Below are 55,963 nucleotides of genomic sequence, written 5' to 3'. Positions count from 1 at the left end.
TTCGCCGTGTGTGTTTAAATGAACGTACAATTATTTCCCCAAAGCTGGAGAAAAGTATTTCCGTGCAGTGAGGATTGTGTGACTTCTGTACGCGGACCACTGAGTTGATTTGTGCCATGTGGAAATTCTTAACTGTAAATACTCGGGAGGTATAATAAATGACGGATGCCAATAGGACCACAGTAAGAAGGTTGGAGCAAGGTAGGGCAAGTGGATGTGTATAAATAAGTGAATGCAATCTCTACTACTGGAACTAGAGTCTGATAAACTTTTTTTGCCCTGAAGATGATCTTCCCATTGAAAGGCAATTCCTGGGGAAATGACCAGGCCCAACCACAGAAACAAGCCAGAAACACAGTGCTGGGGATGAATACCCACCATCCTCTTGTTACAGACGTAACCGTATCTGTTCTTAATTCTATGTTAAATGGCCGAATTTCAATTTTTACCTGTTACAAATAAAGAGAACCTGATATTTTAACTTTCAGTTGTGTGTCCGAGCTTCTTAGAACCAGTGAAAGGATAGCATTTGTATGTATTTGCAGTGGTAATGCTGGCCTGTCCAGCTGCCAAAAAGGCAGAATCTAATAAAACAAAATTCTCATGTTATTTTAAAGTGACACAGGGGCACCTGGCTGGCTCAGTTGCCCAAGCATGTGACTCTTGATCTTGGGGTTGTGGGTCCGAGCCCCATGTTGGGTGTAGAAATTACTTAAAAAAATAAAATATTTCAAAAGATAAAATGGGGCACCTAGGTGGCTCAGTCGGTTAAGTGTCCAACTCTCGATTTCAGCCCAGGGCCGTGAGATCGAGCCCTACATCAGGCTCCACACTGAGCATGGAGCCTGCTTGAGATTAGGAACTGAGCCCTGCATCCGGCTCTGTGCTCAGCGAGGAGTCAGCTTGGGATTCTCGCCCTCTGCCCCTCCTCCAATTGTGCTCACCTCTGTCTCTTAAGATAAATAAAATCTTAAAAAAAAAAATCTTAAAAACAAGTAACACAAAGCAGAAATCTGCCTCTGAAATGAAGCAAGCTGTTTCCTGTTACATTTTTTGTAAATGCTTTTTAAAACTTGCCATTTTTTAGGTCTTAATCTTCCATATTTTTAATTTATTTAAAAGCGACGGCATTAATCAGGCATTCCACATGGACTCCACCAGTAAACAGCTGTTGGGTGAATGGATGTACAGAATGGCCAGAGAACGGAGGCCAGATTTATTAGATAGCTGACTTGCATTCCTGTTCCCGATCTCTTCCATTCCTTCCTGAGCTCAGGCATACAATGATAATTTCATTCAGTCTGTGAAAGATTATTGAACGGTTTATTGTGCCAGGGACTCCAGTAGGCACAGTGCGAAGATGGTCCTTTTGTGCCCAAACTGCTTTATTCCTTATGATCTTAAACGTCCAGCTAGCAGAAAAGATAGACATTAATTAAATAAAAACAAAGTGACTTTATGATGACAAATTCAGATAAATGCTAAAGACAGTTCTCCAGAGCCTGCACCAAGAATCTGGCCCAGGATTGGCTGTCAGCAAAGGTGTCCATGAAGAAAAGATGACCGAGCTGAGCTCTGATGGATCTAGGGGCATTAGACAAGTGAAAGGAGGGGATCACGTTCTGGTAAGAAGGAATAGCACGTGCAAAGGCCCAGTGGTTGGAGGAACTGTGATGAGTCAAACTGTGAACAGGATGGAGTAGAGAGGCTACTTCGGGGAGGGGAGATACACCGGCCTGAGCCGGGAGAGGAAGGCTGGCCTGGGGCCATGGAACACCTTGCAGGCCGTGGTGGAATCTCGTCTGGGCAAGAGGGAGTGTGTTCTGGGTGTTGTCGCACAACCCCTTTGTTTTGAAACTAATGAGGGAGACCCCCAGACCAGGAGACCTCCTAGGAGGCCAGCTGGGAGACAGCGGACCGGGATGTGTCGCTTGGTGGGGAGGTGGCAACGAGGGGCAGATCCGGGGGCCCCCCCACAGCGGCTGCAGATGGATCGGACATGGGGGGTCGGGGATCCCACTGGTGGGCGTCGCTGAGAGAGAGTGATGCCATCATGCGAGATGATAAGCAGGGACGAGATGGGGCCCGGGCAGGAGGCACGGAGGAGAGGCGCCTCCGAGACCCCAGTGAAAACTGCTAATCAGGTAACCAGGTAGGCGCAGGTGTGGAAGTCAGGCCGTGATTCCGTGGGAGGGGGGTTCCCGAGTGGGCCTGTGGGGAGGGGAACCACGACCGCTAGGCCTGTATTAAGACCTTCCAGCCGGGCCTTGAGGAGCCCGCACACACCGGGGGAGGCCGCGGTGGTAAAATGGGGGAGCAGCTGGACGGCTGGGACGCCCCGGGGAGGCTGAGGTGCACGTGCACGCAAAGCAGCCCCGGCTTTACGGACAATTCCCTCTTTCTTTTAAAAAAGATCTTATTTATTCATGAGAGACCAGGAGAGAGATTGGGCCAGAGACCCAGGCAGAGGGAGCAGCAGGCTCCACGCAGGGAGCCTGTCGTGGGACCCAACCCCGAGACCCCGGGGTCACACCCTGGGCCAGAGGCGCCTGCCGGCCCCGGTGGCCCGACAACCTCCCTTGAGCGTGGGCATTAGCAAGGCGGTTTGGGCCGAGTGGTCTGTGGGCGAGGAGGTGGCCGGCACCCTCAGCCGGGACGGTCCCATTGCTGTCACTGTGGCAGCCTGCAGGATCCACGCTGGCTGACCCGGGGGCCCCAGTGCGACCCTAACTTAGCACAGTGGGGCTTGTTAGGGAAGTGGAACCGCGGGCCTGGGGGGGGCACAGCGCTTCCCAGAGCTGGGGATCCTTCGGCCTGGAGGGGCTTCCAGTTCTGGCTCCTGAAGGTAATTTTGAGATACGGGTTGCTGTTGATAAGATCAGAAGTTCCTTTAGACAACCGCCAGCATTCTTTAGGGAGAAAAAAATATAAAGTTTCCAGGGCCACTGAGGATGAAGAGCTCGGGGGGCTGGGGCCCGGGACTGCGGAGGCGGCCTGGGAGCCAGGCGGGCTGGAGCGGGTCAGCCGGGGCCTGCGGCTCGGGCTCCAGGCCGCGCTTGCAGGGGCACAGGTGGCTCCTGCTCTGGGCCGGGGGCTGGACTTGGTTCTCAGTTTTTCCTCTACAACATGAGGGCTTAGCTCCACATGATGTCCTTTTTTTTTTTTTTTTTTTTTTTTTAAAGATTTTATTTATTCATGAGAGACAGAGAGGCAGAGACACAGGCAGAGGGAGAAGCAGGCTCCATGCAGGGAGCCCGACGTGGGACTCGATCCCAGGATTCCAGGATCACGCCCTGGGCGGAAGGCAGGTGCTAAACCGCTGAGCCCCCCGGGCTGCCCTCCGCATGATTCCAAGGGACTCTTTATCTCCCAAATCCCCTCGTCCTGCTTTTTCAGATTGAAATGATAAGTTCTCATTTGTTTAGGTTGCAAGCAGATTGGATTAAATGAGTTTGTCCCTTATAAGAACTCCTCTTGTTCATGTGCATTTTTTTTTACCGATCAATTGTTTTTAGAAAGTATATGCAAAACATTAAATGTAATTTATTTTCGTATTTGTTATGTGAGAGGACATATGAGTTCATTTGATTTATCAAAGTTGCTTCGCGCTTCAAGTGAAGTCATTGGGAGGTAAATTATTGCCAATTCATCAAATTATTTATGGCTATTTGAGGGATATTTTTTGATATGCTGTTTTTAATTTGGAAAACAGCACATCACCCAAACCATGATAATTCACATTTTTCTATTTAATTAAAAATCTCATAAATACTAAGTATGCCACAAGAACAAGCCAGTTTATTTAGTTAACCAGCCAGCCAGGATTACATGTCCTTTTTTTTTTTTAAGGATTTTATTTTATTTTACTTAATTTAAGATTTTATTTATTTATTCATGAGAGACACAGAGAGGCAGAGCTACAGGCAGAGGGGGAAGCAGACTCCAAGCGGGGAGCCCGATGTGGGACTTGATCCCAGGACCCCGGGATCATGACCTGAGCCAAAGGCAGATGCTCAACCACTGAGCCACCCAGGCGTTCCAGGACCTTATTTTTTTAGAGGAGCTTTAGGTTCATATGCATTTCTAAATTTTGAATTTTTATTAACCATAAAAATTATTTTTTTTTTTCCCAAAGAGAGGACATTTGGGGAAGGGCAGAGGGAGAGGGAGAAAATCTTAAGCAGGCTCCATGCCCAGTGTGGAGCCCGATTTCCTGACCCTGAGATTGTGACTTGAGCCAAAATCGAATCAGACACTTAACCAACTGAGCCACCCAAGTGCCCCAAATTATTGTTTTCTTTTACAGTCAGATGATCTGTATCAACCAAATGTTTACATTTCCCTTTCCTGTTTGTTCTTACACTCCCCAAAGTCAGTTTCCTATTTTCTCAATTTTCCTTCTCTTAATTTAAAATTAGTGTTGGTGATTTGGTGCAGGAGAGTGCTGGAGAGCGGTCTTAACCAGGAGGTGGGAGGCTGAAAATCAGTTACTCTGTTGAGAACTGGAGTCTCCAAAACTGGGACTTTACTGCGGGAGTGATCAGACTCTTCAGGTCTTTCTCTGCCTGGAGTTTAGAAGGAAGACTAACTTCCTGTGGACTAGAGTTCTTAGAGAATCATGGAGTGGCTCACTGACCATCAGGTGCTTGTTTCCAGACTTCTTGTTCTAGATGAAAAGTAAACTCTTATTAGTTTGAGCCGCTTTTAGTTGCTACCTGCAGCTGAATGCATACCAATTGAGGGCAAAAAGGGGCAGGAATGGAGGACTTGCTCTATCTGTTAGACTTTAAAACCCAGGAAGTAGGGATCCCTGGGTGGCGCAGCGGTTTGGCGCCTGCCTTTGGCCCAGGGCGCGATCCTGGAGACCCGGGATCGAATCCCACGTCGGGCTCCCGGTGCATGGAGCCTGCTTCTCCCTCTGCCTATGCCTCTGCCTCTCTTTCTCTCTGTGACTATCATAAATAAATAAAAAAATTAAAAAAAAAAAAAACCCAGGAAGTGATTCTGTGTATTAAAAGATGCTCACCACAGTAAGTGTCACCATACGGGGTTGTTGACTATAGTCTCTATGCTATAATTTTCCTCTCTGTGATTTACTTATTTTATAACTGGAAATTTGTATCTTTTGATCCCCTTCACGTGCCTTGCCCATCCCTGCACCCCCTTCCTTCTGGCAACCACCTGTTCTCCACATTTATGAATCTGGGGATTTTTTTGTTTGTTTTTTAGATTCCACATATACATGAAATTACATGGTACTTTTCTTTCCCTGTCTGACTTACTTCAATTAGCGCAGTATCCCCTAGGTCCATCCATGTTGTCCCAAATGGCAAAAATCCCATTTTTTATGGCTAAGTAGTATTCCACATCTTCTTTAAACATTCATCTATTGATGGGCACCTAGGTTGCTTCTATACCTTGGCTATTGTAAATAATGGTCCTCTGCATTGAACATAGAGGCACATATATCTTTTTTGATATGGGCAGATTTTTTTCAATAAGCATAGTGGAAAATTTTTTGGAGATTTGCGACAATTTGAAAAAACTTGTAGATGAACAGCATAGCCTAGAAATACCAAAAAAATTAAGAAAACATTAGGTGTCATTGTAAGAATACAGCATATAATATATGTAATGTACAAAGTATGTGTAATCAACTATGTTATCAATAAAGTTTTTGGTCAATAGTAAGCCATGAGTGGTTAAGTTTTGGGGGAGTCAGAAGTTACCTGTGGATTTTTGACTGGATGGGGGGGGGTCAGCACCAATAACCCTTGTGTTGTTCAAGGTTCAACTGTATGTACTTTTTGTAAGAGACTTTCCTAAAAAGAGAAATAAGGAAAAAGAAATTGAGGGTAGTAACAGCAGTATTAGATGAATGAGAATTTAAGGCAAAAAAGTATTAACAGGATCAAGGAAGGTTTTTTTTTTTTTAAAGGAAAATCCACCAAGCATATAAACAATAATGAACAGTGTGACAGTCATAAAATTAAAAGGAAAACTGAAAATTTTAACACAGCTCTATCAGAAATGATGCAACAAGCAGCCTGAAAGTTAGCAAGCTCGTCTAATAGGTTTATCGAGGACCCTTCACTCAATAATAAGCAGAGAACACACATTCTTTCCAAGTAGTTGAGAAACATTTACAACAGTGAAGATTAGCAGATGATATTATAAATAGTTAAAAATAAATAAATAAAATATTATAAATGGTAGGTGTAAATAAAGACATTTTTGTTTTCCGTACATTTACTAAGACAAGAATAATTTATTTAAACCATCGTTTCTTGGTTTAAAATACTGCTGAGACTGTATTAGAATATTGAACAATTAGATTTCAAGATACAGTTATTGGACCAGGTGATCTCATGGCTCCAGGGAGGCTTTGGACGGCACCACAGGTGGGATGACAAGTAGAAGGACCGCACTCTGCCCAGGAGGTGTGCCCGGAACCAGAAAGGATGTAAGCATCAGAGAAGGAGAACAGCTCAGGAGCAGGGGATGGATGAAGCCGTTTGCAAAACTTCTGAGGAGAGCTGAAAGAATAAAAAAATGTCATTGATAAATAAATAGGGGCTGCAACCAAGCATAAAGGGAGTGAGCAAGAGAGACATTTGGGGCCATTTCTTTGGCCCCAGTTTCTATCTATTTTAAGTTTATTTTTTTAGCAAACAAAAAAAAATGGGGCTCCCAACTCAAGACCCTGAGATCAAGAGTCAAGTGCTTTTCCAGCTCAGCTGGCCAGGCGCCCCGAGTTTCTATCATTTCTAATATACCCAATGCAGGACATCTGGGTTATCCCAGACCAGTGACTCTTTTGATTTACGTGAGTCCTAACTGTTGTTTTAAAATCTCAATGCAGGGATCCCTGGGTGGCTCAGCGGTTTGGAGCCTGCCTTCGGCCCAGAGTGTGATTCTGGAGTCCCCGGATTGAGTCCCACATCAGGCTTCCTGCATGGAGCCTGCTTCTCCTTCTGTCTGTGTCTCTGCCTCTCTCTCTCTCTGTGTCTCTCATGAATAAATAAATAAAATATTTAAAAAAAAATAAAATAAAATCTCAATGCAGGGCAGCCCTGGTGGCGCAGCGGTTTGGCGCCGCCTGCAGCCTTGGGTATGATCCTGGAGACTCGGGATCAAGTCCCACATCGTGCTCCCTGCATGGAGCCTGCTTCTCCCTCTGCCTGTGTCTCTGCCTCTCTCTCTCTGTGTCTATGAATTAATAAATAAGATATTTAAAAAAATAAAATAAAATCTCGATGTATAATTTCTGAAGTCACACTTTGTTGAAAATTTAAAATTAGAAAATTTCTAGCATGTAGAAACATGCTATTCTGGGAGCTTTGCTTCTTTTCGAGTTGGAGAGCTTTTTCCAGCAGACATGAGAGTGAAGGAATGCGGTGTGCTGCCCTCGGCCTATGAAAGGAGGCTTGTGTCCTCCGGCAGCGACGTCTCAGAGCCCCGGTCCAGAAGGAACAGACCCAGACTCTGGGCCAACACGGCATGAATGCACACTCAGAGACACGGAGGGCGGAGAGCAGGAAGGCCTTGTTTAAACTGTGGTTGCGGTGAAAATCTTTGGAGGAAGAAGAATTCATGATGAATTTACTAAGAGCATTTGTCTAAAAGGGTAAGATTCGCGATTGTGATATGAACCTAAATGACCCTGGGAACGAGCAGGACGTAGGGCACGAGAATGAATCATCACCCTCCTTGTGCATTGGCCCGGGTGTTTGTAACCTGGGGTACCTGTGACACTGCCCCTTGCCAGTTCACTCTGGAGGTTCTCATGGTGAAAATTCTCTGGATGAGCAAGGATTCTCTATGAAAGGGAAAAAGAGCAAAATCTCCTTCAAGTGTCAGTGTAAGTAGAACCTCATTTTGCTGAAAAAAAAAATTACTACAGCTATAAGAGGATTGTGGCCGTATTTTGGCTTATAGCCGGTAACTCCTCTGCTTTGCTGATAATAAACACTAGTGGCTTGTGGACGTGTTTCTCTAATTAATGCGTTTCCTAAGTGGTTTCCCTTTGACCTCTCTTTCTCCTCCCAGCCCCTCGCTTCCACGCGGAAGCCAACCTCCATTCTGGCCTCTCCTCTTTATTCTCTTAGAAGCTTCCTGAGAGGGGCACCTGGGAGGCCCAGCAGGTGAGCACCTGGCTTGGGCCCAGAGCATGACCCTGGGGTCCCGGGATCGAGTCCACGTCGGGCTCCCTGCAGGGAGCCTGCTTCTCCCTTGGCCTGGGTCTTGGCCTCTCTCTGTGTGTCTCTCGTGAATAAATAAATAAAATCTTAAAAAAGAAGCAGCAGCTGAGAGCAGATGTGTCTGCTGTCGGGGCCACAGTGCTGGTCACGCATTGGACACGATCTGCCCAGGAGCGGCGCTCAGAGCTGCGCCTGTAGTTCTGTGCTCCTGTCCTCGTAGGTCTTCATTCGTTTGTTCTTTTTTTTTTTTTTTTTTTAAGATTTTTATCAAATGAATACTTGCCATGGCTTCCTCAAGGACGTCGTTTAGTGACTCTTCATGAAACTGGCTTGTGCGGCAGTGGGGCTGGTGGCTCACCTGGAGGCCACGGTGCTGGGGGGCGAGCAGGGCGCCGGCCGGGCCGCCAGGTGCCACTGCAGCCACAGGTGTCAGGGACAGCCGGTCGCTGTGGGTGTCCCCAGAGCCCTGCCGCAGGTTCCCCAGGCTGCCCCCGTGAAGAGCTGCCCTGGGCTTCCAGGGTGGCTGGTGGCGGCCCCGGGGAGCTCAAGGCCCAGGCGGGAGGCCGGTGGACCAGCAGGCGAGGTGACTCCGGGGTGTGAAGAGGAGACCGGGGTGGGGGGCCAAGCCGGGTGGTGAGAGGGAGGCAGGAGGGGCTGCTTGACCTCTGACCCGAGGGCTCCGGGTGGATGGGTCTGGCTTGCACAGCCCCGGGGAGGGGTAGTCTGACCCGGATTCCTTCGGGAGGGACTCGGTGTGGTCGCTGGGAGCCACAACAGTGCGAGGGGCCTGGTGGCACAGCTGGTGAGCAGTGGCTCCTGGGTTTGGCTCGGGTTCTGATCTGGGGGTTGTGGGCTCCAGGCCCGCATGGGACTCGGCGCTCAGTGCAGAGTCTGCTTGAGATTCTCTTTCCCTGTCCCCTGCCCTCTGGCTCATGTGCTCATACACGCTCTCTCTCTCTCTCTCTCTCTCAAATAAACAAATTATTAAAAAATGATAGTACTAAGTACTATATGTATTACCTTGTTTAATCCTTGCAACAGTCTTTTTTTTTTTTTTAAAGGATTTTTATTCATGAGAGACACAGAGAGAGAGGCAGAGATGCAGGCAGAGGGAGAAGCAGGCTCCCCCCAGGGAGCCCGATGTAGGACTCCATCCCAGGACCCCGGGGTCACACCCTGGGTGGGAGGCAGATGCTCAACCGCTGAGCCACTGGGTGCCTCAATCCCTGTAACAATCTTGTTATCCCCATTTTACGGATGAGGAAACCAAGGCATGCCAAGACTAGGAAAGTGGTGGCAGAGCTAGGACGCCACGAGGTTTGGCCACAGAACCACAGTCATGGTCTTTAGACCTTCCTTTTGAGAAAACAGTCACTCAATAGATTAAAAAAACCTTCCTCATTAGTGCCTATAAAAGTTTTCTTCCTTTCTTTCTTTTCTTTTTTTTTTTTAAGATTTTATTTATTTATTCATGACAGACAGAGAGAGGCAGAGACACGGGGAGAGAAGCAAGCTCCATGCAGGGAGTCCTATGTGGGACTTGATCCTGGGACTCCAGGATCATGCCCCGGGCCAAAGGCAGTGCTAAACCACTGGGCCACCGGGGCTTCCCTCTTTTCTTTCTTTTCTTTTCCTGCTTTCTTTCCTTCTTTTTTTCTCTTTGATGTACAGTGTGTCTAATTTATCCCTCCTTACTTTGGGTCTGGAGATCTGGGAGCTGGCAGAGCCACTGACCCATCACATGTATCACCTGAGGAAGGAACCGTGGCTCAGAGAAAAGGAGTTTCTCTGACTAATTCCTCTGAGAAGCTTCTCTCTCCCCTTGAGCAGTCACAGAGGCATTGGTTCTTTATGAAGCTTGTGCCATATTGTAAGTGGGAAGAACTAAAGGGCGATGCGCGTAGAGCCCAGTGATCCGCTCTGTGACGGGTGCCCTGTCTTTGCGCCACACACAGGGCTGCTGAGTGATTTTGTCTAACTGCCGGGTGGTCCTGTCAGAAGGTCACAAAAGCAGAATGCCCTGCTGCCGAGTCTATCGGAGAGGCCGGAGGTGGTCCCCTCTCTAGGACAGAAGGGAACGGGGCCTAACGGTCAGCTTGGGCAGGAAAGGACTGCCTTCCCCCAAACAAGGGCAGTGAGACCACCCATGTCACCTTCTTGAGATGTTCGTGCTGACCCAGCAGCATCTCTTTAATCTTTGTGGAATCTTCTCTGCTTTGCTTCTTCTTAGCCCACCTCTGCACCCTCCCATCCCACACACACACCTGCCTGGCTCCAATCCACAGGGTGAGGTTGTAAACCTAGCCCGAAAAGTCAGATTTCCTCCCTGGTTGGAGGCACCGTGTCATCTGGACTGCCACAGAGCCACATTCCTTACTGAGAGACCGACCCCAGTCCAGGGGGTTGCCGTTTACACCTCAGCCCTAATAGTAGACTCTGGTTCCCATTCACCGAGGCTCCTGCTCTGAGCTTCTGGAGATTACGTGGTTAAATGAGGTCCGGGACCTGTGTGGAGAACTCTCTGCTGGCAATAAAACCCGGAATATGCTTGATCGGTTCCTACCTCTGACATGTGTAATACCTACCAGACCAGAAGTATAAACTCCCCAAGGGCAGAGGCTGGCCTGTTTCTGCTCATCTTTGTACCCCCAGCCCTGGCGCGATGCCTGGCACACCGCATGTATCTGCAGCTATCTGTTGAATGATGGAATGACTAGTGGTTTATTATTTGTTTTAAGATTTTATTTATTTATTCATGAGAGACCCAGAAAGAGAGCAGAGACACAGGCAGAGGGAGAAGAAGGCTCCCTGCAAGGACCCCGACGTGGGACTCGATTCCAGGACTCTGGGATCACCCCTGAGCTGAAGGCAGACACTCAACCCTATTCAGTCCCTAAATGACTGGTTTATTTATTTTTTTTAAAATTTTTATTTATTTATGATAGTCACACAGAGAGAGAGAGAGAGAGGCAGAGACACAGGCAGAGAAGCAGGCTCCATGCACCGGGAGCCCGACGTGGGATTCGATCCCGGGTCTCCAGGATCGCGCCCTGGGCCAAAGGCAGGCACTAAACTGCTGCGCCACCCATGGATCCCTAAATGACTGATTTAATTAGACATATGGCAGTAGGCTTATGAGTGTAGTGAAAAATGTAGGCATTTACTGGGCCTCTTCTCCACTACTCCACAAATGCATGTCGAGCACTGACTGTCGCAGACATGCTGCTGGGTGCGGGGAATACAAATCCCCGGTGAAGCAAGCTCATCAAGGGGGCTTTCCAAGGAGGCTGTCTCAAAGGAAGAGTCCCCGATTCCATTGGTAGCTGAGTTTAGGGCCTTCTGCATGCAGCACTGTGTACTAAACCCAGAAAAGTGGAAATAAATGGAGATCTTTCCTTTTACCGCAGGGCCTTTAATCTAAAGGCCAGAGAGCGTGGCTGTCTGCGAAGCACGAAGCACTCTAACGTTATGCAGTGACACATATATGAGCAAGAATTTTCTTGTTACTGTATCACCTCGTGAGTCACTGAGTGATTATTACTCATGGTATCTCCGTCAGGGTTTCCGTCTGGCAGCAGGGTCCTCCCCACCCTCTGTCTCTGGCCGAGATGGCCTTCACGCTGACCTCAGGGAGTCTGCATCTACTTTACACCGAGGCGCCCCTGCCAGTCTCTCTTTTAAGAACCCGGTTCTCTTCTAAAGCTTCATCCCAATTTGAAATCAGATATTTGTTTATAGTCTTTCTCCTTTACTTCACTGCAAACTCCAAAAATGCAAGGATTTTTATATACTTTTTAAATTTTTTAAAAAAGATTTCATTGATTTGAGAGAGAGCAAGAGAGCAGGAGCAGGAGGTCAAGGTGGGGGGAGGAGCAAAGGGACAGAGGGAGAGGGAGAAGCAGGCTCTCCACTGAACAGGGAGCTCGAGTGGGGCTCGATCCCAGGACCCTGAGATCACGACCTGAGCCAAAGGCAGACGCTTCACCGACTGAGCCACCCAGGCACCCAGGTCTTTTCATTTTGATCAGGCAATCTTTCACATGCCTTGAGTTGTGCCAAGGCATATTTGTTAAATATATGAATTAAGGATCACAGCCAAATACCTGCTTGAAATATTTTTATCCTATTTAAATCCTAGCAGAGGGGATCGCAGTGACAATTGAAGAAGCTCACGACTCGATTGATCACACAGGGTTTCTGTCTCCACATTGAGCTGAAGGACTATTTCCACCCATGGTGGGAAACATTCTGGTCTTGAGTCTAGTTTACTTTTTTTTTAACTTTATTTTTTTTTTAAGATTTTGTTTATTTATTTATGATAGATTGAGAGAGAGGCAGAGACACAGGCAGAGGGAGAAGCAGACTCCATGCAGGGAGCCCGACGCGGGACTCGATCCCAGGACCCCAGGATCACACCGTGGGCCAAAGGCAGGCACTAAACCACTGAGCCACCCAGGGACCCCCTAAACTTTATTTTTAACTGTAATAAAGACTCTACCTTTTTAAAAACTGGTACTTAAATTTCAAGTGATTTATTTCCCCAATTTACATAATGTTGTTTTTACTGAAATTTTAGAAATAAATGTTTTAAATATCCACTGATTAAGAAAACATCAGAAATCAAGTAAATCGATACTCTGGTAAATATATATCCATTAGTCTATCTTCTTTTTCACTCGCTTGTTTTTTATTTTTTATTTTTATTGAGATATAGTTGATATCTCAATCATAGGACAACTGTATATAACATTATGCACATCTAAGCTGTACAACATACTATGTGTTGCAGTGATTAAGCTTAGCCAACATCGTCATCACCTCACATAATTATTTCTTTTTTGTGGTAAGAACATTTAAGATCTAGTCTCTTAGCAACTTTGAAGTACATAATATAGTATTATTAACCATAAACACAACATTGCTCATTAGATCCCCAGAACTTACTCATCTCCTAACTGCAAGTTTTCACCTTTGACCAACATCTCTCCAGTTCCCCAACAGACAGTAATTTATTTTCTTTAAGATTTTATTTATTTATTTGAGAGAGAGAGAGAAAGAGTGGAGGGGAGGAGCAGAGGAAGAGGGACAAGCAGGCTCCTCCCTGAGCATAGAGCCTGATGTGGGGCTCAATCTCAGGACCCCGAGACCTGAGCTGAAATCAAGGGTCAGCTGCCCAACTGACTGAGCCACCCAGGTGCCCTGACAATAGTTTATTTTAAAAAATTATTCTTGGGGTGCCTGGCTGGCTTAGCCGGTAGAGCATGCGACTCTTGATCTTGGGGTTTTGAGTTCAAGTCCACGTTGAGTGTAGAGTTTAAAACAACAACAACAGAACAAAACAAAAAGAAGTACTCTGTTGGTTTTTGTTCCTTTTTTGTGTGGTGTATTTGGATTTACATCTTTAAATAAAAGTGCTGACTTTTTTACAAGATGTATTTATGAGCCAGAGAGAGAAACTCAAGCCGACTTCCTGCTGAGTGTGGGGCTTGGTCTCAGGACCCCGAGATCATGACCTGAGCCAAAACCAAGAGTTGGACGCTTAACCGGTTCCACCACCCAGGTGTCCCGTAAGTGCTGACACTTCTGAGTAAAGTGATGAGAGATGAAACATTTGGCTTTTCCTAGATTTTACAAACTAACCACACTGCCTCTAAACTTGAAAACAAAACCACAGATTGTGGCGTTTTCTGGCCATTAGAGGGAGCCACTACTTTCTATATCTTAAACCGTAGAGAAACTTCCTCATTCGTGTCCTTAAAACCGGAGCCTCTTGAAAGTATTTAAGTTGAATTTTAGCTCAGTAAGTTTTCTTAAATAGAAAAGATCCTGAGAGGCAGAAAGAAAATAGGTAGTCAGCTGATTTACGTTTAACATTCAGAAAAGCTGCTTATTAGATTTTGAATTCATTTTGTCAGAGGTTTGTTTTTTTTTTGTTTTTGTTTTTTTTTTTTAGCAGAGGTTTAAAGGGCCCTGCTGTGTTTACTAATGACACAATGGTCAGAAAACTAGAGCAGGAACTGCTTCAAAGCAAAGAGTGACTAACGGGGTCAGAGCCTTAAAATCCTGGTGACTTAGCAAATTGCAACGCAAAGATTTTCCCTTAAAAAAGAGAGAGGAGGGTGCTTAGAGGGGCTCAGTCTATTGAGCGTCTGCCTTCAGCTCAGGTCATGGTCTCAGGTTCCTGGATCGAGTCCCACGTCGGGCTCCCTGCTCAGTGGGGATCCTGCTTCTCCCTCTCCCTCTGCCCCCCCTCCTCGTGCTCTCTCTCTCTCAAAAAAAAAAAAAAAAAAAAAAAAGGAAATCTTAAAAAAAAAAAATCTATGCTGACTTCTCATGTTGGCCCCGGTCATTACTTCTCAGCCTATAATTATGCTTACTCCTTCATTTATTCCTCTAATGATAAAGGAACCTACAGTTGTTAAACATTTGAACCAAACACATCAGACAGGCAACCCCACAAGAGAGCGGGCAAGCCTGGGCACAGCCTGTGGGACAGACGTCTGGGCCTTCTCGTTCCTCCATTGTTGCTTTCTGTTTTTTCCCCTTTCTCCTGTTCTTTTTGTCTTCCTTTCCTATCCTGTTATGGTTTTTTTTCTTAACCCTCTCCCCCACCCTTTTTTTCCTCCTCTCACGCTTCTACCTTAAACCCACCTGTTGAAGCGTTGAGCGCTGCTCCTTCAAGGCAGGAATATCAGTACAAAGAAGACCCCAGTGGTCACTGCAATAATGTAAAGTGAGGTTTTTTTTGTTTTGTTTTGTTTTGTTTTTTAGTAAATGTAACAGACGAGTTGTTCTAGCTCATTAAAATAGTTACAAAATGAAAATGGAAATTTTTAATACATAAAATTGGCAAACAGTTGGTTTTAATTTTCAGAGATAAGGGATATGGGGAAACAAGTACCCTCCTCTATCAGTCGTAGGACTGTAAATTGGCACACCTTTCTTTGACCTGGAGAATCCATCTGATCCCGAGGAAGTAAAGATGTGCAGAAGGATTTTTGTCCAGGGAAGTTTATTGTTAACAGCAAAAAATTGGAAAGCACCTAAATGTCTAATGGTTCTTGGTCTGCTAATCTGTGTGATTCCCCAGTCTTCTGGAAAGACCTGGGGTTTTTACTTTGTACTTGACACCTGACCTATGGTTGGATGAGGACCCTGGAGGTCCATGGACCTGTCCAGTTTTCTCTCATTTCTGAGTATAAACATTTGTGCTTAGTCTCATCACTTTTTTTTTAACCTGCTGCTTAGAACTTCCAACTACTTGCAGTTATAACCCCATCTGCCTTCCAGTCTGGGTAAATATGATAACTGTGGTCTTTAAAAAAATTATTATTATTGTATTCCCCAGAGCTTAGCATCATGATGGGTTCTTAGAAGATTCTTATTGAATGAGTGAATGAATGAATGAGATATTTATGCTGTGCCTTGAATGTGATTGGCTTTACTTCGGGCTGCAGGCCTGTATCCCTCTGCAGAAAGAAATCATTTACACAGTAATACAAAGGGGGAAGGGGGATGACTGTGATTCATAGCATTTAAAATGTTAACCTTAGAAAACAACAGTGATGGTTTGGCCATCCATTCATTCTCCAAATGTACTGAATACCTTCTATGTACCAGACATTATACAAGCATTAGAGATAAAACCACAGAGTTAGAAATTCAGAAAACTATATGGCCTGAGTTGTTTAAAGTCTCTTAAGGGACTTATATGTACACCAGAGTATCAACTTCTCAATTCAGAAAAGTAGATATAGGTGAAATACTCATTTCCTCTCTATGGGCATCCCCTCCTTTTATATCAAAGTACCTCTGAAACTAGATAGGCTACCAGAAAGTTTTTAAATTGGCATATCATCAGAAGTAAAGAAGTCGACTAATGTAGAAAGCTATTTCTTTTAAGCCATGGAAAGACCTAAAAAAAAATTCTGTTTTTCTCTAGTGAATTATTTCCATGCCAGACAATCATGATCAAATTCTTACTATTTAATTCCCTTTTTTACATACTTCCTCTATATAAATAGAATAGTCTTTTATATTATTTCAGACAGTCTCTAAGATAACTAAGTTACAGTTTTCATTTGAAGGACATGCCCTGATCACTTAGTTAAGTCTGGGGTGTTTGCCTAATTTCAATCACCTGTGTGTAAGCCTTTATTTAGTGTGGATTATTCCTATGGATGGCTAGTTTGTCCACGTGAGGGTGATATGTACAATAAAGATGGGATCCCTTCTCAGTGGGGGAACTCTTAAAATTCAGTAAGTGGCATTGGGACAACTGATCATTTGTTTTGATGAAAATGAAGTTATATCATCTATCTAAAACCATTCACAAAACTATACTCTGGAGGGATTACAGACCCAAACAAAAAACAACACTCTACATAAATCAGAAGAAACCATAGGAGAGAATGTTTATGACTTTGGGAAATTAGAAGTCATTCTAAACCAGACCCTAAACGCAAAAGGGATAGATTGATAAGTTTGACTCCATGAAGGCTAATAAACGCAAACAGCCTGTCAAAGTTGTCTGCTACAAAAGGCATCATAAATAACGTTACAAGATTGATGAGCGTGAACAACACGTACAACATGTTGAGGCGAAGTCAAAAAACAAGTGTCAGATTAAGAGATAGTATTCGCCAAATGTATAGCAGACAAAAGGTTATTAGCATTTAGATCTGTAAAGCACTCCTACAAAAAGGGAAAACTCAGATGGGAATGTGGAAAAAAAATAGAAGTTATTTATAAAAAATATATATGTAGGGGCACCTGAGTGGCATGGTTGAGCGTCTGCCTTTGGCTTAGGTTGTGGTCCTGGGGTCCTGGGATCAAGTCCCGCATCGGGCTCCCCGCAGGGAGCCTGCTTCTCCCTCTGCCTGTGTCTCTGCCTCTCTCTCTCTCTGTCTCTCATGAATAAATAAATAAAATCTTTAAAAAATATATAATCAGCCAATGAACATATGAGTAGAAGCTGAACCTCACCAATTATCAGGAAAAAAGTAATTATATTTAGAACATCCAGATAACAATTTTCAACCGTTCTATTGGCAAAAATTAAACATTAATAAAGTGTCTTGACGTGGGTGTGGGAAAGCATACACACACATTGCTAATGAGAATATAAAATGATACATCATGGAGAGGAGCAGTTTGGCAATACTGAGTGACATAAAAATGCATGTTTGCTATGAGCCAGCAATTCCAGCTATTGCTGTCTACTTTGGAAAAACACTGACACTTGTGCATAAGAAAACATGTACAAACATGCCCATTGCAGAGTTCCTCCTAGGGAAAAGCTAGAAACACTGAACTTAGGAATGGAACAAGAGCTGACCAAGTGCACCCTCAAACTGGGTAAGCGCCAGTATGAGGCCGTTGCAAGAGGGCTCCCGCAGTCGGTGCCCACCTGCACGGCTCTACACCGGGCCCAACTGGATAAAAAAGCAAGTATCAGATATATGGCGGATGCTGTTTTATATAAAAAGAAACTAGATAACAGAATGGAATTACAGATTGCCTAAGGAACACATGTAAATGTGTGTGAATATGTGAAAGAAAGACGGACAGCAAACTAACCTAATTGATAAGCCAGGTTGACCCTGGGATGATGAGGGATGGGGATGGGGATGGGGCTGGGGCTGGAAGGGGATTTGTCCTTGCCCCCTTCTTTTTTTTAAATTTTTAATTTTTAATTTTATTTATTTATTTATTTATTTATTTATTTATTTATTTATTTCCCCTTGCCCCCTTCTTAAAAGAATTTACGTTTTATTTCATTTTTATTTTTTTTTAAAGATTTGATTTTATTTATTTGAGAGAGGGAGAAGCAGACTCTCTCCTGAGCGGGGAGCCTGATACAGAGCTCGATTCCAGGACCCCAGGATCGTGACCTGAGCTAAAGGCAGATGGTTAACTGGAACCACCCAGGGGCCCCTCAATTTTATTTTTAAAAATTAAGTAGGTCTCCTGGTGAGTAACTGCTGAAAGTGAAACACTATACTCCCTTTAAACATAGATGCGTAAAATATCAACATTTAGATATCTATACACTTATAAATAGAAATTTAAACACACACGTGTATGCATTATATAGCATAACTTGAAACTAAGAGAGATTTTTCTTTTTGTACCAGCAATAAAAAGGGAGCTCCCAAATCTAAGTGTAAGTGCTGTAGCCAAGAGGCTCACAGAGCAAGAGAATGGGGTTAGATTTTATAGTGGAGACTGGGATTAGCCTCTAGTAGCAGCATGAGAAGCTAGCAAAATGTGGAGGAGCCTGATAGGGACAGGCTGGAAAGCAGTGCGCGTGTGCAGAACTGACAAAGGACAAACAGGCCAGAGCACCTACCGTCCTCACACTAAAATACAAACTTAGAAAAGCAGAGACTGAGGGAAATTTAAGAGACTGAGCATTTCTTTATTTCTCTTTTTCTTTCCATTTCTTTTTTTAAGATTTTCTTTTTAAGTAATCTCTACACCCAAGGTGGGTCTTGAATTTACAACCCCGAGATCAAGAGTCTCGTGCTTCACCAGCAGAGCCAGCCAGGCGCCCCAATCCATCTCTTTTTTTAAACCAGAATATCTATTGCATGACGACTCACTGAAATCCTTAAGAGAAACTGTTAAATACCACAAGCACCTATAAATAATTCTACTTAAAAGAGACTGGAAACTGTCTAAATTGACTGCTTAAATGATCACATCCGACCAGATTTAAATAAAATTGGACATTTAGGTTTCCTATTAAAGTCCAGGTATAGCCTTTGCAATGATTGTAGGTGAAATTAAAGGGCAGCCCGCGTGGCTCAGTGGTTTAGTGCACCCTCCAGCCCAGGGTGTGATCCTGGAGACCCGGGATTGAGTCCCACGTCAGGGTCCCTGCATGGAGTCTTCTTCCTCTGCCTCTCTCTGTCTCTAATGAATAAATAAATAAAAATCTTAAAAAAAAATTAAAACGTTATTTTTTTATTTGCCCATCTGAGTTGTAGTGAGGTAAACGTGCAACCTCTCTACTTAGTAAAAAACTATTACAGTATGTATTGTTTATAGATCTACTCCCTCCCAGGTGTTCAGTGCCCGTGTGTCTAGCCAAAGAGAGTAAATTTTTGGTGCTGCCAAGAGTCTGATCAATGAGGGCATCCTGAGCTAGTTTTGGCTGAGCATGCACTTGCAAGGCCAGTTATTTGTGCTGCTTTTTCTTAACTTTCTGTCCTTTATTTTGGGTTCTGGGGAACAGTTTGACCCAAAATGTCTGACATAATCTATGTAAGTTAATAGTGTTGGCTCACAGTGAAGAAGCAAAGACTATGGTGACTTTAAAACCAAAACCAAAACCAAGTGTTACAGTGACCTGAATTACAGAACTGACAAACAGAGAAGTCGGCCATCCCCTGCTAGATCTAGCCACATGAGAAAAAATGTGAAGCCCCAAATGTCTATGAGGCAGCTCCTCATCATGGAGGAGGCAAGGTGTTTTTTAACCACTTTGAAGAAACATCTGAATACAGCTGTAGTTGTTCATTTCCAACAACTCGGAGACCAGCAATAGCATAAATCTGAATGGTCAGCAGAGACTGCTGACCTGCAGGGCGGGAATTCTCTGACCCACTCCAAGCATCCACCCTGGATGGCAACCACCACCCAACTTACCTTGGGAGGAAAAACTTCAATGCTGCTCTACAGTCCTGTAAGACAATACTACTTTTTTGAGATTTTAATTCAAAACTCATGCCAACCTGCCATTCAGAGATGCCCATCTCTGCCGAAGGTGTCAGATTTGCCAGGTCTGGGTGGTACCACAATTATTTGCTCAGTACTGAATTACATCAGCCATGAGCTTAAAATGCATAATTTTCCAGGAAAAATGTAAATGAACAAGACTAACTTCAGGAGAAATAAGAAATCGAAACAATAATCATTAGGGAAATTGAAATTTCTTTAGTAGTCAAAAATTTCCAATACCAAAAGACATCTTCAAGCCTTAATCATTTCATAGACCAGTTTTACCAAACCTCTAATGACAGGAAATTCCACTCTTATATAAGCTGTTTCAGAGAACAGAAAAAAACTACTCAACTTGTAAGACCATTAGTACCTCGATATCAAAACGAGTATATAAGAGCAATTTAGACCAATCTCAAAAACCTAGACCAAAAAAAAAAATCCAAATTAAAATATTTAGTATAGTTTTTTTATTATTTTTTTTAAAGATTTTATTTATTTGCTTGAGAGAGAGAGAGCGTGTGAGCACAAGTGGGTGGAGGGGCAAAAGGAGAGGGAGAAACAGACTGCTGGCTGAGGGGGGAGCCTGACCTGGAGCTCGATCTGGGAAACTGCAATCGTGCCCTGAGCCGAAGGCAGAAGCTTATAAGCCCCTATAAAGAGTTTCTTATTGGAGTTTTACTTCAATCAAATGTGTTTTGTTGACTGCACTATGTAATCTCTGTTTTCACTGGGAGGCAGTTTCCCTCAATGACACCTCAAACCCAAATTCATCATTATTCAGTTCTTTTATTTATTAAAACAGTCTCAATTCTTTTCTTTTCTTTTTTTGAAGCCTCTTTCCCTTCACATCAGCAGCACACTGGCAAGTCTATGTAGTTTTTTTTTTTTTTTAAGATTTTATTTATTTATCAGAGAGAGTGCAGAAGAGCAATCACTAGCAGTGAGCAGCGATAGAGGGAGAAGCAGACTCCCCACTCAGCAGGGAGCCCAACTTGGGGCTCGATCCCAGGACCTCAGGATCATGACCTGAGCCGAAGGCAGACGCTTAACCAATTGAGCCACCCAGGTGCCAAAAACAGTCTCATTTCAGTTATTAGGACTGACTCCTTCATTTTGAAACTTCAATTAATAGTCGAGTCAAAGCTTTCCTTCCTCATGCACTAGAACAGGGCTAAATCCTTGGCTCTAGTGACCTGGAACTGGAAATGAGGTTGTGGGGCATGGATCAGTCACATCCCACACCCTCTTCCCTGTTCTTACGACTGGTATGCAGAATTCCAGAAATGACCTTCAATGATCTTTGCCCTGTAAGTGATGAATATGATGCGATATTATGCCCATGATTCTGTTACATGACATGACAAAAAGGAGTTTATCTGAGTTGGCCAATTCTCATCACAAGAGCCTTTAAACTCCGAGGTCTCTTTGGTCACAGAGGAGTAAGTCAGAGATTTGAAGTGTAAGGGGGACTCAACAACCTGTTGCTGGCTTGAAGGAATGTAGGTGGCCTTGGCAGCTGAGAGAGGGCCCCCACCGACAGCAAGGAAAAGAAGGTCCCCGTTCCACAATTACCAAGAACTGAACTTGGACCACAATCTGAATGAGCTAGAAAGCAGGTTCTTCTCTAGAGTCTCCAGAGAAGAACCCACGTTGGCCAATCTTCATCTTGACCTTGTGAGAACTGGAGCAGAGAAGAAACCCAGTCAAGCTTATTGGACTTCTTACACATAGAACTATGAGCCAACGTACTTGTATTGCTTTAAGCCACGATGGTTACGGTAATTCATTGCACAGCAATAGAAGGCTGCTACATTACTCCTCTGGCCCTGAGGGGGAAGGGGGGAAATTATTTTCCTTACATGATTGCCCTTGAAATTTGTTGTATTTTTATTAGTTGGACATATTCATGTTTTCTTTCCTTTTAAAGACTTTATTTATTTATAAGAGACGGAGAGAGGCCAGGGAGCCTGATGCAGGACTCGATCCCAGGACTGAGGATCACGACCTGAGCCAACAGCAGATGCTCAACCACTGAGCCACCCAGGTGCCCTTCATGTTTTCTTTATATGAAAAAAATCCCTGCTAGATGATGGAGACATTTCTGTCCTCTTTCTGTTGGTTGTCTTGGTCTCTCTTGGTCTGTCTTGGTTTAATGCAAATTGGATATCAGTTCCCTCCATGTGGTGGGTATCCAAAAGCTAGTTCTCCAAAGGATCTATGGCACGGGTCCCGGCGGGAAGGCGGACAGGCTGGACCTGGATGAAGCTCAACTTTTCTGCCCCATCTCAGCACATTCCATCAACGGACATCTTATAGTGTCTGTTGCTGCCAGGGTTCTGTTACCAAGGCAGTGGGCATCTTGGGGGCTACCAGCAAAACTCCTTATACCACTGCCATCTTCTTCAAGGACCTGACCTGTGAGAAGCTCCTGAAACCCTTCCACACCAAAGCAGGGGGTGCTATGCAACCTCACTATGTCTCTTGCCAGTTGAGTGGCTCCGCAACGTTCAGATAAGCCCCAAGTCTCAGATACGATTGGGGAGCAGAGAGTGGAGGTTATAAACTCTTCATTCCTCCAGAAGGTAACCTGTTTTGCTCCTGGTCCTCCCTTAAAACTGTCAATGCTAAAAGTCATCAAACCGGTTGAGCCTGTATTGCCCTGGGGGAACCAGAATCTCAGGTCAAGAACTAGACCTTATCTGAATTTAGCCTTGGAGAATTGAGTAACTGTTCTCAACAGGACAATATCTCGACTTAAATCCCTCTAAGGACAGGATAAACTATCATTTATGCTCTATATATCCTGTTACACTATTTCTGTTGCAAATTCAGTGCATTAGTTAAAAAAAAAAAAAAAAGACCCATTATAACTAAGTCGAGTCCTCTGAGTAAATACAAGGATGGTTCAATATTAGGAAATCTATCACTACAGCCTTACCATATTAAGAGATTAAGGAGAAAAGCCACATGATCATCTCCAGATACATAAAGAGGTATTAGATAAAATTGAACACTCAATCCAAAACATGAACAGAAGGAAACTTTTAGGGGGATCCCTGGGTGGCTTAGGAGTTTTAGCGCCTGCCTTTGGCCCAGGGTGTGATCCTGGTGTCCTGGGATCGAGTCCCACATCGGGCTCCCTGCATGGAGCCTGCTTCTCCCTCTGCCTGTGTCTCTGCCTCTCTCTCTCCCTCTCTGTGTCTCTCATGAATAAAGAAATAAAAAAAAAAAAGGGAAACTTTTAGAATGTAATAAAGGGCACCTACTAAAAATTTACATCAAACTTTAAAAGCATTTTTATTTAAGTCAGGAATAAGACAAGGATGTCCACTATCTTTGCTTCTCTTCCATAACAAAATAAATGCTCTAATGGTTGTAAGACAAGAAAAGAAGATATAAGAAAGGAGGAGGCAAATTGGTGATTTTTACAGATGATATTACCGTTTTCATAAAAAATTCAAGAGCATCTACTGAAAAACTAGCAGTATTTAGAAAACAAAATACAGCAGTATTAATGGCTGTAGGATCAAAATACAAAAGTCAATCATCGTTCTAAAGAGAAAATGATAAAACATTGTTAAAGTATATGGTAAGAGAGACCTGGAAAAAAAAAGTCCTCTTCTTTTTTTTTTTTATTTTTTTTAAAAGGTATCTTTTTTTTTTTTTTTTTTTTTTTTTATTTATGATAGTCACACAGAGAGAGAGAGAGGCAGAGACACAAGCAGAGGGAGAAGCAGGCTCCATGCACCGGGAGCCCGACGTGGGATTCGATACCGGGTCCCCGGGATCGCGCCCTGGGCCAAAGGCAGGCGCCAAACCGCTGCGCCACCCAGGGATCCCAAGTCCTCTTCTTTAGGACAATGAAGAATCCAGACTCAAAAGATGTCAAACTAATCTGTTGACCCAATGCAATTTGAATAAAAATTCCAATAGGATTCTTTTTTAAGATTTAGACAAACTGATTCTAGAAGTGACAACCAAGAACAGCCAAAACAATACTGAAAAAGATAAAAGACAGCTTTTCTTGTTAGATTTTGAAACTCAGCATAAGTCTTACTACCCTATGGCCCAGTCATTTCTTTTGTATGTATGCAGCCTACTGTTTATAGATTGTTAAATTTATAGTTAGTGTTATAAAAACATGGACTCAATGGCTGTACAGCAAATTGACAGTTATAATTGCCTCACAAAGGAAGGGGAATGGGATTAAGAATGAAAATAGGGAAATTTCAACTTAAAAATATTCCATTTTTTAAGTGTATCTGTATCAGAAATGACAAATGTGAATTCTAGGCAGTGGTTATGTTAGGTATTAATTGTTCTGTGAATGTTCCTGCATATTTTAAACTGACAAATTTATTTTATTTTTAAAGATTTTATTTATTCATGAGAGACAGAGAGAGAGTGAGAGAGAGAGAGAGAGAGAGAGAGAGGCAGAGACCCAGGCAGAGGGAGAAGCAGGCTCCATGCAGGGAGCCTGATGTGGGACTGGATCCCGGGTCCCCAGAATCACACCCTGGGCCAAAGGTGGCGCTAAACCGCTGCACCACCAGGGCTGCCCCTAAACGGACAAATTTAAACAAAAAGTGGATTCTCAAAATAGAAACAAAAAGCTGGTGTTTATGTTCACCATTTGGTGGGATTTTGCTTTTATTTTATTTATTTTAAAGACTTTGTTTATTCATGAGAGACACAGAGAGAGGCAGAGACACAGGCAGAGGGAGAAGCAGGCTCCATGCCAGGAGCCCAATGGGCAACTTGATCCCAGGACCCCAGGATCATGACCTGAGCCATAGGCAGATGCTCAACCACTGAGCATCTTTTTTTTTTTTTTTTTTGGATTTTGCTTTTTAAATAACACTATTCATCTCCAGACATTTGGAAAGATAAGTGGAATTTGAACTACTTCTGTAACATAAGTCAAATATTGTGAAACTTTCAGCACTCTAAACCGTTTACACACTGTTCCTGAGCTAAATCTTGTTTATTTTCCCCCATTCTTTAAAGACAAATCAGTTATCATTAGTAAATGCAAGTAAGAAGTGGCCCTGGGACCAGGACAAAAATCGATTACAAATGTGTTCACAGAGTTTTGGTTCCAAAGAATATAAGATACTCAAGGTGTCTCCATCTCTTGGAACAAAGGAGGGTATTGAGAGCAATGCTTCTAAAAATTAAGAAGTTTGTTCTCAGAAAAGCTTGGAGTCAGTAGAAGAGCAGAATGACATAGGATAATACTGGAATGCAAGAAAATGGCAGCAGCTGTTTTTTTTTTTTTTAAGATTTATTTATTTATTTGAGAGAGGGCATGTGTGTGCACACACGAGTGGGGGCAGAGGAAAAGGGAGAGAGAATCCCAAACAGACTCCTCACTGAGTGGGGATCCCAATGTGGGGCTTGATCCCATGACCTGAGATAATGACCCGAGCCGAAACTAAGAGACACTGAGCCACTCAGGTGCCCCCTCTTTTTTTAAATTTTATTTTTATTTATTTATACAATTTTATTTGTTTATTCGTGAGAGACAGAGAGGCAGAGACACAGGCAGAGGAAGAAGCAGGCACCATGCAGGGAGCCTGATGTGGGACTGGATCCTGGGTCCCCAGAATCATACCCTGAGCCAAAGGTGGCGCTAAACCACTGAGCTACCCAGGCTGCCCTCTTTTTTTTTTTTTTTTTTAATGGTAAAGTTACAAACAATAGGACCCAGATTTTAGAGAGGATTCAGCGTGATTTCTCATTCCTCATTTTGACTCCTGCAGTATTCAGTATCGTTACTTGACTCATCCAGTTTGGGGACACCATTATGTGGCCTGTGTTGGGTGGCTTTCTGGTCATTTCTTTCATTCTTTGCTGTTTCTACCCTTGCTGCCTTATCCCAGTCCAATGTCTTCTCTCCTTTGAGGAACTCGTCCGTTCTTCCCTTCTGAGCCAACTATCACCTAACGAGCTCAGTCTCTAGCCTGAGCTTCAGTTCTATATTTTCTACCACTGAACTCTGCTCTGTGATGAATCATGCAAAACACAACAACCAGCCAAATTTTCGTTTTCTCCAGACTTTTGTCAGTGGTATCATCCTCCGCCTTGGGTGGAAATTTAGTCAGCCTCGTAGGTTCTATGACAGCAGGGAGTATGACTACCTTGTTCAATACCTGGGGCCTTGGGTAATGCTTGTTACAGGTAAGTTTTTAATACCAAAGCCTTGAAAGATCAAATCCTTGCCTCATCCATCTCTCTCCCCAGTACTTTGAATCTGATTACATCTTCCCTATTTCTGTTATTTTCTCCATCTCTCGACATTTTCTTTTATCCTGTGTCAAGCACAGTGTCACAACCACAAACCTCAGCATACTTGATATAATAAAGACAAGTTTTTTTTTTTTTAAAGCCAAACCAAATCCCTGAAAATAATATGAACAATTAAATTCATTGAGTGATCAAGGCCTGGGTGGCTCAGTGGTTGATCATCTGCTTTGGGCTCAGGGCTGATCCCGGGGTCCCAGGATCGAGTCCCGCATCGGGCTCCCCGCAGGGAGCCTGCTTCTCACCCCCCCCCCCCCCGTGTCTGTGCGTCTCTCATGAATAAATAAATAAAATCTTTAAAAGAAAAATCAATTGAGTGATCAGTATGTTTATGAAAGATTCCTTTCTCGTAGGCTAGAGAGTGGAAGGTAAAGTTATATATATAAAAAAAGTCTATAAAAAAGGAACTAATTGCTTCCTGGCCAAACCACCTTGTTCTTAACAATGACTACTTTTTGCGCGGAGCCGCCTCAAGTCTTAGGTCCTTATTTTTGAAGTTGCCACGCCTACGTGCCAAAAGTGGCAAGGTCTTTCATTGAGTTCCTAATATATAAATATATACTTTTAATGAGAAGGAATGTCACATAAACAAACCCAAACATTCTAGAAGCATAAACCTCTGTTCTTTATTGCCCCCGCCAGCCCCCATCAGGGCGGCCACCGAGAAGCTGAGAAGCTTCTATTTCTCCGACTAGAACATTTGTACGCATCGCATACAAGACTATTTTGTAGTGTTTTCGATCGTCCTTTAAAAAAATAGAAGTCTTGAAATAACTCGTTTGTATACAATTCCAGTGGCCGGCAGTGTGGGCTTAATATATCGCACAGCTGTCAATTTTGGTTTCTCTATTGGTGGCGGCGCTTAGATACGCCCGGTGCCTGCAGTTTCGTGGTAAACACGTGAAATACAGAAATAGCGCAACGGTTAGAGTCCCAAGGGTCGCGCGCCAAGCGAGCTGCGGCGGCCTGGGCCGAGCCCCCGGCCCCGGGGAGGACTGGGGGAGCCTGGGGTCGGTGCACGGGCCCGGACCCCTTCCCTGCACCGCCCCGGGGGGCCTCCTGCCCCCCGCACCCCCTCCAAGCCGCCCGTCCTTCCCCCGCACCCCCCGCGGCCTCTCCCTTCCCCCTCCCCCTCCCCCGGGCCCCTTCCCGCACCCCAAGCCACCTCCTCCCTGCCCCCCACCCCCCACCTTACCCCCACCACCCCAGCCTCCCTACCCGCATCCCCCTGGGGGTCTCCTCCCGCGCCCCCCCTCTCGCCACCCAGGACCTCCTCCCCCCGCACCCCAAGCCGCCCCTCCCTTCCCCCCTCCCTCTCCCCCCTGCCCCCCTCCCCGCAACCCCTGGGGGACCTCCTCCCCCCCACCCCCTCCAGGCCGCCTCCCCCTCCCCCGCACCCCCCCAGCCTCCTCCCCCTCCCCCCGCCAGGCGGAGGCCGCCCCACGCCGGAGCTGCGCGCGCCGCCCCCCTCCCCAGCCTCCCGGAGCCCTCTCCTGCCCCCCGAAGCCGCCTCCCCTCCGCCTCCCCTTCCCCCGCCCTCCGGGTCCCCCGCCCTGCGGAGGCCGCCACGGTTCCGAGCCCCTCGCACCGCGCCCGGAACCCCCTCCCCTCCCCCACCGCGGGCGGCCCCTCCCCCCCCCCCCACCGCGGGCGGCCCCTCCCCCCCCCCCACCGCGGGCGGCCCCTCCCCCGAGCCCCCTTCCCTTCCCCACGCGGCCCCGCCCCCTCCCGGGAGGCCCCGCCCCCGACGGCGGACGTGGGAGGGCGGGCGCGCGCGCAGAACGCCCGGATGAGCGGCGGCTTCCGGCGCGGGGCGGGCGGCAGGGGGCGCGTCGGCCGCACGTCGGCGGCTGGGCTCCTGGGGCCTGCGCGGCCCGGGCTGGGCGAGGGGACATGGGGCCGCCGCGCGCGCCGCTCTGAGCCGGGCCCGCGCCGCCGCCGGGAGCCTCCCTGCGGGACTGGGGCGTCCGAGCGCCGCCAGGGGCATGGCCGCCGGGGCCGGGGGCGGCGGGCTGCTGCGCGCCCCGTGAGGGGCCCAGGGGAGCCGCGGGGGCCGCTCGCCGAGCAGCAGGTACCGGCCGCGGGGCTCGTCGGGCGACTCGGGGCTCGCGGCCTTTGTGCGCCCGGGTGGGGCGCGGGCACGTGGGCCGTGGGGCTGTTGGCCGGGAGGAGGGCGGGGCTTCGGGCCGCGAGCCGGGGCGCCTCTCCCCTCCCTCCCCCTCCCTCCCCCTCCCTTCTCCGCCCCCCGGTCTCCGCGGGTGGTCGGGGTCAAGGTCACGTGGGCGCGCGGGCGCGGGGCGGGAGCTGTGCTGGAGCGGGGGGTCTCCCGGCTCGGGGCCCCGACGGTGGCAGGTGCCTGTCGTGTGGCCTCCGCGGGCCGCGCGCCGTGTCTGGGCGAGTCTGGGCTGGTCCCGTGGGCAGGTTGACTCAGCTTTTCCCTTGGGGCGGGTCAAGTTCGGACACGTCCCTCGCACGCAGGAGCGGGAGCTAAGCCCCGACTTGCCTCCAGCTGCGGCTATTTAAGCCGCGCGTGTCCCCAGCTGCGCTCAGAGATAGGGACCTGTGCTCCCGACCCGCGGCCCCGACTCCGCCCGGATCCAGGTGAGGCCCCGCTTGCTGTACTGTCTTTGCTCTAACAGGGACAGCACTCAAGGGCGTTATTTTTATCTCCTTTCCGTGTGACTTTGTTGTTGCTGTTGTTTTTCCCCGCAGATGTTTCATTATTTCGAGTTTTTATCTTGTGTTTTTTTTTTCTTTCTTTTCTTTTCTTCTCCCCACTTGTAGGCAAATGTGCAATACCAACATGTCTGTGTCTACTGATGGTGCTGTAAGCACCTCACAGATTCCAGCTTCGGAGCAGGAGACCCTGGTTGGTATTTATGGGGGTGACCAACTGACTTCTGTTAGACCCGCATTTATAGCCCGGTTCTCCAAGCGAAACTAAACTGTGCCAGTCAGGGGCAGGTGTGAAGCAGCCCGTAAGAATCGGTACTTGTTTTCTCTCTTGGGTCCTTTATCACTCTGGATATAAAATTGAGTTCCATTACATTCTTAAACGTGGATGCTGAGGTCATGTTTGTTACAAACCAATATTTGTTTTCTGTTTTGACTTGTCAATGTTTAACTCTTTGAAACGGTTTCTGAAAGTCACAAAAGTTAACTCACGCTTGTAAAGATTTTTGGGCATCAGGGAAATGTAAAAAAGCTTGGAAGCGGAAAATTCTAGTCTTCTCTTTTGGCCATGTCTTTTAGGTCTTTCTGTGTGTATCCACATACATACATGCACATTTTATTTTTTTTAAAGATTTTATTTATTTATCCATGAGACAGACACAGAGAGAGAGGCAGACACAGAGGCAGGGGGAGAAGAAGCAGGCTCCATGCAGAGAGCCTGATGTGGGACTGGAACCCAGGACTCCAGGATCAGGCCCTGGGCTAAAGGCGGCGCTAAACCGCTGAGCCACCCAGGCTGCCCTATTGTGTTTTTCTTAATAATTTGTAGTAGTTCTTTGTGTTTCAAATGTATTAGACTTCTGTCATTTACAAAGGTTGCATAGCACTTTGTTGTCTTTTTCCTATTGAGAATGTTTAAGTGAAGTCCAGTTTATGGACTTGTTGGTTTTCGCATTTCATATCCTGCTGTGGAAGAACTTGCCCATCCCAAGATTATACAGATAGAGTCCTGTATTTTCTTGTTATTTTTAATTTTCACATCTAGATCTATCTTTGTATTTCTTTTTGTTATAAAATGTAAGATTAAGAATGGTATTTGTAGTTTTCTTATACGTATTTTAGGTCTTAATAAACTGATGGCTTTCCTTTACGGATTTTTATTTTGAGTTGTTTTCTGTAGTTTGAAGTTAATACAGCATACATAAAATTTCAGGAGAAAAAATTTATCTTTCAAGAGAGAGTTCATTCTTTAGTCTAAAAGTGAAGTGTATATGTAAGGACACACAAAAGTGTGAGCAGAAAAGTTAAAGATTCAATGCCGCACTTACTGTGTATTTTAAGTGTTTTGGTTATTAGATAATATTCTGTTGATTAGCTAGAAATAGGCAGTTTTTCTTAAATCTAGTTTTGAGAGTTATATTCCAAACTGGGATGCTGTTAGATTTCAAAGTTAGATAATAAAGGACAAGAGTATATTGAGAAGAGGAACAGAGGCACCTGTCTGTGTGGAGGTGGCAAGCTGTAAAGACCCTTGAGTTTTACAGATTTTGATGCAGCATCAGTTAGAGAGAAAGAGAATATTATATCCCTACCTCCTTGCCAGTCATTTCCTCTAGATCAGGGTCACGTACACCCTAGCCTGTGGGCTGTATTTGACCTCCTACCTATTTGTGTAGCCATGGCCATTGGGTTCAGTATCTGTATTTGAATCCAGATCTGGCAGGAAAGGCTTAAAATATTTGCCATCTGGCTCTTTATAGAAAAAATTGACTCCCAATCTATTTGGTGGGTTCCTTAAACACAGCTCATGTTTTATTTACCATTTGCCCTCCCAGTACCTACTGCTGTCTGGTGCGAGGTGGAAGCTCAGTAAATACTTGTCAGTAAGTATTTGAAATGTAGATCACCTAAGAGGCAGCATGATATAGTAGGAAGAAAATGCTGGTTTGTAGTTGAGAGTTGTGAATTGCAGCCTCAGATCTGCTTTTAATTATCCTTGTCAGTTTGAGTTAGTTATTTAAGTCCTCTAGCCTTTAGGAGCCTAATGGGTGGGAAGAAAAGATTGGGAAACAGAATTACCTTAAAGACTTACTCTTTTCTCGTGGACTTTGCAATTCAGTTTGTGGTAATCTTACTGGAGTATTCCATTTATAGTTAAGTTTAAGGTAGTAAGCAAATAATACAAATAGCTGGAGGAAAAGAATAGTTTTCACTGCCTTGGCATGGATACTGTGTTTGATTGCAGCTGATGATACTTGAGGATTCTGTGATTATTTGCATAGTAATGAAATCAGCATTTTTTCCCAACTGCCTTGATAAGTCTATGATCTTCAGTTTTTATTGTCTGTTACATTTAGTGAAAACATTATGACTTAATTTTTGAGTTCTAATCTTGTGAAATTGTTAAATACAACATCTACCTTTATTGAAGTTCTTCATGGACATGCTTGCTGTGGGAATTATAGCTCTGGAATAATTTTGGAAGTATAATAGCAGCTTTTTGTTCTTTGTAGGTTAGACCAAAGCCATTGCTTTTGAAGTTGTTGAAGTCTGTAGGTGCACAAAAAGACACTTATACTATGAAAGAGGTAAGCTAAATAAAGAGTTAACAAGATAACTAATGTTTTGTTAGTTACATGTGGCCGTGGGGAGAAATTGGCCATATAGAGGGAATTTTTTTTTTTTTTTTTTAGTAAGCAGCAATATTAAGTATTGTCATTTGGATTATAAATTGAAGCTGAAATTCTAATTATACTTGAATATCATTTGTCAGGTAGGAATTCTTGAGATGAAGGGAGGCTCTGTAGGGGTTCTTAGCATTTTTGTGCTGTGGACTTAAGTGGCAGACTGGAAAAGTCTTCTCAGAATCTAGTTTCTAAATGCATAAACCAAAATGTATAGGATTACAAAGGAAAACAAATTACGTAGAATACAGTTATCAAAATAGTAAACAAGTTTGTGATATGTGCTTTTTTGTGTTAGCACATTGAATAATAAGATTTAGCAGGAGATTTTATGTAATTTCAAAGTAGTGAGGAGGATAGTTACTATTTTGAGATGTTTACACCAAGCATAGTATGATATGAAAACACTTGTGATTTTTACTGGTGACATAATCACAGGTATTACTAATACTTTGTGGTTTGTTGCCTATATTCATAATTGAAGGAAAAGCTAAATTTCAGTTAAAAAGTAATGAAAATATAGATAGAAATTTTTTTTCCATCCAAATTAATGGACCCCCTGAATTCTATCCAAGGACTTCTTGGGCGTCCATGGATCCCAGGTTAAGAACTTCTGCACTAGAAATACATGAGTACAGTATACTGATCTTTCTGGGATAGAGGTGAGCAGCTTCATGAACATATGTTCTATTTAACGGATACATTTCAATGTATTGTTCTCTAGCCTTAAATTTGTGCACAGAAGCATGATTTTCAGTGAGAGATTGGGCTATCTTAGGCACAATTTCATTGTGAATGAAGTTTGCCTTTTCCCCATCTCTCCCACTTAGTTTGTGGGGCCCAGAGTGCTTAAAACACTGAAGTACCTTATCTACATCAGGTTAGTGGGTCAGGAAGAGACTCTGCACCTTTTTCTTTTTCAGCCACACTTTTTATAAACTTTATGGGATGTTTGGTAGGAGTGTAGGAGTCCTTCTTCCTTTCCCACTATCAACTTGTCTTCAATCCATAGTCACCAGGTAATATTCTTTTAAGTCTGAGGCCTGTTTAACCAGTTAAGTCTACAGACAGTAGGGGAGCTTGCAGGGAAGCATGGAGGTTAAGGATGTTTTTGAGGTTAAAGCTGTATTTATGGCTGTTAACTTGGGTTTGACCTCATAATTATGTAATTGGTTAAGGAAACAAAAGGTATACATTTAAAAGTAGATAGAAATAAGGGGGAAATTGACTAGGCCATTATAAAGGTGTAGAAGGCTTGATTGAGTTTCCAGTTGTGGGATCTTTGTTCTGGGGCATGTGGGAGAGTGATGACAGCTAGTATGGGGAAGTAGAAAGAACTCTGGACTTAGGAGTCAGAAGACCAGGTTCCATTTCCTTATCTCTAATACAGTGAAAACAATTCTATGAAGTATCAGAAGAATGAGATAGTACTTGTTAAAGTACATTTAAACTGTAAAAAAAAACAAACAAAAAACAAAAAAACACAAAAAACCCATAGATATTTAGGTGGTTAATAGGTTTGTATGTGGATGTCTTAAGGTGTATCACTTATTTCATTGTCTTAGTGGAGCATACAATATTTAACTGTATATGCATGATTCACGGTTACTATTTTGATTATTTATTGTTGCATAGATTATATTGATGTCTTCAAGAGTTTATTTTATTCACCAAATTCTTCCAAACTGTTGTGTAGATGTAATTGGTCACTTTCCTGTCGTCCTCACCTGTGATGACCTCAGGCTGTTGAGCTGTATGGTGTTTGGGACTATTTAATAAATGACTTCAGGTCACTGCTATATTTCAGTTGATGATTTGATTTTGTAACTTTTTATTGCTCTCAGTGGTTTTGCATTTTGCTGCCTTTTCCCTTCTAGTATGTATATACATAGTACCTAGGTATCTGGGCAGAGTTAAAGTCCGTTACGCATACATAATTTAAGTAAATTGGAGAAGCAATGTCTACTCCCATAAATTAAAAGGAAAAGATTTAGAAGCAGCTTTAAGAGTACAGAATAGTTGTTATTCTAGACTATTTTGGGTATGGTTGCTGGTTTAACCATCTTTAGGTAAATGAGAAGTTGAATGTATTTGAAACTAACAATTTTCTTTAATCTCAGAAATCCTATTTCTATTTCAGGTGATATTTTATCTTGGCCAGTATATTATGACTAAACGATTGTATGATGAGAAGCAACAGCATATTGTGTATTGTTCCAATGATCTTCTAGGAGATTTGTTTGGAGTGCCAAGCTTCTCTGTGAAAGAGCACAGGTAAATTCTTCAGTTTAGTCCATTGTGAAAAGCCAGCTGGGCAAACATTTCAGTTTACCTCCTCCTTTTGTTAGAGAAAAATTGTTGCATGCAGAAATTGAATATAGCATATTGTTTGAGAACCTGAATTCTGGAATCTAATAAATCTGGGTTTGAGACCTAGCTCAGTCCTTTACTAGCTGTGTGACTGGGTAAATTGATTTACCCTCTCTGAGCCTCAGTTTACCCTACTTGTAGGGATAATATAAATACCTCATGTGTAAGTTACGAAGAAACAATGTGTAAGAAGCAGTGCTTGACACAGAGAAGGCATTTAAATGTTAGTCACAGGGGTGCCTAGGTGACTTCAGCTCAGGTTATGATCTCAGGGTCCTAGGATGGAGCCCTGGGTCAGGCTCCCTGCTCAGTGAGGAGTTTGCTCTTCCCTCTCCTTCTCCCCGTCCCCGGCTTGTGTATACTCTCATAAATAAATAAAATCTTTACCAAAAAAATGTTAGTCACAATTACTGTGTATTTAAAAATATTATTGCAGTTACTTTGAAAGGTAGTCTTTAGGCCACACTGTGGTAAAGGTTTAAGTTTGAGCCTTACTTTGGAGAATATTTTGTCACACATCATCATAGCACTTAATCAGCTAAATTTAACCCAGCTAACATTTCTAGAATTACTCTATTAGGAACTGAAGACTTTTTTCAGTCATTCTTTCCTTACATTGGAATTCCTTTTCCCATTTGGTTTAGTACAGTCCTTGTGGAGCCTTAGTATGATGTGTAGCTTAATAAATGGGAGGAATACTCTTTCACATGAAACAACTAGATTCTACTAGTATAATGTTCAATAATAGTGTAGCTAAAAAGATAGTATTTAAATGGAAAATTTATAATTTTGAAACTACTTCATTATATAAGCATAATATGTATTCATTATTGGACAGTAGGAAAAGACATAAAACAGGAAAAAAAGTCTAGTTTCTCATCAAATGGTATTTTTAACCTGTCATTTCTATATTACATGTAGATGTGTTTTGACTCAGTTGTGAACATACTATGTTTAATTTTGTGCTTTTTATTTATTTATTTATTTTTTATTTTATTATTATTATTTTTAATGTTTATTTATTTATGATAGTCACACAGAGAGAGAGAGAGAGAGGCAGAGACAGAGACATAGGCAGAGGGAGAAGCAGGCTCCATGCACCGGGAGCCCGACGTGGGATTCGATCCCGGGTCTCCAGGATCGCGCCCTGGGCCAAAGACAGGCGCTAAACCGCTGCGCCACCCAGGGATCCCTGTCGTGCTTTTTAATTTAACACTGTATAAATATTTATCTAATTTATGTTACTATTTTGCACTTGGCCTTGGGATCTAGGCTTTATTGTATAAATTTAAGAATTAGGGCAGCCTGGGTGGCTCAGCGGTTTAGCACCGCCTTCAGCCCAGGACGTGATCCTGGAGACCCGGGATCGAGTCTCACGTTGGGCTCCCTGCATGGAGCCTGCTTCTCCCCCTGCCTGTGTCTCTGCCTCTATCTTTGTCTGTGTGTCTCTCATGAGTAAATACATAAAATCTTAAAAAAAAAAAAAAAAAAGGAATTAACTGTATTGGTGACTTGGTACCATTTGAGTGTTGAATCTTCTGATAATGTTCTGGGGTATGATTTTATAGTTTCTAAGATTGAAGGCATGGTTTAAAAAATTATTTTTGACTTGAATTCTGTGTTGAATAGTTGAACAGTGGGGAAATTATTGACTGGGAAAAAATATGAATAGGAATATTGATATTTATAATCGGAGCTGTATCATTAGTCCCAAGGGGAAAAGAAATATTTGGGAGTGGTATTTCCCCTTAATGATGAGAATTAGAAATTATATTATGTGACCAGTAACATTGTCTAAAATCATTAGCTTAAAAGAAAGTATACCATAATATCAGTGAAAATTAAAATAGGCGAATTGTCTTTCTATTGGGATGTAAGCTCCATGAGGGCAGAGATTTGTTTCCATTTTATTTCTTTTTTTCCTGTTTGTAGAATAGTGACTGGTTCATACTAGGTTTTCAGTCTGTGTTTATAAATGAAGGAAGCTTCATCTCATAATAGATTTTAATATAAGAAAGAAAATCCATTAGGTGATTGGTCCATGGTTGATAGAAATCAAAATTACAATTTTGCATGATCCACTGTCTTTATAGGCAGTCTACTGCCTTTTTTTTTTTTTTCAATTTTAGTTAATTATTCATGAGAGAGGCAGAGACATAGGCAGAGGGAGAAGCAGGGTCCCTGTGGGGAACCCAGCATGGGACTTGGACTTACTTGTTCTAGGTACTCCGGGATCATGCCCTGAGCTGAAGGCAGACACTTAGTTGCTGAGCCACCCAGGTGTCCCTAGGCAGTCTACTTTTAAACTTTAAGCACAGAGATAGAAATTTTCTTTTTTGTTTGAAAATAGATATATCAACCCTCTTTCTGCATTCACACTCATTCTCTGGGGTCTTTTGGTAAAGTCCAAACACACATTTCAGGAAATGGAGATAGGAAATCCTTCCAGCGAGAGAGACATTTGTGATTAATAAGAGTAACTATGTAATCATTGTACAACTAATTATCATGATGCTTTTTTAGGGCCTTGCTTGCCAGTGACATAGTTTGAATGCAGTGATTTAAAATTTTTAGCTTATGTACAATTTAGTTGATGCTAATGTGTATATAAAAATCTGAAGTCCTATTTAATATATTTTTATTTTAAGATGTACATTCCTTTTTTCCCGTCCCTACTAGGAAAATATATACAATGATCTACAGAAACTTGGTAGTAGTCAATCAGCATGGTAAGTTAATTTTGAATACCATAAATAAGCACTGTAAAATATTTTAAAGACATTTTGTTTTATGTGGAGTCATTTAACAGGAAGAAATGAATTGTATGAACTAAAGCAACATAATACTAAGGTTCTAATGCAGATTTGTGTGATATGTAAAGTTAAATACCTTTATTCCATCAATTTAAGCCTTGGAATATCAGTATTAGAATTTGTTTTGAAATATTTCTTTTCTGGATTTTTGGGGAGCAGTACACAAGTATTTGTTAAATATTTTTAAAATTTATCTTTTTATTTTAATTCCAGTATAATTAACATAACAGTGTTATATTAGTTTCAACTGTACAATGGAGTAATTCAACAATTCTATACATTAACTGACAGTCATAATGACAGGTGGACTCCTTAATCCCCATCACTTGTTTAACCACATTCCCTTACCTACCTCCCCTTTGATAACCATCATTTGTTCTCTGTAGTTAAGAATCTCTTTTCTTGGTTTTGTTGCTTAAATTCCACATAAGAGTGAAATCATATGGTATTTGTCTTTCTCTGACTAATCTCACTTAATGTTATATTCTCTAGATCCATCCATAGTGTTGCAAATGGCAGGGTTTCATTCTTTTTATGGGTGAATATTATTCCACTGTATAGATATGTACCACATCTTCTTTATCCATTTATCCATTGGTGTACGCTTCGGATGCTTCCATAATTTGGCTTTTGTAAAGAATACTGTGTATATCTTTTCGAATTGTTATTTTTGTGTTCTTTGGGTAAATAGTAGTGGAATTACTGGATCATATGGTGATTCTGTTTTTCATTTTTGGGAAACCTCCATACTATTTTTCACAGTGGCTGCACCATTTTGCATTCCCACCAACAGTGCATGAAGATTCCTTTTTCTCTACATCTTTACCAACATTTGTTGTTTCTGAAAGGTAGATAAATTCGAGGTCATGCTTATTAGAGGTATAACACCCCTTGAAATGTGTACTGGAAAGGTTTTGGGAGGTTATATAGATATCTAATATGAATGAATGAATGAGCCCTCTTTTGTTTTTTATAATAGACAAAACTTTTATCAATTTATTCAAAATGGCATTTCCCTACCTGTAGACTTACAGTTCTTAATTGGTTATTTTTAGGTCACATACTCCGTGGATAATCTGATGAAAGCATTGGGTTCTTATTTTAGTAGAGATACACATAAACATATAGAGTGATATACTGGTAAATCTTTAACAACCCACTTTTTTTGGGGAAATGCCCTGATTTATGGTGTTTTCTGATCCCATGGTGTAAATACATTGGCCATTTTCAGGCTTCATACATGGACTTGGTAAAAAGAGGCACACAGTCAACTTTGAGTATGGGTAGGAGCTGGCTCTCAGCACACCATAGACTTTTTTTTTTTTTTTTTTTTTTTTTTTTAATTTTTATTTATTTATGATAGTCACGGAGAGAGAGAGAGAGAGAGGCAGAGACACAGGCAGAGGGAGAAGCAGGCTCCATGCACCGGGAGCCCGACGTGGGATTCGATCCCGGGTCTCCAGGATCGCGCCCTGGGCCAAAGGCAGGCGCCAAACCGCTGCGCCACCCAGGGATCCCTTTTTTTTTTTTTAACATAGACTTCTTATAGCCTCCCCTCAACTATAATTTTAAGAACTGTTCTCAGAAGCTTGTTTACTTCGTACAATGAACTGGCCACTCTTTTGTGCTTCCACTGTTGTGTATTTAGGTTTTGTTACATTCTTTTGTTTTACTTGTTTGTATTTCTGTTTCCTGTTTCCTAAGCAGGTTTGCATTATATATTGACAGTATGGTGTTTTATTAATATGTTTAATATGTGTGTTGAGTTGAATGCTCTTCCAAAGCTAGGACTTAAGACCCAGAAAAGGACATCACTGTCTTATCCTAGAGTAGAAGTGACTGTTAGTTTGGTGACATGTTTTGTTGTTTTACAAAAACTCTTTTATGAATTCAAATGAAGGTAAATAAAGCAAGCAACTATAGTATTGTAGTAGCATTTTCAGTTTTCTTAAATATTATCCCTGATGTATTGATTCATTCATGTAAAGAAACCTTGGGTAGATTACTGGAAAAATTGTATATTAATGAGTTGGTAACCTGTGGATTATTTGGGTAATTCCATTTTGAGTTTGTTTCAGGTTTCAGTTTAGTAGAATTCATTTCTGCACTTCTGTAACTGTTATCAACCTATCACTTCTCAAAACTTCCTTTTTATTACATCTGTATTGTAACATAATACAGATATAATAACAATATATTAATATATATATTATTATATTAAAATGAAATATAACTTGTCTGTATCTACAACTTAAAATCCACATAACCCGTGATATAAAGAAATAAACTGTTATGATAATGTGCATAATTTTAAAATGTTAGTGAGTGGGCCTGACATTCCCGTTAAGGTGAAAATGTTTCCGAGGGAGTAACAAAGGGTATTTGATTATGATCTTTGGCAACTGTGTATATTCTGTGTATATTTGAAATTTTGACTTCTGAACTCCACGTATTGTACATCCAACTACAAGCTAAACCTACCTACCAGAATGAGTTTCATGCATTTAGTTAATTATCTTTCCATCCTAATTTGTTTATCTTCTGAAGTTTCTCTCTTGGTGAATGATCCTACCCGTTTACCCACCCAAGGCAGAATCTTGGCATCCTCCATGATGCCTTTCTCCTTTGCCTCGTGTATCTGATGCCTGGCCTTGTTGGTTTTTACCTTTTTAACTTATCTGGAATTGATCTATTTTCCATGCCCCAGTTTAGGCTTTAATACTTTGGCATTTGTATTATTGCAGTTACTGTCTACTACTGGCTTCCCTGCTCCTCTCTCTCTCTCTTTCTCTCCCCTATTTTGCCAAAGTGATATGTCACTTCTCTGCTTAAAGTGACCATGTAGGGGTTCCTTATTGTTCTCTGGATAAAAAACTTGCTGTGTACTGCAAATCAGTTTTATCTATTGGATTAAACATTTTTAACGGTGAGTGGTTGCAACAGTGCCATTGGGCAGATTCTAAAGTGTCAGCCGGGAAGGATGCAACGATGCAGGATTGACGGCACGAGGGCTACTTGTTGACATCCTTGTGCTGTTTCACAAGACACACAGAATCCTTTATGAGCTTGCTTACATGCCGGTAATAATTAACTGCCTATAGTTCCCTGCAACAAACATTGGTAATTCACTTCTGGATGCTTTTTTTCGTGGAGTATTCTCTGTCTGGAATAGCCTTTCTTAGTCCTACTTCTTCATATTCTACTGTAAAATCTTTCCTGATTTCCTTATTCCTCAGACCTGCCCTATCCCTACCAGATTGCTCTCGTCTTCAGTGATTTACAATACTTCTTTTATCGTGTTTATTATGCTTTTATTACTTCTAATGTAATGCTACTCTGTGTTAAAATTGAATTATTTACATCTCTGATATCTAGCATGAGGTTGGCTCTTGGGAGATACACATTTAATGTTTGTTGAAAGGTTAAATTGTGTAAGTTTGTCCTGGCCTGACAAACTAGTTTCTTTCCTAGTTTGTAATTCTTTGTTGTTGTTACCTCCCCCCCTCCCCCCAATCAGAACCATCAGATTCAGGCACATCTGTGAGTGAAAATAGCTGTCACCGTGAAGGTGGGAGTGATCAAAAGGTAACCTGGGAATGAACACATTTTATAATGTTTCTTGAAAGTTAGATTATTTTAAACAAGTAATTTTTAGCTTCCTGGTGTTACAAGTTCGTTTTTGTTTTTTTCTCTCCCCTCCCCACTGCCCCCCCCTCCCGCCCCGCCTCCCCGCCTTGAATGCTTAAGGACCCTGTGCAAGAGTTGCAGGAAGAGAAACCTTCATCTTCAGATTTGATTTCTAGACCATCTACCTCATCTAGAAGGAGAACAATTAGTGAGACAGGTATGTATGATTATTTAATTGGCACTTTCAAATAGCTTTTGACTGTTTATTCTCTAATAAAATTAATGCATTTAGGCTAAGTGAAATTGTGTGGGGTTTTTTGCTTTTAGATGAATGCATTTCTGAGTTTCTTTCATACCTATTTTTATATGATTTATTTGGCTTAAAAATTTCTTAGCAACATTTTTCTGGTTGACTATAGCAGGCACAGTTTCCTGGGCCTTGTTGGAGTTTATGGTTAGCCATCTGTCTATTATTCAAGATAATAGAGGACAAGTATATAAATTATTTTAGCCCTTATTCTTAATTACCGTAGCGATTAAAATATTTATTGTTTCTAATAAGTGATAAAACATACCACTGAGTTTAAAACCAAAGTAAATAACATCGTAGAACTGACAATGAGATAAAATAGCGGAGAACATTTTTATAGAGAAAAGATAGTGGAGAAGGCTATTGCTTGATCAAAAGTCATAATAACTAAAACTGTGATTGAGATGAAAGAAGAATTCAGATCAGTGAGATAGAATAGATTAAAAACCCAGACTAGTATGTCCATGAAGGCAGAGAGCAGAAAGGACAGAGGATATTTGTTAACTGCATGGGACTGGAACAAATGGTTAGTTATTTGGGGAAGAAAAAACAAGTTCTATCTGTACCATATGTGAAAGTGAATTCCAAATGAGTTTAAAAGATAAATGAAAAAGATATTTGACGGATATTCGCTTTAAATTTGACAGTGTTAATACCCTTATCACATAAAAAGTTCCCCCAAATAGTTCCCCCAAATTGAATAAAATATTAAAGATCCATATCGCTAAAAAAGCAAAAAACTCAAATTTCTCATAGTAAATATAAAATGACTAAAATATGAAAGGGGGGTGGATTTTAGTGATTTTGCTTTATAGACAATAAAAAATGCAAATGTGTTTTTTCTAGGCTATCAAATTATTGCAACTCTTGCAAAGAAACTGGGTCCTGGGATCCAGCCCAATGTCAGAAACATCCTTATTAACTTGTGTGTTGGCAGTGATAGACTGTTGGTGTATCAGTTGGTATAAGTTGGTGTTAAACCTTTATGGATTGAGAGTTCTTACCCTTATCCCAGTAACTCTACTTCTAGAAATTTATCCTAGAGATATAAACAAATTCAAAGATTATATATTTAGAGACACTAATTTTACAGCATCATTTATAATTGAAGACATACATGGTAGAAAATGTCATCACTCTAGTTCAGGCCATTGCCCTGTCTTCCTTGATCACAGCAGCAGTGCCCCGATTTTCTTACTCCTGCTCTTTGTGTTCCTTCACATAGTACCAAAAGAGATGGTAAAAGGTAAATTGAATTATATCATTTCTTGCTTAACCACTTTGGTTACTTCAAATAAAACCTGTACTCTTTACCTTGGCCTACAAGGCCATGATCTACGTTTAACCTGATTTTTGGCCTTTTCCCTCCACCTTTATTGTTTCCATTGTATTGATTATTTGGTTTCTCAAGTCAGAATTCCTTCCTGCCTTAAGGCTGTTTACACACAGTTTTTTTCTGCCAGGAGTCTTCTATCTTTGTGTATGAGGTCAGCTCATTTTTTCTGTTTTTGCTTAAATGTGACCTTCAGAAAGAGGCTGTCTCTAACCAGCCAGAAAAGCAGATTCTTTCTTTTCCTTAGCTCCCTGCTTGTTTCCTCATAGTACTCACTATAGCTTGTAAATAATTATGTTTCAGTTGCGTTGATGTTTGAAATTAAACAACTTCTGGTGGCAGGGATGACAGTTGACTTCACTTTTGTATATACTCACTGCCTAGCACTGTGCCAGACAGTAAGCAGGTGCTCAGATTTGTGGACTAAATGGTTGAATTGTAATGAACAGTATAGGGACGTCTGGGTGGCTCAGTCGGTTATGCCTTTGGCTCAGGTCATGATCTCTGGGTCCTGGGATCCAGCCCCACGTCAGGCTCTCTGCTCAGAGGGGGTCTGCTTCTCCCTCTGCCTCTCCCCCCTGATCATGTACACTCTCTCTCTCAAATGAATGAATAAAATTAAAAAAAAAAAAAAAGATAAACAGTATATGAACCTAGGTCACAGACCCCATATTCTGCAGCCATTAAAAATAATGTAAAGGAAGATTTAAGACAAAACTACCCCCAAATTGTACACGTAGTGTGATTCAAATATTTTTTTTTTTAATTTTTATTTATTTATTTATGATAGTCACACAGAGAGAGAGAGGCAGAGACACAGGCAGAGGGAGAAGCAAGCTCCATGCAGGGAGCCCGACGTGGGACTCGATCCCGGGTCTCCAGGACCGCGCCCTGGGCCAAAGGCAGGCGCCAAACCACTGCGCCACCCAGGGATCCCTCAAATATGTTTTTTAAAGGAAATAAGGGCAGCCCAGGTGGCTCAGCGGTTTAGCACTGTCTGCAGCCCAGGGTGTGATCCTGGAGACTCGGGATCGAGTCCCATGTCGGGCTCCCTGCATGAAGCCTGCTTCTTCTTCTGCCTTTGTCTCTGCCTCTCTCTCTCTCTCTCTCTCTCTCTCTCTCTCTCGTCTCTCATGAATAAATAAAATCTTTAAAAAAAAAAAAAGGAAATAAAAAATGTAAACTAGAAAATTATTACAGTGAAATGTTAGTAGTTATCTTTATGATAGCACTAGAAATTTACTTCTTAAAAATTTTCTATTTTTTAAATATTTCTATGATGAGTATATATTTTAATAATCAGGAAAAGCCCCAACTGCTATTTTTAATGGAAGTAAAAATTATGAATCAACATGGTTTAGGCTTCAACCATGATCACCTTTTATAAGGAATAAAACATGATTAAGAACTTAGATCAAGAACTTGTGATCTCGTGGAGATCAACACAGAATTACTTAAAATATAGGATATAAAAGTGGAGAATTCAGAGGAAAAAAATGTCTTTTGGCTAGGACGGTCAAGAGAAGGACATGGAGTGAGCAGAAGTATGCGAGTTGTACCTGTTTCAGGCATATGGATTATAGTTTAATTAATAACCCTATTTGGTACTTACTTCAGTAAAAGGCTGCAGTGAACACCCTTGCTACCTACATCTTTAAGTAATATTGCAGGTATTTCTCTATCTCTAGAGATTGCCCACAAAATATATTATTTTAGATTTCTACAGTGTATAAAAATGTATTCTCAAATCTCTTGAAACTTTCATTTTAATTTTTGAAATTCTTGTGGGTAAAAAATGGTATCTTGTTTTAATTTATGTGTCCCTGGTCAGTAGGAGGTAGGGGATTTTTTTTCATGTTTATTCCTTGTATTCTGTGAATTGCTTTTTTCATTGAGTTTTTTTTTATTTAATTTTTTTATTTTTAAGGATTTTATTTATTAGAGATCAGGAACGGGCGGGGGGGGGGGAGGGGCGCGAGAGGGAGAGGGGGAAGTAGACTCCCCGCTGAGTAGGGATCCCAACATCAGGCTTGATCCCTGGACCCTGGGATCAAGACCTGAGCCGAAGGCAGGTGTTTAACTGACTGAGCTACCAGGTGCCTTTTGACGTTTTTTGTTTTTTAATCAAATTTTGTTTTGTTTTACTTGATTGGTGTATATAATGTATAGTAACCATTTTAAGTATGCTGCAGATATTTTCTTTTAGTCTGACATTTGCTTTTTTGCTTTTGTTTATTTTGCCCCATAGGCCTTAATTGATATAGTTTAATCTTGATAACTTTTCTTGAGGGTTTTGTAGTGCTATATCATACTTCTTTACCCTGGTATTTTTAAATTTTTTAAAAAGATTTTGTTTATTTATTCATGAGAGACAGAGAGGCAGAGACACAGGCAGAGGGAAAAGCAGACTCCATGTGGGGAGCCCGATGTGGGACTCCATCCCGGGACCCCAAGATCTCACACCCTAGGCCAAAGGTGGCGCTAAACCACTGAGCCACCCAGAGATCCCTTTACCCCGGTATTATAAGAATGTTCTAAGTATCTGGATGATTTTGTTCTTTGTGTTTGGTTATTGAATTCACTTGGAATTTATTTTTATATTTAATATACTACACAGTAGGACTCTTATTTATGTTCCTGACAGGTTTGGTGACATTCTGACTTTAAGTCAGAGATCATTTATTCTTTAAAACAAAATAGACTATATTTTCACTGGTTTTGATTCCTGTTGAAAATATAGAGTACTGAGGAAATTGAAATGTTAAGAATACCTTCTAAGTAGGGGGTGTCCAGGTGGCTCAGTTGGTTGGGCATCCAGCTCTTGGTTTCAGCTTGGGTTGTGGTCTTGGGGTCCTGGGATTGAGCCCCACATTGGACTCTCTGCAGGGGAGTTTGCTTCTCCCTTTGTGAGCATTCTCCCTCTAATGAATAAATTTTTTTCATAAAATCTTTTTAAGAAATAAAAATAAAATGCAGTGTTCTGGGGATGGCTCAGTCAGTAGAGCCTGTGACTCTTAAACTTGGGGTCATGAGTTCAAGCCCCACATTTGGCGTAGTGCTTACTCTAAAATAAATACAGCATTCTGTTGTAGCTCTCAGTTGGACAAATCCACTAGAAGTGTTGACTTTTGAAACAGTAGTAATTGACTATTTTCTCTGTTTAATTTCATTGAACTTAAATTTTGGTACAACTGGGTACTCAAGGGAGCTCATTTGCTAAATTGAATTCTAGTATGGGGTTTTAATTGACTTGTTTTTGTTTATGCATACAGAAGAACATGCAGATGATTTACCTGGTGAACGGCAGAGAAAGCGCCACAAATCTGATAGTATTTCCCTTTCCTTTGATGAAAGCCTTGCTCTGTGTGTAATAAGGGAGATATGTTGTGAAAGAAGCAGTAGCAGTGAGTCGACAGGGACGCCATCAAATCCGGTAATATTTTCATTTTAAGTAACACAAGACTCTTATTTTCAAAATCTAGTTCTAGCAGTCCACTTGGACAGAATGCACATACGTGTATGCTATGCACTTACTGTTCTACACTGTGGTAAATTTTTCTGTCAAATAAAACAACCGTATAAATTTTCTCTACTCCCAAAATCCCCAGGTTCAAGAGAAGGGTGGAAGATAATGCAATTGCGGGGTGTGTGAATAAAATTTGTACCGATATTAATAGTTGTTAGTATCATCCTACATATTGGAGAATCTTTGTGGGCCCCTGTACCAATAGTAAACTCAATTCAAGTAAATTGGAATATAGAGTGGTCTGAGGATTTATAGTTTTACTTTTTAAAAATAAGGGAAAAAGCAAATTTGGTTCAGTTAATATCTTAGAACTCTAAGGCAGGTTTGTTTTGAATATTGAGAGTAATAGTATCTTTTTATTATAGCTACCAGCAAATCAGTCAGCATAGTCTAAGCTACACATTTGTCGTACATAGGCTTAGATATCAGGAAAAGTCTGTTTACTAAAAGTCTGTTCCACAGTCTAAGGCTGTGGAATATAGGTATGTTATTGCATGGACATACTTTAGTACTTTTTGATTATTAATATGATATCCCAAAGCGTTAGAAGTTCTTAAGAGATGTCATTGAAAACAGTTTGATTAAAAAAAAAAGTTTTTGCTAACAAGAATGCCTGACAAATGGAATATTCTCTTTCTGGTTATTAAGTATTTGTCTTTATTTATTTATTTTAAAGATTTTATTTATTTATTCATGAGAGACACAGAGAGAGAGAGAGGCAGAGACATAGGCAGAGGGAGAAGCAGGCTCCACACAGGGAGCCCGACACGGGACTCCATCCCGGGTCTCCAGGATCAGGCCCTGGGCTGAAGGCGGTGCCAAACCACCAAGCCACCTGGGGTTCCCCATATTTGTCTTTAAAATACTAAAAATGGAACTTGTGATATGCCGGTACCTTGTGATCATTATTCTGGGTATTAGTGATCATATTCTATCTCTTGGAAGGTGTAGGGAGTGAATCAGTTGCGTGCTAGTAACCTCATTCTTAGTTTTTCTGTAATGTTACTACTTAACGTTGTTTACATTTTTTTGTCTTCCAACTCAGTGATTCTAAGGATACAGATGTGTCCTGTAGTTAGAATTTCATAGAGCTGTTACTTCTGTGGCCACTAGATGGCCTTGAGAGCAATTTCTTCAGTCATTGGGTCTGTAAGTGTTTTCTGTGCCAGGTTCTGTCTAGCAGTGGGGTGGAGTGGTAGTCAGGGTAGATATGGTCCCTGCCCTCATGGGGAGACGTGTCATCAACAATTAAACAGGTAATTAAGACCTGGAGTAAACGCTGTGGGGGAAAACACAGGTTCTTGAGAGCACATGCATGTGATCTGAAAATTGAATCCAATTAAAGAAAACTTGACATGGACACAAGCTTCATGTTTGGATAATTGTACTATTTATTTATTTATTTATTTATTTATTTATTTATTATTTTTAAATTTTTATTTGCATTTATTCTATGCAGAATATACTCCTGGGCCATAAGTTTTTGTTTCTTCAGTTTCTTCTGGGATATCTTTTCCTTCTGTGCAACTTCCTCTTCTGGTTTAGGAACAATCTGCTCTTTTTCAGTAAGAATCATCTCAATGTGGCAGGGAGAGCTTATGTATGGGTTAATCCGGCCATGAGCCCTGTAGGTTCTGCGTCGCATCATGGGGGCTTTGTTCACCTGGATGTGCTCAATGACCAGAGAATCTACATCTAAACCCTTAAGTTCAGTGTTACTCTCCGCATTTTTAAGCATGTGCAGTAAAAGTTCACTCTTCTTGGGCCACCGACCCTGTGTCCAGCCCCACTGTTTGGCCTGCGCACACCTACCAACTCCACCATTGTAGTGACGGAATGGCACACACTGCTTCTGCAAAGTGACATCTTTCAGATACTTGGTGGCTTTTTGGATATGCATACCCTTGATGGCCTGGGGCAGTTTCATGCATGTTCTTAAGATGAACACGAAGATTTGAACCTGTCAACGTGCATGATTTTGTAGGGTTTTCTGGGTCCAGTGAGTAGCGAACCATCTCCGGAGGTCACCTCAGGCCGCTCAGGGGGAAGAGGAAGCCTTACAGATGATTTAAATAGAATTCCTATGCTCTTTAAACTTAGTCTTTGTTAAAGTTGCCTCAGAATTCTAGTTAAATGACATTTAAAGTCCTTGTTTTTGCTTTCTACCTGGGACACGGCCTTATTACCAAAGCAACAGAGGATAATTTTCTTTTTGTTAGTCCTAGCCTATCCTGTCTTCTCAAACTTGTCTACTGGGGATCCCTGGGTGGCTCAGTGGTTTAGTGCCTGCCTTTGGCCCAGGGCACGATCCTGGAGTCCCAGGATCGAGTCCCACATTGAGCTCCCGGCGTGGAGCCTGCTTCTCCCTCCTCCTGTGTCTCTGCCTCTCTCTCTCTCTCTGTGTGTCTATCATAAATAAATAAATAAATAAATCTTAAAAAAAAAAAAAAACTTGTTTACTAAAAATCAATGGTTTTTCAGGCTGAGTTTCTAGTTGTGAAAGCTTTTGGTAAGGCAGGATTTTTTTTTCCCTTCATCTTAGCTTATCTGATATGAGAATGTTGTAGTCCTCATTTGGTTGATGGCGTTCACCAATTTGTGAAGGGGTTAAAGGAACATGTGTTTGCCTTCCATCTTTCTTTCTTTTGGGTTTAGTAAATTGAGGAAGCTACTAGGCTGTATTCTAGGCTCTGTACTAAGGCAGTTTACATGATATTATCTCAGCAGCCTCAAATTCCATTTATAGATGGGAAAGATCAGCTTGCGGGTTTGAAATAACTTGTATAAGATCCCATACCTAATAATTGTCATAGTTGGAATTCAGGCAAAACCAGGGATTTCTGACTTCAAACTTAATCTTTCCAGATCTAGCCTGTCTGATGCTTTTTACATGTGCAGTATTTTAAAAGTTTTTGGGTGGGTCATTCTTTTTCGAACATTAGCCACAACTTTAAAAAAATAGCTTTTAATCTGCCTACTCCATAGCACCCTAGAACAGTGTCAGCAAACCTTTCCTGTAAAGGGCCAGATAGTAATTTATTTTGGGCTTTGTGGGCCCATTGTCTTTGTTGCAGCTACTCACATCTGCTGTAGGGCTAAAGCAGCTGTTAGAGAACAGGAAACGGCTGTGTTCAGTAAAACTTTATTTATAAAAATAGATGAGTAGTAGGCCATATTTTGCCATACTTACCATAGAAGATATTTGCTGAATGGGACACCTCAGCGGTTTAGTGCCTGCCTTTGGCCCAGGGCGTGATCTTGGAGTCCCGGGATCAAGTCCCACATTGGGCTCCTGGAATGGAGCCTGTTTCTCCCTCTGCCTGTGTCTCTACCTCTGTCTTTCTCTCTATCTTTATGAATAAATAAATAAAATCTTTATAAAAAAAATATTTGCTGAAACTTTAATGTCTTGTGATTTATCCTCATATTCTAAACCTAGTACACTAAATGCTAGTTAATGGAAGTATCCAGTTTGTTAGGTTACTTTATTATAGAGTCCTTGTTAAGAATTAGAACCATAAATTGTCAGTTTTGCTTTTACTATTACTTTCTTAATATCAGTTTTATTTATTTATTTAAGATTTTATTTATTCATTCATGAGAGACAGAGAGAGAGAGAGAGAGAGAGGGAGAGAGGGAGAGAGGCAGAGACACAGGCAGAGGGAGAAGCAGGCTCCATGCAGGGAGCCCAACGTGGGACTCCATCCCGGGTCTCCAGGATCAGGACCCGGACCGAAGGCGGCGCCAAACCATTGAGCCACCGGGGCTGCCCTGAACATCAGTTTTAAAAAGTCTTTTGACCTCAATGTTTGTAAAATACTTTGCTTTTATAGATAATAGAAATATTAAAGATCATTTAATCCAGACTCCTCTCATAGATGAAGTAGCTGTGGGGATCCCTGGGTGGTGCAATGGTTTGGCGCCTGCCTTTGGCCCAGGGCGCGATCCTGGAGACCCGGGATCGAATCCCACGTTGGGCTCCCGGTGCATGGAGCCTGCTTCTGTCTCTGCCTCTCTCTCTCTCTCTGTGACTATTATAAATAAATAAAAATTAAAAAAAAAAAAAAAGAAGTAGCTGTGGTCTTTACAAGTTAAATATGTCCAAAGTTAAATAGCTACTTAGTGGCAAATTGAGAAGAAGAAAGTTTGTATCCTGATTCTTAGAGGAATGCACTTTTCCTAGTTCTAGCTTTTGGCTTTGATATGTGCCTATTCTTAGCCACTGACAGCAAATATTAAGGGATTAATTGTTTCATTATGGTTCTTACATTATAAATTGAGGAACCATATGAGCTGATACAGAATTTTTATTTATTTATTTTTTAAAATTTTTATTTATTTATGATAGTCACACAGAGAGAGAGAGGCAGAGACACAGGCAGAGGAGAAGCAGGCTCCATGCACCGGAAGCCCGATGTGGGATTCGATCCCGGGTCTCCAGGATCGCGCCCTGGGCCAAAGGCAGGCACCAAACCGCTGTGCCACCCAGGGATCCCTGATACAGAATTTTTAAAATAAATTTTTAAAATTATGCCTGAAAGCTCTTTCAGATAAATTAGCAAAAGTTTTTTTAATTTTTTTTTTTTTAATTTATTTATGATAGTCACAGAGAGAGGGAGAGAGAGAGGCAGAGACATAGGCAGAGGGAGAAGCAGGCTCCATGCACTGGGAGCCCGACGTGGGATTCAATCCCGGGTCTCCAGGATCGCACCCTGGGCCAAAGGCAGGCGCCAAACCACTGCGCCACCCAGGGATCCCTAAATTAGCAAAAGTTTATTAAAAAATACATTTCAGGACAGCCCGGGTGGCTCAGCAGTTTAGCGGCGCCTTCGGTCCAGGGTGTGATCCTGGAGACCTGGGATCGGGCCCCACATTGGGCACCTGCTTCTCCCTCTGCCTGTGTCTCTGCCTGCCTCTCTGTGTCTCTCATGAATAAATAAAAGTCTTTAAAAAAGAAATTTTCATAATGAGACACCTGGCCCCCCGCAAGGAGCCTGCTGCTGCTTCTCTCTGTGTCTCTGCCTCTCTCTGTGTTTCTCATGAATAAATAAAATCATTAAAAAAATTCATAATTACTGTGGGTTGTAGCTACTAGCATTCTACCAATCTGAAGATATAAAGAGATTAACACGTTTTTAACTCAGATATCTAAGATTCATATATGCAAAAGTATGCATAATTTACATGCAAAATATATAATTATAGATCTATACATAAAAATATGTTAAATATGTAAGTAGTGAAGATAATTAGAAGTGGAAATGACAGAGGCTTTAGCAGAAAAGGATGAGTAGGACTTAGTAATTCCAGTGAGAAGGAATGTGAAAGTTGAAGTGCCATGTTTGGTTTAGATAAAAATGTACATCTGGCTGATTGTTCATATTTGGGGGGTGGAGAGGAGTGTCTAGTTGGAGATAAGATGAAAATGTTAATATGGTCCTACTGTGTGAACCTGGAATGTCCAGGGGATTTGGCCTTATGAAATGAGATTTTGAACAGGGAAAATAAATAATAATGTAATAACCCAGAATCTTAATCTAGTGTCATTGTGTAGTATGGATCTAAGGAGGAAATAGGACTATGGGGATGAGCAAGGAAGCTGTTACAGAGGCCAACAGGTAATGTAGTCTAACAACTTTTCTCCCTTCTGATTTTAGGATCTTGATGCTGGTGTAAGTGAACATTCAGGTGATTGGTTGGATCAGGATTCAGTTTCAGATCAATTCAGTGTAGAATTTGAAGTTGAGTCTCTTGATTCAGAAGATTATAGCCTTAGTGAAGAAGGACAAGAACTCTCAGATGAAGATGATGAGGTAGTTTTATTTCTCTAATTACAGTCTAAAGTTCTTCAATATTTTCTGTATTCATTGATGATAGTTGAAATAATAATGTCTTCTGATTTCACTTAATCTTTGACTTTTGATTTGTTCAAATTAGAATATTGTTTTGTGGACTTAAGGCTTTGGTAGTTCCTTCTGGTCTGTAAGTGTCAAAAAGTCAATAGTCCTTAGTGAACATTCTTATAATAGTCTTACTTTTAAAAAAATTACCCTCTTTGGGGCACTTGGCTGTCTCAGTAGGTAGAGCATGCAACCCTTGATCTTGAGGTCATGACTTCGAGCTCCACATTGGGGGGTAGAATTTGCTTAAATAAATTTCCCTCTTAATATTAACTTACTTTTTAAAAAAGTACAGTATACAGTCAAACTCATTGGAGGTGACCACCTTCAACATTGCTAGCTATTTCAGTTATTTAATATCTCCATATTTATAAAATAGAAATGCTTATCCTGAATTTTTTGCCTTATTCATTTTAAATATCCTGTGTCTGTTGCCTTTTAACCATAATGGGTCAGGATTTCATGGTCCTTCATGTTTCCCCCTTCATACTCACTTATTCCATTTGACCTCTGTCTCAGATTTTTCTCATACACAGTAGTACATGCTATTCGTTTAGGACTAATCACTGAGAAGCCTTTCTGGTTAAGGAAAAAAGGTGATGGATTGATGCTAATGGATTTGTTTTATTAGGTGTATCGAGTAACTGTGTATCAGGCAGGGGAGAGTGATACAGATTCATTTGAAGAAGATCCTGAAATTTCCTTAGCTGTAAGTATACATCTGCTTTTTTAAGGAATCAAGAAAATACAGAGGTTAAGGTTAGAAAAACATGCCTAGTCTGCTTCCTGACGTGAGGTAATTTCTAGAAAAGTTTTAAAGCATTTTTGTCTTTATTTTTTTGTGTTGGAATCTGTTACTGCATTTTTTAGGGTTTTTTTTTTCCTTTGGTGCCAGGATTGGAACTTTGAACATTTTTTAATTGAAAATTTCAAGTATGTATACCATAGAGAATAGTATTATGTATTTCTAGTATACCATAGAGAATAGTATTATGTATTTCTAGTGTATTTATCACCCAGCTTTGACAGTTAGCAACATTTTGCCAGTCTTACTGATTTGTGTAGGATTTGCCTCGTAAGAATTCAGGGCTGTGGGTAGGGGGTGCTAGGATGATTCAGTTAGTTGAGTGTCTGACTGGATTATGACTCAGATCATGATCTCAGGATTGTGAGATCGAGCCCCACATTGGGCTCAGTGCTCAGGGCGGAGTTTGCTTGTCTCTCTCCCTCTGCGCCCCCCCACCCCCATGCATGCATGCTCTCTCAAACAAAATGTTAAAAAAAAAAAAAAAAATTCAGGACTAACACCTGGGTGGCTCACTCAGTTAAGTTTTCCAACTCTTGATTTCAGCTTAGGTTATGATCTCAAGGTTGTTGTTGAGGTCTATCCCTGTACCAGGTTCCATGGTGGGTGTGGGGCCTGCTTAGAATGATCTCTTCTACTCTCAAAAAAAAAAAAGTAACAATGAAAGAAAGAATTCAGGACTTGAAACATTTATGTTTCATGCTTCAGGAGGTTCTTGAGGTATTGGAAGGATTTTTTTTCTTTTTTAATTTATTTTTTTATATTTATTTTTTATTGGTTTCAGTTTGCCAACATATAGAATGAGTATCCAGTGCTCATCCCATCAAGTGCCCCCCTCAGTGCCCATCACCCAATCACCCCCACCCCTGCCTCCCTTTCTACCACCCTTTGTTCGATTTTTTAACTGAATATTAATGCTTTAATTTTTGTTAATACTGCCTTTAATTATATTTGAATAGGAAATTTCATTTTCTTTTTTTTTTTGCTGAGTTGAAAACCATTATCCAAATGCAAAAAAGATGAAATTGTAAAACTTTTGAAAAAATTTTTACTGTATTAGAAAATAATTCAAGTAACTGGTTGACTCATTTAATGTCAGACATAGATCCTGCAGTTTATTGGGCTCTTTGAAGCACTTTCTTTCTCTCCCATATTACAAAAATTTTGCCTTTGATTTTATCAGTTGGGTAGCAGCCTGTTTTGGGAACTTCAAAGAACTCATGTGGGAGAATGAATAGTCTCGGTCCTTACTGCTAATTTTTTAGGTCATTTGTGAGGCAATTTAAAAATGGTTGTTCATGGCAAGTTTTACATGGACAGTGTCCTCAGGCAAAAACCATGCTTCATTTAAGATAAGGATATGTTCCTTATTTTTTTTTAAGATTTTATTTTTTTATTCATGAGAGACAGAGAGAGAGGCAGAGACACAGGCAGAGGGAGAAGCAGGCTCCATGCAGAGAGCCCGACGTGGGACTCGATCCTGGGACTCCAGGATCATGACCTGAGCAGAAGGGAGACACTTAACCATTGAGCTACCCAGGCATCTCAGGATGTGCTTGTTAAAAAGGCTGAGGATGGATGTAAGGGAGGGAGTTTATTATCCAAACTCTGTGATGGCAGAAAGGTTTGGGAAGTAGGTTGAGGTATGAGAGAAGCAATACACACAGAGATGAGTATGGATAAGTAAGGGGCATATATTTTGGATAGTGACAAGGATGACAGATTTTAGCAGGCAAAGATTGCTGAGAAGAATGTTTTAGTGTTTCCTTTGTGGATGAAGTTAGGGAACACTCAGTTGAACCCAGGTTTTAGAGCACTTCTAAGGCAGTCTCAATGATGCATTGGGCAGTAGTTTCATCTAGATTGATTGGGTGGGCATTGGGCATGGTATCTAGGGTTAAACCTTTAAGAGAGTGAAGTGGATACAGACAGGCCTCACTTCAGAGTAAGACTGCATCACGCTTGCTTCAACTAAATGAACCAACTGTATCTGTGTCCTTAAATGTAACTATTTGGTACATGGTTAAGATCACAGTGAATACTTTTTTTTTTTTTTTTTTTTGATTCTTTAGCATGGTTTGGGGAAAAAAATTCTGTACTTTATAATCATTCTTGAGGAAAGACTGTTACATGTCAAATGTTTTATATAAAACATGAAATGCTGGAAATTGAACTGTATGGTAGATTTACCTCAGACATCTTGGAAATTGCTCATGTTGGCTATGACTAGTTGTTAAAGGGTTACAGAAACTCTCTTTTTTCATTGAAGGACTATTGGAAGTGTACCTCATGCAATGAAATGAATCCTCCTCTTCCACCTCATTGCAATAGATGTTGGGCCCTTCGTGAGAATTGGCTTCCTGAAGATAAAGGGAAAATCCCTGAGAAAGCCACACCAGAAAACTCAACACAAGTAGAAGAGGGCTTTGATGTCCCTGATTGTAAAAAAACTGCAGCCAGTGATTCCAGAGAATCATGTGCTGAGGAAATTGATGATAAAATCACACAAGCCTCCCACTCCCAGGAAAGTGAGGACTATTCTCAGCCATCAACTTCTAACAGCATCATTTATAGCAGCCAAGAAGATGTCAAGGAATTTGAGAGAGAAGAAACACAAGACAAAGAAGAAATTGTGGAATCTAGTTTTCCCCTTAATGCCATTGAACCTTGTGTGATTTGCCAAGGTCGACCTAAAAATGGTTGCATTGTTCATGGCAAAACAGGACATCTTATGGCATGCTTCACGTGTGCAAAGAAGCTAAAGAAAAGGAATAAGCCCTGTCCAGTATGTAGACAACCAATTCAAATGATTGTGCTAACTTATTTCCCCTAATGGACATGTCTATAAAAGTAGAATTCTATATTTCTAACTATATAACCCTAAAAATTTAGACAACATAAAATTATTGTTTTTTACACATATCAAAGGGGGATCTTGTATCTGTACATATAGATTTCTTCTCTGTAGTGTAATTTACCTATTTTGGAAGGAGAAATAGTAAATACTTTTTTTTAGAAAAATTTCACTTTTGTTTATATTTTATATTTGGGTTTTAATGTAATTTGAATTGGATATATAGCTCATCCCTAACCCTTACTCTTCATATTTTAAATGATTTCCACTTCTTAAAACTTAGAAAAGTATCTGATTTAAAAAATATATAAATAGAATATTTAAATATATGTACATTCAGCATATGTTGTGCAGTGATTATGGTCCTTACAAAACATTCAAATCTGCAGATAGTTTCATTCACCATGCTTATACGTTAAATTGTCTAAATTTTTAGGCTTAGTATATATTATTTATTGATTTACAAATAAAAATATCAAATGATTAAGAATTTCAACAATGTGATTATTGGGTCTTAAAAAACTTTTTTGTAATGAGTTTTGTTAAAATAGAAATTAAACTTGAATACTGAATATTATTTGGGTAATCAAAGGTACAACTCTGTGCTTCTATTTTTGGAATGGCCAAGACTGTCCACTGTGGCAGCTTGATGCAGTTTGGGAGCCTCCAAGGCACTGAATAAGGTTCAACTTGAGAGAACGATGTTACAAAGTTTAGTTGGGCCATGAAATGCTGTTTTCTCTCTCCTGTTCCACTGGTGTTATCACATGGCAGGTTGGTTTTTCAAGAAGTGATGATGAATGTTCTGGAAGGGATGTAACTGGGCCAGGGAGGGGA

The 55,963-nt window shown here is 41.7% G+C and overlaps 1 protein-coding gene and 1 pseudogene across 7 annotated transcripts; one reads left to right on the top strand and one right to left on the bottom strand.

Moving 5' to 3' along the window:
- Window positions 1–28,029: 28,029 nt before the first annotated feature.
- MDM2 (MDM2 proto-oncogene) lies at window positions 28,030–55,616 on the top strand. 7 transcript variants are annotated; one of them, XM_041755729.1, is made up of 13 exons: window positions 28,030–28,302; window positions 28,741–28,832; window positions 29,016–29,100; window positions 30,740–30,787; window positions 31,418–31,492; window positions 33,729–33,862; window positions 36,638–36,687; window positions 40,289–40,356; window positions 40,519–40,615; window positions 45,314–45,474; window positions 51,225–51,380; window positions 52,099–52,176; window positions 54,542–55,616. In XM_041755729.1, exons 3-13 carry the CDS (start codon window positions 29,020–29,022, stop codon window positions 55,103–55,105), a joined length of 1,512 nt encoding a protein of 503 aa, XP_041611663.1. In that variant the 5' UTR covers window positions 28,030–28,302; window positions 28,741–28,832; window positions 29,016–29,019; the 3' UTR covers window positions 55,106–55,616. The 7 variants fall into 7 exon arrangements, with proteins under 7 accessions (XP_041611663.1, XP_041611664.1, XP_041611667.1 ...); XM_041755732.1 differs by having other exon boundaries at window positions 28,165–28,302; window positions 28,710–28,832; XM_041755731.1 differs by having other exon boundaries at window positions 28,228–28,302; window positions 28,686–28,832.
- Window positions 45,481–47,647, bottom strand: LOC121491187 (annotated as a pseudogene).
- Window positions 55,617–55,963: the final 347 nt, after the last annotated feature.

This window comes from Vulpes lagopus, chromosome 5 (genome assembly GCF_018345385.1).
Source record: "Vulpes lagopus strain Blue_001 chromosome 5, ASM1834538v1, whole genome shotgun sequence".
In the NCBI taxonomy this organism is placed as follows: domain Eukaryota; kingdom Metazoa; phylum Chordata; class Mammalia; order Carnivora; family Canidae; genus Vulpes; species Vulpes lagopus.
The sequence above is the reverse complement of the archived record's forward strand: the minus strand, read 5'-3'. Positions and strand labels throughout refer to the sequence as shown.

Coding starts and splice junctions, on each gene's coding strand:
- MDM2 (XM_041755729.1), top strand. CDS start 29,020: ATGTGCAATACCAACATGTCTGTGTCTACTGATGGTGCTGTAAGCACC. Junction 29,101..30,739: donor CTTCGGAGCAGGAGACCCTG/GTTGGTATTTAT, acceptor TTGCCCTCCCAG/TACCTACTGCTGTCTGGTGC. Junction 36,688..40,288: donor GGTAGTAGTCAATCAGCATG/GTAAGTTAATTT, acceptor CCCCCCAATCAG/AACCATCAGATTCAGGCACA.